Genomic DNA, 72,089 nt, shown 5'->3' with positions numbered 1-72,089 from the left:
AACGTAGGACTTTCATACGATTTCTAGTCATTTATCAAATTTCAAAGTTTAGCGAAAGCCGCCATTTTGGATTTCAAGATGGCGTAAGATAGCGAAATACGACATTTCCTTGTACAGCCGTTTCACATAATACCTTATATTGTGAGAGTTTCATGCGATTTTCAGTCATTAACAGCATTTCAAGGTTCAGCGAAAGCCGCCATCTTGGATTTCAAGATGGCGCTAGACAACAAATTTGGACTTTAACTCATGGTTTCATTCCACCGGTCATTCAAAACCAATCCCTTATTTATTTCATTTAAAAAGTCTGTCCTCATTTACTGTACTAATGATAAACAACTCAGAATTGAGAAACTCATCATACGCGTGTATTTGCTTGGCTTGCAAGAGAAACGTCAAATTTCAGCTTTTTATAAGGCTCACATAAAACTGTTATAAAGGCATTTTTATGACCATAATAGAGCATTGAACTGACTAACGCTATGTTGGTTGCAAAATCGAAGGGCTCAAAATGATGCCGTGTTGGTGGATTCACAATTTCAAGTACCTATTTAAAGCGCATTTATTTTAAGATACATACCATTTCAACATGTACGTCTCGGTGGTGCAGTGGTTAGCGTGGTAAGACGGTAATCGCTGGTCCACTGAGGCATGGGTTCGATTCCCATCTCGGTACTGGGTGTTAAATGTTAATCTTAAGTTGTTCACGTCACTTGTTCAGCCTGTAAAGCCTAAATCGGCTAAGACGGTGTATGTCTTTTTTTTTTTTTATTTCATATACTTTTTACCAAAAATCTTGACTGGCAGTAGAAAAGATGTTCATTATTTGTGTAAAGGAATTTGTTATTTTTTTCCAGATCAAATCTCAAAAATGCAACCCTCATTCATCATCCATCATGGTTGCTGAAAAAAAAAATCGGAGGAGTCACGGAATCGAAAGAAAAAACTAAAATTGATAACATGTTTTATGAAAGCTTTATATAAGCTTGATTTGCCAAAATTTTTACAGTATAATCATTTTTATTGAAGACTAGTTGACCCGGTGTGCTTTGATACCCCTTGCTTGGGAAAATTAGGTGCGTTAAAATTATCATAACTTAAATATACTTCCTTTTAAATTAAATTTCAACATTATTAAAAGCGAACTTCGTTTCATGACGTCTGAGCTTCTAGATTGCTTTGAATCTAAACATAATTTTATAGTATGAAGGTTGAAATAGCCACTCTTATTTAAGAAAAAATACGAGGGATCTACAACAACACTAAGACACTAAACACTAAAACACTAAGACATTGTTTTTGTTAATAATATGTATGTAACATTTATTGAATATAGAATGGCATCGCACGTGTTTTCTTTTCGCTCCAGTGAAAATTATCAATTATTTCTTTATTTAAATAGAAATTTTGTGAAAAACTATTTTAAAATGCATTTAACGCGTAGACAGATGTGTGCACAATGATTGAAAATCGAAAGTTGCTCCTGAAAGCTTGTGTTTTTTTTATTTGAATGCTGTCTAAATTTTGCTTTGAGCGAATGTGTTGAAGCCTGTTTGTGTTCCTGAAGTTAGCTCTTGCTGGGCAAGAAAAATTAATATGTGGATTTAAAAGACAGTTGGGCCTAGAGTTTGTTTTCTGGAGAGGCTAGGTAGGCTGTGCTCGAAAGTGATGTGTTTTTTTTTATGCTGGAAAATTTAATCTATCCGATATTCCCGAATATATAACACAAGGACTGACATCAAAAAAACCTCAATCTTCTTCCCGGAAAATCCTAAAAGCAGCTCGTATCGCTGTACAGAAATTTCAAAGGAGCAAAACTCTTCGTTGTCCTCCTTCCCTTTCCTGTCTGAAACAGCATCTTTACATGTAGATGTGTGTAGTCACCCTATGCTATGCTATGCTGTGCTATGCTATGTTACATTTATTGAATATGAGGCTCTTCTTTCATTAACATGGGAAGCGTCTATCAATACAAAAACCATCCAATTTGGTTAAAATAGGTAAGAATTATTATGAAAACCATTCTTGGACTCGAAAACGGCTCCACACAAAATTTCACGTTAGTCGGTACAGAAGTTACCGAAAATTGTTCGAATTGTGTTAAATTTCTGATAATTTTGTATGGGAGCCTATTTTTTAGGTTTCGGAGGAGTTTGAAAGTGTTTTAGAGTGACCATTCCCTGTCTCGAGAATCGCTACACACAAAATTCCCATTGATCGGTTTAGTAGTTTCCGATAATTTTTCGAATTGTGTCAAATTATTGTTCATTGTGTGAGGGAGCCCCCCTTCTTTGAACTTGGAGGGGTTTTAAAGTATTATAGAAACTTTTCCCGATCTCAAAGATGGCTTCACATCAAATTTAACGTTGATCGGTTCAGTATTTTAGAAAAATTGTCCGAACTGTGTCAAATTTTTGTAAATTTTGTATGGGAACCCCCCATTTTTTTTTATTTGGAGGGGTTTTAAAATATTTTAGAATGCATTCTCAGTCTTGAACGCGGCTACACATCAAATTTCACGTTGATCTGTTCAGTGATATACGAAAATTGTCCGAATTGTGTAAAATTTTTGTTAGTTTGGTATTGAAACCCCTCCTTTTTTATTTTTGAAGAGTTTGAAAGTATTTTGGAAAGCATTCTCAGTTTTGAAAGCGGCTACACACCAAATTTTTCGTTGATCGGTTCAGTAGTTTCCGAATATTTACTGTTTGAATTGAATCATCTTTTTATAAATTTTGTATGGGAGCCCTTCCTTCTTTATGTCGGAGCAGTTTGAAAGTATTTTAGAAACCTTTCCCGACCCCAAAAACTCTTACATACCAAGTTTCACATTGATCGGTTCAGTAGTTTTCGAATGTAGGGAACAGACAGACAGACAAACATAAATTTTTATTATATAGATTTAAAAAAAAAGTCATAATGACGTTTCTAGAACAGGGTCAAATAGCCAGATTTTACCTGAGTTAGAGTTCTGGTGATGTATTGAATGCGCTTTAGCTTTTTATGAAGATATATGCTCTAACATCTTTATGTCACTCGCGACTTTTGGATTGGTAGCTTGGGTAGGGCTAGTAGGAGAAGCTTCTTTATGAAGGTTTTTTTTACCATTTTTTTTTGTAAATTTCAACGGCTAGATAAAAAACGACAGGATTTTATCTTTCGATGAATTTTTCTTTTTTGTTCTTGTAAAAACATGATCACCGGGAAATTGTCTATACTACAATTTATTTCTAATAATCACAAATATTAGAGTCCGCAGAATGTTCTCAAACTATTGAAATTGTGTCCCCTCGGCGGCCTTCCGTTCGGTGACCTCTCTCACGACCTGGTTCAGAGCCTGGAACTTGTCAATGGCATTGCGAACGAATTCGGCGGCCCGCTTGACCCGCTCGGCCGTGACCTGTTCGCCGATAGCCTGGATCACTTCCGAGGCCGTTTCACCCGTTACCAGTTTCGCCGTTCGGAACGTCAGAGTGCAGAACGGGGTGAAAAAGCACAGCAGGCTGGTGAGAATCGTTGCCACGGCAACGGCACTCAGCGATCCGAAGGCCAACGATATCAGCTGACCGAAGACGGTGGCCACTGTTCGGGCTGTGGGAATGACCGATCGAACCGATCCGAACCAGGACGAATGGCTTTCCGGCGTTACTAGAGCGATGGGATTGGCCTGGCGAGTTGGTGCCGGGATGAGGAAGCCATCGAATCCGGAACTCTCGAAGCCGGAAGATCCATAGACGTTACGATTTGGCTGAGAGTAGCTTGGACCAGTATATGATTGGACGTACTGTTGAACCGCATCCTGCGGAAGGAACTGCTGATAGAGAGTGGGATCGTAGGCCGGATTTTCCAGGACAGGTCGCTGCTCCGAAATGGTTAACAGGGGCTTGCTTGGTGGAGTGACCACCGATTGTTGCTGTTGTTGCTTTTGCTGTTGCTGCTGAGTTTGCTGAGCTCGAACTCCCAGAAACAGACACACTAAAACTATTGGGAACACGTGACGATACATTTTTTAAATCCTGCTTGTAAATTTGACGTACACTCTAGGAAGCCTGCCGGAATCAACTGAACCCGAAGAAAAGGCAAAAAGCTCCATTTATAGCCTCTTCCAGAGGTCCTTGTGAAGAAAAGTAAAATTAAAAAAAAAAAAAAAAAACAAACAAACAATCATTTCCCCCTAGTTGGCAGAATCCTGGCGGCAGGACCGAATTCCGAGAATCTTTCAGAGAACACGATTCCTCAATTAAACTTCAAACATTCCCAAACTAGCTAGGATGCAATTTCTCCTTCGCTTTTACGGATCCTTTCTGCTTATCGGTTTTGCCGGATTATGGCACTTGCATCAGCACAGTAAGACCGTTTCGGAGATTGTTGGCAGGTAAAAGGATTTAGGACTATGGTTTTATTCCTGTTCACGTGGTCCTTCTTTGCATGCCAATCCATTTAGTCTCCGAGAAAGAAAGAGATCGAGAAGGACCGAACCGACCGGAGGAATTTGCTTATCTTCTGTTCTACGATTCTACGTAAGTGTCAAGTGCACAGGGAGTGCAATAAAAAAATACTGACTTTTTCGTCCTTTTTTTCGATGCCAGAGGATTAAGATTGATGCAGTTCTAGGACCGGTGATGGAGAAACTACCTGCAGGCGTTTGACTGAAATTTAACAGAGTCTGCGGATTTTGCTTTGAATGATTGATTGATTGACTGGCGGGATGAGTTAGAATTGGAATTTCAATTCAAAATTCAGAATTAATTCAAAAATTGTGTATTTGGACTAAAGAATACCCAAGGGTTTAAGAAATTAAAAAATGACCTCAAATCGACTCAGTCTTATGGTACTGGTCGACCTTATACATTTTTTAGATTGGCCTAAAAAACTGACTTGTGCAAAATATCGAGTCAATCGAACCCTTAAAAATCACCAAAGGGAGTACCGGAGGATATCGGAAAAAACTAAATTTTAATTTTTATGCCAAATGACTTAAAAATGAATGAAACATAAAGTTCTTGTGTTATCTCGAAAAACAAATTTTAGCCAAAACTCGACTTTCTAGGACTTCATCGGTTTTCCGAAAAACGGTCGTTTCGCAGATGTCCCAGAAAGTCGATTTTTGCCAGTTTATGGTAATTTTGAAAAAAAAAAAAAAATAAGAACACAAAATATGCCCAACCATATTTTCCAATAATTTAACGTTTGTCCGGATTGATATCTGAAGTGAAGTGAAATTTCAATCGCTGGAGTAAAATACGATGCTTTAATGTAGGGTCCAATCAGAATTCATACGTACATATGAAAGTGTTCGCTGGATTCTCAAGTAGGCTGTGGTTGAAAAAGGAAGTTGTTGACAGAAGTTTCAAAAAAAATGAAAATTTAAATTCAGTTTGGAAGTTTTGAAGTGTTATGAAGATTACGGTGTTTCAGAAGCATGGAGGTGCCACTTATCCAAAAAAAAATCAAGCTTTGTTAGATTGGATCAGAATTATCCAAGAATCGACCTCAGTTGGCCCGCTATGGAAGATTTGGACCTACTGAAACGAATCCCTGAAAACCTGACGAAAGTTTTTTTCATTGGTGAGTTCGTTTTATGTAATAAGATGCAGCGAGTAAAGTGGAAAATGACTAAATCATGCCAGATCCCTTGAATTGGTTTTAAGTAATTTCGTTCAATTTTTCATGCATTCAAAGATTGAAAATATCTTTAAATTTCATAACCTAACCCTAAATAATCGAAAGAAGCGGTTGGCAAGGAACTCCACGCTTCATCCATCCATCAATTGACAAAATTGACAAAATTGACAAAATTGACAAAATTGACAAAATTGACAAAATTGACAAAATTGACAAAATTGACAAAATTGACAAAATTGACAAAATTGACAAAATTGACAAAATTGACAAAATTGACAAAATTGACAAAATTGACAAAATTGACAAAATTGACAAAATTGACAAAATTGACAAAATTGACAAAACTGACAAAATTGAAAAAATTGACAAAATTGACAAAATTGATAAAATTGACAAAATTGATAAAATTGACAAAATTGACAATATTGACAACATTGACAACATTGACAACATTGACCAAATTGACAAAAATTGACAAAATTGACAAAATTGACAAAATTGACAAAATTGACAAAATTGACAAAATTGACAAAATTGACAAAATTGACAAAATTGACAAAATTGACAAAATTGACAAAATTGACAAAATTGACAAAATTGACAAAATTGACAAAATTGACAAAATTGACAAAATTGACAAAACTGACAAAATTGAAAAAATTGACAAAATTGACAAAATTGATAAAATTGACAAAATTGATAAAATTGACAAAATTGACAATATTGACAACATTGACAACATTGACAACATTGACCAAATTGACAAAAATTGACAAAATTGACAAAATTGACAAAATTGACAAAATTGACAAAATTGACAAAATTGACAAAATTGACAAAATTGACAAAATTGACAAAATTGACAAAATTGACAAAATTGACAAAATTGACAAAATTGACAAAATTGACAAAATTGACAAAATTGACAAAATTGACAAAATTGACAAAATTGACAAAATTGACAAAATTGACAAAATTGACAAAATTGACAAAATTGACAAAATTGACAAAATTGACAAAATTGAAAAAATTGACAAAATTGACAAAATTGACAAAATTGACAAAATTGACAAAATTGACAAAATTGACAAAATTGACAAAATTGACAAAATTGACAAAATTGACAAAATTGACAAAATTGACAAAATTGACAAAATTGACAAAATTGACAAAATTGACAAAATTGACAAAATTGACAAAATAGACAAAATTGACAAAATTGACAAAATTGACAAAACTGACAAAATTGAAAAAATTGACAAAATTGACAAAATTGATAAAATTGACAAAAATGACAAAATTGACAAAATTGACAACATTGACAACATTGACAACATTGACCAAATTGACAAAATTGACAAAATTGACAAAATTGACAAAATTGACAAAATTGACAAAATTGACAAAATTGACAAAATTGACAAAATTGACAAAATTGACAAAATTGACAAAATTGACAAAATTGACAAAATTGACAAAATTGACAAAATTGACAAAATTGACAAAATTGACAAAATTGACAAAATTGACAAAATTGACAAAATTGACAAAATTGACAAAATTGACAAAATTGACAAAATTTACAAAATTGACAAAATTGACAAAATTGACAAAATTGACAAAATTGACAAAATTGACAAAATTGACAAAATTGACAAAATTGACAAAATTGACAAAATTGACAAAATTGACAAAATTGACAAAATTGACAAAATTGACAAAATTGACAAAATTGACAAAATTGACAAAATTGACAAAATTGACAAAATTGACAAAATTGACAAAATTGATAAAATTGACAAAATTGACAAAATTGACAAAATTGACAAAATTGACAAAATTGACAAAATTGACAAAATTGACAAAATTGACAAAATTGACAAAATTGACAAAATTGACAAAATTGACAAAATTGACAAAATTGACAAAATTGACAAAATTGACAAAATTGACAAAATTGACAAAATTGACAAAATTGACAAAATTGACAAAATTGACAAAATTGACAAAATTGACAAAATTGACAAAATTGACAAAATTGACAAAATTGACAAAATTGACAAAATTGACAAAATTGACAAAATTGACCAAATTGACCAAATTGAAAAAATTGAAAAAATTGACAAAATTGACAAAATTGACAAAATTGACAAAATTGACAAAATTGACAAAATTGACAAAATTGACAAAATTGACAAAATTGACAAAATTGACAAAATTGACAAAATTGACAAAATTGACAAAATTTACAAAATTGACAAAATTGACAAAATTGACAAAATTTACAAAATTTACAAAATTGACAAAATTGACAAAATTGACAAAATTGACAAAATTGACAAAATTGACAAAATTGACAAAATTGACAAAATTGACAAAATTGACAAAATTGACAAAATTGACAAAATTGACAAAATTGACAAAATTGACAAAATTGACAAAATTGACAAAATTGACAAAATTGACAAAATTGACAAAATTGACAAAATTGACAAAATTGACAAAATTGACAAAATTGACAAAATTGACAAAATTGACAAAATTGACAAAATTGACAAAATTGACAAAATTGACAAAATTGACAAAATTGACAAAATTGACAAAATTGACAAAATTGACAAAATTGACAAAATTGACAAAATTGACAAAATTGACAAAATTGACAATATTGACAAAATTGACAAAATTGACAAAATTGACAAAATTGACAAAATTGACAAAATTGACAAAATTGACAAAATTGACAAAATTGACAAAATTGACAAAATTGACAAAATTGACAAAATTGACAAAATTGACAAAATTGACAAAATTGACAAAATTGACAAAATTGACAAAATTGACAAAATTGACAAAATTGACAAAATTGAAAAAATTGACAAAATTGACAAAATTGACAAAATTGACAAAATTGACAAAATTGACAAAATTGACAAAATTGACAAAATTGACAACATTGACCAAATTGACAAAATTGACAAAAATTGACAAAATTGACAAAATTGACAAAATTGACAAAATTGACAAAATTGACAAAATTGACAAAATTGACAAAATTGACAAAATTGACAAAATTGACAAAATTGACAAAATTGACAAAATTGAAAAAATTGACAAAATTGACAAAATTGACAAAATTGACAAAATTGACAAAATTGACAAAATTGAAAAAATTGACAAAATTGACAAAATTGATAAAATTGACAAAATTGACAAAATTGACAAAATTGACAAAATTGACAAAATTGACAAAATTGACAAAATTGACAAAATTGACAAAATTGACAAAATTGACAAAATTGACAAAATTGACAAAATTGACAAAATTGACAAAATTGACAAAATTGACAAAATTGACAAAATTGACAAAATTGACAAAATTGATAAAATTGACAAAATTGACAAAATTGACAAAATTGACAAAATTGACAAAATTGACAAAATTGACAAAATTGACAAAATTGACAAAATTGACAAAATTGACAAAATTGACAAAATTGACAAAATTGACAAAATTGACAAAATTGACAAAATTGAAAAAATTGACAAAATTGACAAAATTGACAAAATTGACAAAATTGAAAAAATTGAAAAAATTGACAAAATTGACAAAATTGACAAAATTGACAAAATTGACAAAATTGACAAAATTGACAAAATTGACAAAATTGACAAAATTTACAAAATTGACAAAATTGATAAAATTGACAAAATTGACAAAATTGACAAAATTGACAAAATTGACAAAATTGACAAAATTGACAAAATTGACAAAATTGACAAAATTGACAAAATTGACAAAATTGACAAAATTGACAAAATTGACAAAATTGACAAAATTGACAAAATTGACAAAATTGACAAATTTGACAAAATTGACAAAATTGACAAAATTGACAAAATTGACAAAATTGACAAAATTGACAAAATTGACAAAATTGTGAAAATTGACAAAATTGACAAAATTGACAAAATTGACAAAATTGACAAAATTGACAAAATTGACAAAATTGATAAAATTGACAAAATTGACAAAATTGACAAAATTGACAAAATTGACAAAATTGACAAAATTGACAAAATTGACAAAATTGACAAAATTGACAAAATTGAAAAAATTGAAAAAATTGAAAAAATTGACAAAATTGACAAAATTGACAAAATTGACAAAATTGACAAAATTGACAAAATTGACAAAATTGACAAAATTGACAAAATTGACAAAGTTGACAAAATTGACAAAATTGACAAAATTGACAAAATTGACAAAATTTACAAAATTTACAAAATTTACAAAATTTACAAAATTGACAAAATTGACAAAATTGACAAAATTGACAAAATTGACAAAATTGACAAAATTGACAAAATTGACAAAATTGACAAAATTGACAAAATTGACAAAATTGACAAAATTGACAAAATTGACAAAATTGACAAAATTGACAAAATTTACAAAATTGACAAAATTGACAAAATTGACAAAATTGACAAAATTGACAAAATTGACAAAATTGACAAAATTGACAAAATTGACAAAATTGACAAAATTGACAATATTGACAAAATTGACAAAATTGACAAAATTGACCAAATTGACAAAATTGACAAAATTGACAAAATTGACAAAATTGACAAAATTGACAAAATTGACAAAATTGACAAAATTGACAAAATTGACAAAATTGACAAAATTGACAAAATTGACAAAATTGACAAAATTGACAAAATTGACAAAATTGACAAAATTGACAAAATTGACAAAATTGACAAAATTGACAAAATGGACAAAATTGACAAAATTGACAAAATTGAAAAAATTGACAAAATTGACAAAATTGATAAAATTGACAAAATTGACAAAATTGACAACATTGACAACATTGACCAAATTGACAAAAATTGACAAAATTGACAAAATTGACAAAATTGACAAAATTGACAAAATTGACAAAATTGACAAAATTGACAAAATTGACAAAATTGACAAAATTGACAAAATTGACAAAATTGACAAAATTGACAAAATTGACAAAATTGACAAAATTGACAAAATTGACAAAATTGACAAAATTGACAAAATTGACAAAATTGACAAAATTGACAAAATTGAAAAATGACAAAATTGACAAAATTGACAAAATTGACAAAATTGACAAAATTGACAAAATTGACAAAATTGACAAAATTGACAAAATTGACAAAATTGACAAAATTGACAAAATTGACAAAATTGACAAAATTGACAAAATTGACAAAATTGACAAAATTGACAAAATTGACAAAATTGACAAAATTGACAAAATTGACAAAATTGACAAAATTGACAAAATTGACAAAATTGACAAAATTGACAAAATTGACAAAATTGACAAAATTGACAAAATTGACAAAATTGACAAAATTGACAAAATTGACAAAATTGTCAAAATTGACAAAATTGACAAAATTGACAAAATTGACAAAATTGACAAAATTGACAAAATTGACAAAATTGACAAAATTGACAAAATTGAAAAAATTGAAAAAATTGACAAAATTGACAAAATTGACAAAATTGACAAAATTGACAAAATTGACAAAATTGACAAAATTGACAAAATTGACAAAATTGACAAAATTGACAAAATTGACAAAATTGACAAAATTGACAAAATTGACAAAATTGACAAAATTTACAAAATTTACAAAATTTACAAAATTGACAAAATTGACAAAATTGACAAAATTGACAAAATTGACAAAATTGACAAAATTGACAAAATTGATAAAATTGACAAAATTGACAAAATTGACAAAATTGACAAAATTGACAAAATTGACAAAATTGACAAAATTGACAAAATTGACAAAATTGACAAAATTGACAAAATTGACAAAATTGACAAAATTGACAAAATTGACAAAATTGACAAAATTGACAAAATTGAAAAAATTGACAAAATTGACAAAATTGACAAAATTGACAAAATTGAAAAAATTGACAAAATTGACAAAATTGACAAAATTGACAAAATTGACAAAATTGACAAAATTGACAAAATTGACAAAATTGACAAAATTGACAAAATTGACAAAATTGACATAATTGACAAAATTGACAAAATTGACAAAATTGACAAAATTGACAAAATTGACAAAATTGACAAAATTGACAAAATTGACAAAATTGACAAAATTGACAAAATTGACAAAATTGACAAAATTGACAAAATTGACAAAATTGACAAAATTGACAAAATTGACAAAATTGACAAAATTGACCAAATTGACAAAATTGACAAAATTGACAAAATTGACAAAATTGACAACATTGACAACATTGACAGCATTGACAAAATTGATAAAATTGATAAAATTGACAAAATTGACAAAATTGACAAAATTGACCAAATTGACAAAATTGACAAAATTGACAAAATTGACAAAATTGACAAAATTGACAAAATTGACAAAATTGACAAAATTGACAAAATTGACAAAATTGACAAAATTGTCAAAATTGACAAAATTGACAAAATTGACAAAATTTACAAAATTGACAAAATTGACAAAAATTACAAAATTGACAAAATTGACAAAATTGACAAAATTGACAAAATTGACAAAATTGACAAAATTGACAAAATTGACAAAATTGACAAAATTGACAAAATTGACAAAATTGACAAAATTGACAAAATTGACAAAATTGACAAAATTGACAAAATTGACAAAATTGACAAAATTGACAAAATTGACAAAATTGACAAAATTGACAAAATTGACAAAATTGACAAAATTGACAAAATAGACATAATTGACAAAATTGACAAAATTGACAAAATTGACAAAATTGACAAAATTGACAAAATTGACAAAATTGACAAAATTGACAAAATTGACAAAATTGACAAAATTGACAAAATTGACAAAATTGACAAAATTGACAAAATTGACAAAATTGACAAAATTGACAAAATTGACAAAATTGACAAAATTGACAAAATTGACAAAATTGACAAAATTGACAAAATTGACAAAATTGACAAAATTGACAAAATTGACAAAATTGACAAAATTGACAAAATTGACAAAATTGACAAAATTGACAAAATTGACAAAATTGACAAAATTGACAAAATTGACAAAATTGACAAAATTGACAAAATTGACAAAATTGACAAAATTGACAAAATTGACAAAATTGACAAAATTGACAAAATTGACAAAATTGACAAAATTGACAAAATTGACAAAATTGACAAAATTGACAAAATTGACAAAATTGACAAAATTGACAAAATTGACAAAATTGACAAAATTGACAAAATTGACAAAATTGACAAAATTGACAAAATTGACAAAATTAACAAAATTGACAAAATTGCCAAAATTGACAAAATTGACAAAATTGACAGAATTGACAAAATTGACAAAATTTGTAATTTTTGTCATTATTGTCATTTTTGTCATTTTTGTCATTTTTGTCAATTTTGTCAATTTTGTCAATTTTGTCAATTTTGTCAATTTTGTCAATTTTGTCAATTTTGTCAATTTTGTCAATTTTATCAATTTTGTCAATTTTGTCAATTTTGTCAATTTTGTCAATTTTGTCAATTTTGTCAATTTTGTCAATTTTGTCAATTTTGTCAATTTTGTCAATTTTGTCAATTTTGTCAATTTTGTCAATTTTGTCAATTTTGTCATTTTTGTCAATTTTGTCAATTTTGTCATTTTTTTTCAATTTTTTCAATTTTTTCAATTTTGTCAATTTTGTCAATTTTGTCAATTTTGTCAATTTTGTCAATTTTGTCAATTTTGTCAATTTTGTCAATTTTGTCAATTTTGTCAATTTTGTCAATTTTGTCAATTTTGTCAATTTTATCAATTTTGTCAATTTTGTCATTTTTGTCATTTTTGTCATTTTTGTCATTTTTGTCATTTTTGTCATTATTGTCATTTTTGTCATTTTTGTCATTTTTGTCATTTTTGTCATTTTTGTCATTTTTGTCATTTTTGTCATTTTTGTCATTTTTGTCATTTTTGTCATTTTTGTCATTTTTGTCATTTTTGTCATTTTTGTCATTTTTGTCATTTTTGTCATTTTTGTCATTTTTGTCATTTTTGTCATTTTTGTCATTTTTGTCATTTTTGTCATTTTTGTCATTTTTGTCATTTTTGTCATTTTTGTCATTTTTGTCATTTTTGTCATTTTTGTCATTTTTGTCATTTTTGTCATTTTTGTCATTTTTGTCATTTTTGTCATTTTTGTCATTTTTGTCATTTTTGTCATTTTTGTCATTTTTGTCATTTTTGTCATTTTTGTCATTTTTGTCATTTTTGTCATTTTTGTCATTTTTGTCATTTTTGTCATTTTTGTCATTTTTGTCATTTTTGTCATTTTTGTCATTTTTGTCATTTTTGTCATTTTTGTCATTTTTGTCATTTTTGTCATTTTTGTCATTTTTGTCATTTTTGTCATTTTTGTCATTTTTGTCATTTTTGTCATTTTTGTCATTTTTGTCATTTTTGTCATTTTTGTCATTTTTGTCATTTTTGTCATTTTTGTCATTTTTGTCATTTTTGTCATTTTTGTCATTTTTGTCATTTTTGTCATTTTTGTCATTTTTGTCATTTTTGTCATTTTTGTCATTTTTGTCATTTTTGTCATTTTTGTCATTTTTGTCATTTTTGTCATTTTTGTCATTTTTGTCATTTTTGTCATTTTTGTCATTTTTGTCATTTTTGTCATTTTTGTCATTTTTGTCATTTTTGTCATTTTTGTCATTTTTGTCATTTTTGTCATTTTTGTCATTTTTGTCATTTTTGTCATTTTTGTCATTTTTGTCATTTTTGTCATTTTTGTCATTTTTGTCATTTTTGTCATTTTTGTCATTTTTGTCATTTTTGTCATTTTTGTCATTTTTGTCATTTTTGTCATTTTTGTCATTTTTGTCATTTTTGTCATTTTTGTCATTTTTGTCATTTTTGTCATTTTTGTCATTTTTGTCATTTTTGTCATTTTTGTCATTTTTGTCATTTTTGTCATTTTTGTCATTTTTGTCATTTTTGTCATTTTTGTCATTTTTGTCATTTTTGTCATTTTTGTCATTTTTGTCATTTTTGTCATTTTTGTCATTTTTGTCATTTTTGTCATTTTTGTCATTTTTGTCATTTTTGTCATTTTTGTCATTTTTGTCATTTTTGTCATTTTTGTCATTTTTGTCATTTTTGTCATTTTTGTCATTTTTGTCATTTTTGTCATTTTTGTCATTTTTGTCATTTTTGTCATTTTTGTCATTTTTGTCATTTTTGTCATTTTTGTCATTTTTGTCATTTTTGTCATTTTTGTCATTTTTGTCATTTTTGTCATTTTTGTCATTTTTGTCATTTTTGTCATTTTTGTCATTTTTGTAATTTTTGTAATTTTTGTAATTTTTGTCATTTTTGTCATTTTTGTCATTTTTGTCATTTTTGTCATTTTTGTCATTTTTGTCATTTTTGTCATTTTTGTCATTTTTGTCATTTTTGTCATTTTTGTCATTTTTGTCATTTTTGTCATTTTTGTCATTTTTGTCATTTTTGTCATTTTTGTCATTTTTGTCATTTTTGTCATTTTTGTCATTTTTGTCATTTTTGTCATTTTTGTCATTTTTGTCATTTTGTCATTTTTGTCATTTTTGTCATTTTTGTCATTTTTGTCATTTTTGTCATTTTTGTCATTTTTGTCATTTTTGTCATTTTTGTCATTTTTGTCATTTTTGTCATTTTTGTCATTTTTGTCATTTTTGTCATTTTTGTCATTTTTGTCATTTTTGTCATTTTTGTCATTTTTGTCATTTTTGTCATTTTTGTCATTTTTGTCATTTTTGTCATTTTTGTCATTTTTGTCATTTTTGTCATTTTTGTCATTTTTGTCATTTTTGTCATTTTTGTCATTTTTGTCATTTTTGTCATTTTTGTCATTTTTGTCATTTTTGTCATTTTTGTCATTTTTGTCATTTTTGTCATTTTTGTCATTTTTGTCATTTTTGTCATTTTTGTCATTTTTGTCATTTTTGTCATTTTTGTCATTTTTGTCATTTTTGTCATTTTTGTCATTTTTGTCATTTTTGTCATTTTTGTCATTTTTGTCATTTTGTCATTTTTGTCATTTTTGTCATTTTTGTAATTTTTGTAATTTTTGTAATTTTTGTCATTTTTGTCATTTTTGTCATTTTTGTCATTTTTGTCATTTTTGTCATTTTTGTCATTTTTGTCATTTTTGTCATTTTTGTCATTTTTGTCATTTTTGTCATTTTTGTCATTTTTGTCATTTTTGTCATTTTTGTCATTTTTGTCATTTTTGTCATTTTTGTCATTTTTGTCATTTTTGTCATTTTTGTCATTTTTGTCATTTTTGTCATTTTTGTCATTTTTGTCATTTTTGTCATTTTTGTCATTTTTGTCATTTTTGTCATTTTTGTCATTTTTGTCATTTTTGTCATTTTTGTCATTTTTGTCATTTTTGTCATTTTTGTCATTTTTGTCATTTTTGTCATTTTTGTCATTTTTGTCATTTTTGTCATTTTTGTCATTTTTGTCATTTTTGTCATTTTTGTCATTTTTGTCATTTTTGTCATTTTTGTCATTTTTGTCATTTTTGTCATTTTTGTCATTTTTGTCATTTTTGTCATTTTTGTCATTTTTGTCATTTTCGTAATTTTTGTAATTTTTGTAATTTTTGTAATTTTTGTAATTTTTGTAATTTTTGTAATTTTTGTAATTTTTGTAATTTTTGTAATTTTTGTAATTTTTGTTATTTTTGTAATTTTTGTCTTTTTGTCATTTTTATCATTTTTGTCATTTTGTCATTTTTGTCATTTTTGTCATTTTTGTCATTTTTGTCATTTTTGTCATTTTTGTCATTTTTGTCATTTTTGTCATTTTTGTCATTTTTGTCATTTTTGTCATTTTTGTCATTTTTGTCATTTTTGTCATTTTTGTCATTTTTGTCATTTTTGTCATTTTTGTCATTTTTGTCATTTTTGTCATTTTTGTCATTTTTGTCATTTTTGTCATTTTTGTCATTTTTGTCATTTTTGTCATTTTTGTCATTTTTGTCATTTTTGTCATTTTTGTCATTTTTGTCATTTTTGTCATTTTTGTCATTTTTGTCATTTTTGTCATTTTTGTCATTTTTGTCATTTTTGTCATTTTTGTCATTTTTGTCATTTTTGTCATTTTTGTCATTTTTGTCATTTTTGTCATTTTTGTCATTTTTGTCATTTTTGTCATTTTTGTCATTTTTGTCATTTTTGTCATTTTTGTCATTTTTGTCATTTTTGAAATTTTTGTCATTTTTGTCATTTTGTCATTTTTGTCATTTTTGTCATTTTTGTCATTTTTGTCATTTTTGTCATTTTTGTCATTTTTGTCATTTTTGTCATTTTTGTCATTTTTGTCATTTTTGTCATTTTTGTCATTTTTGTCATTTTTGTCATTTTTGTCATTTTTGTCATTTTTGTCATTTTTGTCATTTTTGTCATTTTTGTCATTTTTGTCATTTTTGTCATTTTTGTCATTTTTGTCATTTTTGTCATTTTTGTCATTTTTGTCATTTTTGTCATTTTTGTCATTTTTGTCATTTTTGTCATTTTTGTCATTTTTGTCATTTTTGTCATTTTTGTCATTTTTGTCATTTTTGTCATTTTTGTCATTTTTGTCATTTTTGTCATTTTTGTCATTTTTGTCATTTTTGTCATTTTTGTCATTTTTGTCATTTTTGTCATTTTTGTCATTTTTGTCATTTTTGTCATTTTTGTCATTTTTGTCATTTTTGTCATTTTTGTCATTTTTGTCATTTTTGTCATTTTTGTCATTTTTGTCATTTTTGTCATTTTTGTCATTTTTGTCATTTTTGTCATTTTTGTCATTTTTGTCATTTTTGTCATTTTTGTCATTTTTGTAATTTTTGTAATTTTTGTAATTTTTGTAATTTTTGTCATTTTTGTCATTTTTGTCATTTTTGTCATTTTTGTCATTTTTGTCATTTTTGTCATTTTTGTCATTTTTGTCATTTTTGTCATTTTTGTCATTTTTGTCATTTTTGTCATTTTTGTCATTTTTGTCATTTTTGTCATTTTTGTCATTTTTGTCATTTTTGTCATTTTTGTCATTTTTGTCATTTTTGTCATTTTTGTCATTTTTGTCATTTTGTCATTTTTGTCATTTTTGTCATTTTTGTCATTTTTGTCATTTTTGTCATTTTTGTCATTTTTGTCATTTTTGTCATTTTTGTCATTTTTGTCATTTTTGTCATTTTTGTCATTTTTGTCATTTTTGTCATTTTTGTCATTTTTGTCATTTTTGTCATTTTTGTCATTTTTGTCATTTTTGTCATTTTTGTCATTTTTGTCATTTTTGTCATTTTTGTCATTTTTGTCATTTTTGTCATTTTCGTAATTTTTGTAATTTTTGTAATTTTTGTAATTTTTGTAATTTTTGTAATTTTTGTAATTTTTGTAATTTTTGTAATTTTTGTAATTTTTGTTATTTTTGTAATTTTTGTCTTTTTGTCATTTTTATCATTTTTGTCATTTTGTCATTTTTGTCATTTTTGTCATTTTTGTCATTTTTGTCATTTTTGTCATTTTTGTCATTTTTGTCATTTTTGTCATTTTTGTCATTTTTGTCATTTTTGTCATTTTTGTCATTTTTGTCATTTTTGTCATTTTTGTCATTTTTGTCATTTTTGTCATTTTTGTCATTTTTGTCATTTTTGTCATTTTTGTCATTTTTGTCATTTTTGTCATTTTTGTCATTTTTGTCATTTTTGTCATTTTTGTCATTTTTGTCATTTTTGTCATTTTCGTAATTTTTGTAATTTTTGTAATTTTTGTCATTTTTGTCATTTTTGTCATTTTTGTCATTTTTGTCATTTTTGTCATTTTTGTCATTTTTGTCATTTTTGTCATTTTTGTCATTTTTGTCATTTTTGTCATTTTTGTCATTTTTGTCATTTTGTCATTTTTGTCATTTTTGTCATTTTTGTCATTTTTGTCATTTTTGTCATTTTTGTCATTTTTGTCATTTTTGTCATTTTTGTCATTTTTGTCATTTTTGTCATTTTTGTCATTTTTGTCATTTTTGTCATTTTTGTCATTTTTGTCATTTTTGTCATTTTTGTCATTTTTGTCATTTTTGTCATTTTTGTCATTTTTGTCATTTTTGTCATTTTTGTCATTTTTGTCATTTTTGTCATTTTTGTCATTTTTGTCATTTTTGTCATTTTTGTCATTTTTGTCATTTTCGTAATTTTTGTAATTTTTGTAATTTTTGTAATTTTTGTAATTTTTGTAATTTTTGTAATTTTTGTAATTTTTGTAATTTTTGTAATTTTTGTTATTTTTGTAATTTTTGTCTTTTTGTCATTTTTATCATTTTTGTCATTTTGTCATTTTTGTCATTTTTGTCATTTTTGTCATTTTTGTCATTTTTGTCATTTTTGTCATTTTTGTCATTTTTGTCATTTTTGTCATTTTTGTCATTTTTGTCATTTTTGTCATTTTTGTCATTTTTGTCATTTTTGTCATTTTTGTCATTTTTGTCATTTTTGTCATTTTTGTCATTTTTGTCATTTTTGTCATTTTTGTCATTTTTGTCATTTTTGTCATTTTTGTCATTTTTGTCATTTTTGTCATTTTTGTCATTTTTGTCATTTTTGTCATTTTTGTCAATTTTGTCATTTTTGTCATTTTTGTCATTTTTGTCATTTTTGTCATTTTTGTCATTTTTGTCATTTTTGTCATTTTTGTTGTCTTTATGTCATTTTTGTCTTGATTTGGCTATTGATTGGAGAATGTTTGACAATTGATTTCATTTCATTAATTGCTTTATTTAAAATGGCTCATATATTAACGTTTATTGATTTGATTTAATTTTTTTGTACTATATTCCTTTTCAAAGTGTTAAAATTTAAGTAAAACATTTTCTTATTATTTCTGTTCCACCATTAGATTCAACACTGCTTCATCTGGAGAGGGCACCATTTATTCGAGCAGTTCTCTCTCGTAGCCGCGTGATTTGACTCAAAAGATCTTAAGTAAAATGATTAAACGTTTCAACTATACCATGTCGCGAAACGAAGCATCACACTCAAAAAGAATACCGGTAGTACAAATATAAAAACTGCACACTTCCAAGTGTTGGTGAACAAACATTTTCTGAATGAAAACATTTGATCATTTGAGATGAGGGGTCGTCCTTAGCTGAAGCTAGGCTTCAGTCTTCGATGAAGAATCGGTAGGTTCATGCATCTTTGATGTTCATTTTAGAAAACTTTTTTTTTCAAACAAGAAAGATGGGACATAACGTCTTTTAGCACCATCGACCGAATGATTTGAAGAGTAATGAGCGATAAGTTTTTGCACCGAAAAGCTAACACACTCGAAAAGTGTCGACTCATTGAGGCAATCTTTTTTAGCACCGGTCCGTCGACAGAGATGTTGGAGCAGTGTTTTCGGTGTTTTTTTATTATTTTTTCTTATTTTTTAATATTGATTAACAACACAAGTTGCAAGCCGAATTCTACCCAAGCCCAAGACTAAGTTTGGCGGATCAGAGAAACATTAAAAAAACAACACCCCTTCGAGAAATTTCGTCAAACGTGAAACGTCCGCTGATAGTAAACCATCAAAATAAAAGGAAAAAAAACACTCCCACTTACATTGATACGTTTTTTGGTCGGCTTAGGCGAGTTTGTTGTAACTTTTCAAAACTGGTTTATTTACAATCGCAGTTAGTCTCTCGGACGGTTAGCAGTTTTTGAGGGACGGTTTTATTTTTCCGGTTCACAGACTTTGGTTACAGACCCAGAGTTATCTGGACTGTGCTGTTGTTGGGCATGTCATGTAAGCAGCCACATTGCATGACATGTCAAGGCCTTTTCTGTGCGGTGGACCCAGAAGGTGAAATCTATTCCGAGAACTGCAACCGGACAGCACGAATGATAAATACCCATTTAGTAGCTGAATTATCCGAACAACAATTTAAGTTTGTATGGAGATTTTTAGATCACGTTCGGATTTGCATAGTGTTTAAAACTGAAAAATTCCAATTTTGATTACATACAACATCAAAAGTTTTTTCTATAGAATCAGAATTGAAAGCGCTACGTTTTGATATTACATGTGTTTTTCTTTATGAAATGGTGCGCTACTTTTTCAATGCTCTACTTTTTTAATTTTTTGTACTGAAAATGTAACAATTTCGAAGCCAACGGGATTGGTCGCCTGGAATGAGTGAACTACAATACAACTGCAAGCAGTGATCAAAAGCCCTTCGGGGTTTAAAAGTGTCGCATTTTTTTTTCTTTTGCACTTCCGTGATGAATAAATGCAATAAAAATTATTGTTAAAAATTTAAGTACCTACCTGTAGAAAACTTAAATTGAAGCTAATACAAGAAATAAAAATAAAATTTGAAAAACCATTACAAATTTACATTAGTAAGTCGCAATTTGATTTAATTATATAAATCTGCTATGAAAAATGGAGAATCATTGAAGTTACCAAGTTAAATATGATCATTAGGCTAACAATTTCTTTTTTTTTTGTTTTTATTATCTTGAGTTCTAAAAACTTTAAATGAAATCTGAAAATGAAGGTATTTTATTATCACTTTAAAACGGATAATCCAATTGATTTGAAACTTGTAACCGGTTGGTTACAAATCGTTTGATTATTGTTTTAATGTTGTAGTTTTGTTTGATTAGCTCTAGAAAATTCATGCTCCTTGTCCAGTCTCACAACAAGATAGCATCACAGTAGGCTACATTTTACTGCTGGCTGCTGTCAACTAAAAGAGGAGGAAAGGTAGAATATTTAGAAAATGAATTGAAAAAATCTTCTGTACCAGGCGTCCGTGAGTAAAGTCCGAGTTGTGTTTAGTGTCTGTGTAATTCTAAGGAATTCGCACGGGAACGCCGATTGGCTTCCTCACGGCTTGGCCGGTAGATCCTTCGTGGTCTCGCGCCTAACCGTAGCTAACCTGCATCATCGTCCTCGGGTTCTGCGGAATCCTAATTTCCAAGGAGGACACAGACAATACGCCACATAAAAACATCAATAAAAACACAATTAACATGAAATTTACGGTTTTGTGTATTTTTTCCGTGAAGTCCTTGGTTACCCAGTAGCCAGCTAGCCCTGAGGTTCCGTACCCTGAGAGTACCTGCCTTGGCTGGTCGCTGCTTTTCTATCCGTAACAAATTTTGTGCCAGGTATTAGTTGAAGGGGAAAATGATTCATATAATAGTGACAAACTCCTTCCACCTGAGGGAGGTACAGCTCCCTCGTGAGACACCTCATCAGCATGTTCACCATGCTACTTTCTCCATAGTGCTTTAGATTCGATTCCCACTTCAATATGAGTAATGTTTTTTTCTTTACTAATAGGATCTCAGTGAAACTTCCTGTTGCTTTGAAGATATCTAACTTTTGAATCATCCTTCGCCTCCACACTCCGTTTTCCTGCACGCCGCTAAAGATGGTTCTTATCACTCGTCGATCGAATACTCTGAGTGTATGCGGGTCCTCCTCGAGCAATATCCATGTCTCGTGCTTTTAGAGGGAAACCGGTCTTATGAGCGACATGTACATTGTATAGGTTACACTTAGTGCGAGGTCTTCTCGACCGCAGTTACTTGTGCAGCCCATAGTAGGCACGACTTCCGTTAATCATTCGCCGCCGGATCTCTCGACTGGTGTCATTGCCTCCGGTCACCAGTGAGCCTAGAAGACAAATTCTTCGTCGCCGTCGATCGTGACCTTGTTATTACTGAACAAGCGAGCTCGGTCCGTCTCGGATCCGCAGGCCCGCACACCCAAGCAACCAAAAGTCCTTTATCTACTTAAACGCGTGCCTCCAAAGTTTGAATTTCGCTTAACAAAGGTTCCAAAGGGAATTGGTACGGAATTTACTCGAATGCGAGCAAAATGTTCCTCAATTAGCCTTTTTTGTGACATGTCAAACGCATCCATTCAGTATTAAAGTCACAAATTGGGCCTAGAATAGCTTTCTTTGGACTAGAAGTTCTAAAATGTTCCTAAAATAGCCTTTTTTGAGACTTGTCGACCATTTCATGAATATAAAATGTGAACGAACATAAAAAAAGGGCATACGATCAATAAATTATATTAGTAGCTTGGAAATTATTGTAACGTATAATTAATATAGAAATTTTAACTCAAAACCACTTAAAGCTAACTTAACTCGCACAAGATTAGTTTTGAAAAGATTGATTTTTTTCAAAAATTTCGTCCGTATTTACATACCACGAATCTATCACACATTGAAAATCAGTTATAAACAAGGATTTTAAATTTTTAAAATGTTTTATGAATGTTTTATTTATTTTATAATGTTGTTGAGTAAAGATTATCATGCGTCTTTGCTATTGACCGCTGGTTGCCCTTGCAGGTAATATAAGAAAGCATATTACCACTTCGGATTGTAGTTGCCGGTAAGGGAACATCTAGGCGTGGTCTCGTGGAAGCGTGTGTAGCTATTATCTTGAAGGGCCGCGGTTCGAATCTGGTATCTGGTATTTTTTTTGTTTTTGCTGATTAAACGATTACTTGTGGGCTGAACAGAAGGCCGTTCGAATCTGTAATGGAACATCAAAGTTTCAATAAGATAATGATCGCTTAGAACAGATTGGCACCACACAAAAGCACACGATACGCAGCCTACTGGCCGTGGTCAAAGATCCGATATTGCCGATCGATCGCTCCAATGTGGTCTACCATATTCCATGCGAAGGCGCTCCCGAACGATAAGAAGAATGCTCCAAGTACTATGTTGAGCAGAACAGCTATAAACTACGTACTAGAATGTCGAAACATAGATGCGATGTCACTTAATTGAAACCCATATTAGCAACAGGGGCCACAGCGTCAAGCTCCACTATCAGGGAACTGCGACAGTCAGCCATCGTCGCACATTTCTTCGAACAGAAGCACATGTTTAACTTCGATAAAGCCACCGTCCTAGACAGCTCCAATAAACACCGTTGGCACCTAGAGGTACTCGAAATGTGCTTCGTACAAAGCATTCCGAATACCGTCAACATCCAGAGCGACACAGATAGGAGCGCAATCTCGTACGGCGGAGTGTATCGGCGGTAAAGAAAACGCTATGAAAACCCAAACAATAATAACAAACAGTGAGTCGAGTGATAGAAGTTTTGCCACGGACGTGTTTCCAAAACGACGGAGTAGGCGCCGACGTCCTGGCCGATACCAGAATATTGGGCACGTAAGTCACACGCAAGCTTTCCTCCTCACTTCCGACATGAGGTGAGAATTCAAATTCAAAATTTGTAGCCAGAATTCCGACGAATGATGAACGCTTTAGGAGTGCATCTGCTTTGGACAATAACACAAATATCCGAATAAGTAATTAATGTGAATATAAATTATGAGAAAATATGCATATGTTTTATGCTCCTGTATATAATTTTATTTTCTTTATAAAGCCTGAATTTAATTCGAAACGTTGGATGAAGCACACATAAATAGTGTTATAATTGACCTGATAAGACCGAAAAGCAAATACACATAACCTAAAAATGATTCCCGGTCGGGCAGTACATTTTTCATAACTTGTGAAATTATCAAGTAAATGGCAATAAATTTGGCATGGGATAATATTTGGATACGGAAAAAGACTCTTTGATTGTTGGAGACTCCTTCTTAACCCCAGTTAACAAATATGAAGATGGGAAGGGGCCAACACAGTTTTTTTTCAAGATATCGAGAATTAATCAGTCGAAAGGAAACAAATATAGGATAGGAAGAGAAAACGAATTTGAACATTTGACATGCTCCTTTCTTTTCAGTGGTGGGCTAGAACGGGATAGGGGTGCACCCATCCTTTTGTTAATAACTTGAGAAATGATTGAGAAAATTTTGCATAGAACGGATTGATGTACGAGAATTTTTTTCTTGATTATTGAACAGCACGACCCTTATAACTTTTGTTCAATGATTTGGAAATGGAGCCAAATTTGGCATGGTAGAGGTATTATATACAAGTAAAATATTTATGGAAATTGAAATGGAACCAAATTTGGCATGGGAGAGGAACTAGCAGGATGCTAGTTGAAATTTTGGTTCTATAAGGGGCTTGAGGATTCCAGGAGGGTGTTGCTTGAACATGAGGACCTTCAAAGTAAATTTACTCATAACATCTACAATACATACTGTTGAACTCATGAAGTCAATCATAGAAATATAATTGAATCTATCATATTTATATTTGAATCAAATATACCATTTAGTTGTATCTGCTATAATTGTTGTTGAATGAATAAAATTAACCATGCGATTATAGGTGAATCTATTATATTTATAATTGAACGCATAAAATCAATCATACAGTCCCTCCACAATCATTAGTTACTTGACTAATCCCTCCACCACAAAATGTTCGTTTATTCGGGTGTTAGTTGACCAAATAGCACAGTTCAACAGATAATAGTTAAGGGGAACTAAGTAAGCCTTGGTTGAGTGCGGTTGTGTTTTTCTGCTCGTGCATTTTTTGCGTTCAATTTTTCCGGGGAAATGAAAATTTATTACCAGAAATTTCTTATCGTAGTAACATCCGGTTTGTTCGGAGTTTAGATGGTCTCAAAACGCAGCTGCTAAGAGGGAAAATAAGTGACCAATAGTGTTCACAAGTGCGAATGGCATCTTTTGCACCGTTTGTATCCAAGTTCTGCTGTTGTTTTTCTCCAGCGGAGCATTCATGTAGACTCTACTTTGTGCTGCCTTAAACCTTATAATGTTAGTAGTGATAGTGAATAATGGATATTTTTGTGAAATTGACCACTACGAATAATTTTTTCAAGTAAAATATTTTCACTCCCGCAAGCATCGCAATCTCGAATGAGGAACTACATCGCCGGTGTCATCAAAAGGCGCTAGAAATCGAGATTCGGGAACGTAAGTGGAGATGGATTGGGCACACGCTGCGAAGAGATGAAAACGAGATTTGCAGAGAGGCGCTAGATTGGAATCCAGAAGGTCATCGAAGAAGAGGCAGACCCAGAAATTCGTGGCGGCGAAGCCTAGCCGCTGAAATCCGAACTGTCGACGAGAATCTTGACTGGGACCAGGTGAAGACGCTGGCTCCGGATCGTCAACAGTGGAGGTCTTTTACCACGGCCCTATGCACCGGAGGATCGGCGCGGGATCATTAAGTAAGTAAGCATCGCAAAAATTGTGTTAAGTATGATCAACCACGTATAAACGGAAGAGCATATTGGGAAGAGCGGAATAGCTGAGATTCGATTCCCCGGCAGTGAAATGGTTTTTGTGTTAAATGGTTCCCAAAAGTGTATATTTGGTTCTGATTTAAGAATCAATTCACTATTCCACTATTCAATTCACTTATTATATCCAATTGATTGGTTCTTGCGTGATGAGTAATGTGCAGAAAAAAAATGAAAGAATGGAAAAGAAAGGCAAGATGAAAGGGGTCAAATTTCGTTGATCATTGAGGCGTTGCTTGCTATGATGTGTTTTTGAATGCAATCGGTAGAAAATCACAAACGCCAGAATATGTGGGAAAGTGATTGCAAAGCTATAGTTCCACGTTCAAGGTGAAATTTATCATGATATTATGATAAGGATCTGGAGTTCAGGTTGCCTGGTGTATGAGATTCAAAACCCATCATTTGCAGTAGGTTAAAGGCTCAAATTCTGATATCAGCCTATAGGTAAGATGTGTCATCCTCATGTCATTGAAATCTATTAAAAATTCAAAACATGTTTACTCTTTTTTTAAATTTAGCCCACAAGTATATTTCCTGGATTTTTTTTCTATTTTTTTTTGCATTTTTCATGCAGAATAAATGTGAGGGGGGGAACAAATTTTATGAAAAAAGCCTTTCGAGCTCTAAACAGACCTCGAAAGATTTCATGATCTACTGATATTTTCCGTTTCTCTGTTTTATTTTCAAGAGCGAGTAGAGGCGCTTTATCCTTGGTCGATGACCAGAAATGATTGTACACTGAAATCCTCAACAATGAGAATAAAATTTAAACTTAGGAATCCTGTTATTTATATCATTAAATTCTTCAAAATGCTTTTAATCTAAGGTTTAGTGTTTCTGTGTACCAAATAAACCAATTCCAGCCCTTCTAGAATGGTCCTATTGATTGGCGGAGTTCCTTCACATTACGCATGGTTACTTCATCAAGGAGCATTTTTCTAAGCATGCTTCCAACGATATTGCCCATTTGAAACGTATGGTACTGGTGGTCCACATTTCTTCCTGTTCCTGTATTCCAAATGTCTCTGCGTTCTCTGCTCCACAGTGGGCCCGGCCATTTCATGTTTTCTAATATTTTAATGTATCAATGTTAACATAATAGAAAACATCAGCAAAGACAAAAAGAATAATAATAATATTTTATTATTCTCCGGGATCGGACATAAGTTCTGGCTGTGGAAGTACGATTAGTGATTAGTGATAGTTCGACAGATAATAGTTAACGTATGATAAAAACTATTAAAACAGAAATTTTACTGTTGTCAAGCGCACACATAATATTTGTTCAGGATCGCCCCTGATGGCATGGATCGATAGCATCAGAATTTCTTTACCGAATAAATAAATTCACACACTCATTCTAACAAAACATTACAAATAGGTGGACTGTATTTTTCTCCGATAGACTTGGACTTTTACAATGATGAACTTCTCATAAACTATGGTCCCTTTGGACCACTGACACTGGCCATTCCGGCCTCTGACTCTGGCCACTTAGGCCTCTGATTTTGTTACCGTCTCCGCTGGTGGTTGGCTGGGAAATAACCGTCTAATAACCGCTACACACTACACGAAATATTAAAAAAAATGCGAAAAAACACTAATTCAACTGCAAATATCTCACCATAGTATACTCGCATCGCGTTACAATGTTGTACAAATTTGTTCCTGATTATTTGAACTATAAATTCGTCAATTCTGAGCTGTACATACGTGAAGCCATATTAAAGATTAAAGAACATAAAGAGTAAAAGTAAATATGTTGATTTTTTATACATTTTGTCTAGAATCTCCATACAAATTTAAAGTCGATTGCGCCACCTCGTGCTTCAACCAATAATGGAGCTGAAACTTTCAGAAAATGATTTGGCACCAATCGGGGAGAGGGAGGTGCCGCATTGAAAAAAATATCAGAAAAATCATCCCGTACAAATATGGACCAGTGTACTGTGACCTGGTCGGTAACGCCGTGGAATAGAACCGGTTGACCTTCATGCAAAATTTCATGTTCCAAAAAATTAGAACGAATGGTTCTCGGATTTGAACTCTCAGACAAAACTACACGTCATGTTTCAGTGCGTCATAAAACCCAAATCAACTTTGGTCACAATGCGTGGTACAAACTTCTCAAACCCGCTTCCATCTGATATTTCGCCAATACATAACTTTAGTAGGTATTGGTAGGCAAGCGGTTGAAGAAAAAAATTCGAGCAGATAAACGCTGAAACCGATTCCGTCCGCCGGCTCCACCGTCCGTCAGTGAGTGAGTAAAGTCAGCGAGAGGGCAGCATTTCGTTAGTGTTTGCCAATTTTTATTTCTGTTTGCCGGCCGCTTGCTCGCATCAGATGTGGGCAACACAAAACCGGAGACCGGCGAATCTGTATTTTTGGTTGGCTTTGTTTGGGCGGGGCGGGGTGGTGGGGTAAAATGAGCAGCAGCCATCGCCAATTGTTAGCTCATGACTGTGTGTTCAAGGGGGATAGAGACCGGGGGGGAGGCACTGTTCGCCGGTCGCGTGAGTGTAAGTAAAAGCGTTGCTGTTTCGTTTGGAGACCCAAGCTTGTAGCTTGTAGCCTATATCTCGTAAAAACGACATTCATTTGGCGTCAGTCTGTTTGTGAACTTCACCGGTTGAAGATCTCGCCGAATCGCTGGATCGATCTATCATCGTTGTGCCTCCCCAAGTGTGATCATTACTTTGTAATTTTGTGCCTAATCATCTCCCCCCTGGTGAGTAATGAAAATTATAGGGGTGCGGTGTGTTTTTTTATGTAATTGGTAATACGAGATTCTAATCGAGGCAACAATTCTGGAACTTTCCTCCCCACAGAAAGAGCAACATGGATTTCTACTACCTGCCAGGATCTGCTCCATGCCGTGCCGTCCAGATGACCGCGGCTGCCGTTGGAGTTGAGCTGAACCTGAAGCTCACCAATCTGATGGCCGGGGAGCACATGAAGCCGGAATTCCTCAAGGTAGGTGCCACGCCTCGGAAGTGTGTTCATAACTTCGTCAGTGCATGTCTGTGACAGTCTAAATCTAATGTCATACACGATACACCGTCCATCAGCCAAAGTGTGAACGTTTATCATGCTTTATTTGCACCTATCATATCACATCAGCCAATCTACTGTCGTTAGTCGACTAGCAAAAAAGTAGCATTCGGATGGATGACGGAAGCTGCAGGAATTTCGCGAAGTCAAAGCTGGAAAAACTTCCGTCCGAAAATTTGAACGCCATTTTTCTTCCTCTTCCCAATTCCTTTTGTGTGGGTCCCTCCTTCTCTGGTCCGCATTTGGGGGGTCAATAACCGCCAGCTAGCAAGGGACGCCGGTTTTTCAGTTGTTGTCTTTGGGTTAGGTAACCGTACAATCGTCATGGAGATTGATTTCAGTTCGAGTGAATTTAGTGCAATAAAAAAGGGGAAAGTTTTCAATTCGGAATCCAGCGATGCTGAATCAAGGAAAGTGACTTTTGGGGTGTGCTGAGAAATTCGTTAACGGTTTTCAGTGCTTGATTACACTACTTGAAATTTAACTAGGTTTTGATTTCAACCTCCGAATTTTGCCTTTGAGTGAGTGTGTTTGCATTTGTATCTAGAAGCATTAACATTCTCATACATGATCTCGATATACACTGCAAAATAAAATTAAAATAACATTCTACACATATGACAATATGATCTAAATTTTATCCCGAAGGATGTTTCATCGTAAAATAAATTTCGACGATGTAAATCACAATATCGAACTATTTTATAACTTTACATCGCTTTGTAGGAAAAACTCGAGTGATGGTCTAAATATTTTAGCAGAAAAACTGCCGGTAACCATCATTGACCTCTGCAGCTGAAAACTTCTTAAATAAAGACAAAAACATTTACCTAAGGGAAAAAAAAACAATTACAAAAAAACCATATATTTTTTGCTCGTTTTCTTTTCAGACCATAATTTAGGAATGAATTACCTACTTCACGGATTCATTTCAAAGTTTAAAGCAAGCCCAAGTATAGTCTCAATTTTTTTTAAAATATTTCTTAGCATATTTCCGTGCTGCTAAACAACTGTTTTAATGCATCAAAAATTAAATTGAGATTTAAGTGACCAAATGTTGATTCCGAGAAACAGCCCTTAAAGTTTTAAATCGTATTTCAAAATTACCAAATCCTTTTTTACAAGACCGCACCAGTCAAAATGACTGGTTTGACATTTTGTTTTTTTTTGTAAATTCTTTATTTGAAACGGCTCATGCCTTTAGGCTTTAAGGAGCCAAGCTCATTTTGTATTTTCACAATTGTGTGCATAAATCTAGTTCATCACTTTTTTTAGAATAGAAAAAACAATAGATGGAGAAATATGAAAATAAAAAAAAGTTATAGACGAAGACTATAGCTTTTAGTTTGACACTTTGTTAGTTGGATTTTTTACTTTATTTTAAAAATTCGAAGAAAAGTACGACTTTTCATTAGTTTTGAATCTCTACAAATTTGAGTACTTTTTTTCACCAGCTCTTTTAATTAGCGAAACAAATTTCGCCTTGGGCACTCAGACCGCAAGCAGTCAAATGACTGGTGAAATTCACAGACCTACAGCGACTGACAGAAATAAAAATCCACTTTCCTTCTATATCTTAAAAAAACGATGTTTTCAGTGTCTCAAAATATTTTGGAATTTTCATGAGTTCGTTGGAAAGCTGGTAATTTCAAGGTCATTTTCTATTTAAAATTTTGTTTTCTAATTAGCTTTTGCTTGCTTAAGCTTAAGAAACATACACAGCCAGATCTTGTCAACATCCCGGTGAGTAGTAAAAGTACATTTACAACTCATCTTAACTTGGCCGGGCCCACTGTGTAGTATTGGAGGCAAAGATAACTGGAACACAATGAGGAAGAAACGTGGACATCAGTACCATACGTTCCCATGATTTAACCATTTTTACGTTGGGAGCACTAATGCTAGAAAGAAGTGTGCTCCTGAACTCCAATCCCCGATTAATATTTCTTATGTGAGTGGGATCGGGATTATTTTACAAAGGAATTGCAAATTTTAGAACATGGTTATTTTGAATTTCATTCTTCTCCATCCCTGGTCATCGCCATGTAAATAACACTCTTCAAAAGCAAATTTAAAAAGAAAGAACGTTATTGTAACAGCCACGCAATCTTGGAAACTTTACCCTTTCCAAACATGCGTGATTATATTTACAATTGAATTAATGGGACAAACTTTCTTACCAATAACCAATAACCAAAAATTTCATTCAAAGCTCACTTCCCTACTTCAACCTTACAAATTCATTAAACGCGTTTGCCCCGCTATCGCAGATTTTTTCCAATCGTAGCACTCCGAAAGTTTTCACTCACGCGCATGAAGATCAGAAACAAGTGATAAACATGAAATAAAAAATAGACTTTAAAAACAAAAAAAAAACAACCATTCAAAATCAATTGATTGAAGAATGCTGGAACGTAAAACCTTTTTTCAGCTAATTATTCTTGAAAATCTGAGACTCTCAAAGATATTGAAAATTTGGAGAATTCCATTAAAAATTTACAGAAAACGTTCCTTCTTTTAAATTTACGTTTAGTATTATGGAACGAGCTCACCAAATATTTTTTGGGCCCTGGTAGTAGTTCATCGATTCAACTTTCCAGTCAGCTCTTGGCGGACTCCAGTTTTACAAATGGAGGAAGGAAGGCAGACGATGCTCAAAGTCTTTACTTCGCCGGGGGAGACTGTTACTTTTCTGACGACCACTTTTAACGATTGACACATTTGGAAGTTCGATTTTACAAGATTTTTTTTCAATTTTTTAATCAATTTAACCACTAAAATATGAAAACATTAAATTCTTCCTAAAGACGGAGGGAAAATAAAACGCGCCCGTTGCCAACGAATCATGGCCTCCTCTCTTAAAATTTTGAAATTTATGTTTAGAATAAAACAAACAGCTATTCTACTGTTTTGAGGTCTAACTGAACCTCCCCGACCCCTGAAATTTCACCAAAAGCTTATAAAAAAGTATGCAAAGCGCTGCTGAATATAATGTTATTCGCCGAAAAGAACACTAAAATAGAGGGGAGGAGCGAGGAGGTTTGAGTGATTAACTTAGAGAAATTTTACCAACACTATTCGCTGGGCACTACTTGCAAGATCGATACTCAACTATACTTTTTCGAAAACAAAGAGGAACGTTTTTCTCAAATTACGGTTCAAATTGATTTTTTGAGAAAAATAGAAACTAACGAACTTTTAAAAAGATAGAAAAAGTGTAGCCGTGTGACAGTTTTTCGTAGAACTAGCATCGGTATGCGTTCTGATTCTACGAGAAGTGTCACACGAAGTATTTTTGGTTCTCATTTTCCTTTTTTTGTAGAAAATTTTGTTCGGCAACTGTTCACTACGAAAAAACTATCGGAGAATTTTTAGTTTACGAGAATAAGTTTGTACGTTTTTTTCTCCCAAAGGATAACTTAGTTTGGAACGGTAGTTTAAGACACTGAAAATATCGGCATTTTAAGTTTAAAAAAAACCGGGTTTTCTTTTTGTGCCGGTAACTGTTTAATTCAAACAAGATAAAAAATTTCGCTTGTTTTTGGTTTTGTTTGCAATTGATCACTGTGTCGCGCTGTGAGCTCATCACTCTCAATTTTATTGGTCTGTTTTGTTGCCCAACTATCATCATTATCAATATTTTTGAAAGTTAAGTAACAGTTCCTCCGAGAAATTTGAGTAATTTAAGGTGATACCGTCAACTGGGGCATCACGCAATACTTTTTAACTTCAATGGCTTCTGAGAACATTGAACAAATAATCATACCGCTTGTAATCACATCAAAAGTTTTAGGGTTGATGTGGAATCACAGCAATTTGTGATGTCAGAACGCATACAGCAGTATTTGCAGTAATTTTTGGTTTTGTTCGAATTAAATTTCAATTTTTTTCTGTCAAACATGTTTTTAAAGAAAAATCATAAGGGTGCTGCATACATTTAGGGGTAAAAAATACTACAAAAAATTCTACTATCTGAAATCATAAAAATTAATGTTTGGATGGATGAAATTTTGAAATGAACAAACGCGTGATGCAAAAAGATCATTTAATGAAATATGGATACGAGATTTAAAAGGTTAATCTTTGATTTGCTTTTTGATGCGTTTTAGCCTCGACTGGTAACAGAATTAAAAAAAAAAATTTGAAAATAATTTGGTGGTTCTCCAAAAAATAGTTTTACACAAACAGTGTTGGTATAGGATAACAAAAGCAATATAAAGTTTGCAGGTGATATTGTTAAGCCAATCCGTCATACTGGGTAAAGTTTTTCGCGGCATCGAAAAATGTAAAAAATTGTACAAGTTCCTTTTTTATAACCCTCAAAAATCACCAAAAGGCGGAAGGAGATCCGGGAAATTGAAATTTTTATTTTGATTGCAAATGATTTAAAAATGCATTTCCAAAAAATAATTTGGTAAAAAATTGTCTTTCTGGGATTTTTTTGGAAAAATGAACTTGAGTCCCAGAAAGTTCATTTTTGATAAACAAATTTTTTAGAGATTCTCGACGTTTCAGACATTTTTAAGTCATTTAGCATAAAAATTAAAATTTGGATTTCGTTTGGTGATTTCTGAGGGTAAAAAACGAAACTTCGATAATCTGGCAAAGGTCAATTTTTCGGGCCAATCTATAAAATGTATATGCGGAAAGTCAATTTGGGGTCATTTCCGAATTTCTCAAACCCTGGGGTCTAAAAAGCTTCGTTTTGGTTCAAAACTCATCGATGATTTTTTGCAGAATTTTTATGTAACGTTTACATGAGTAAATTTGAACTTTTAAGCTTGTATGGGAAAATGGAATATTTTGTACCGAAAAATACTCATCCTTTTTGTTTCATCTGTGGAACCAAGCCTGCTTATGATTTTTGTGCTTATTTATAAATTCTTCAAAGGAAATTTTCCGCTAAACAACTTTGTTGAAGACCGTAACTTTGTATCTTATTAGGCAAAAAAGTTATTAGCTGTTTACCAGGAGTACGTAGTTGTTTAGCGGAATATTTCCTTCGGAGAATTTATAAATTGGCATAAAAACCATATGCCAGGCTCGGTTCCACAGAAGAAATAAAAATGATGTTGATTTTTCAGTACAAAATATTCAATTTTTCCATACAAACTTAAAGTTTTAATTTTAATCATGAAAACGTTTCTTCAAAAATTCTGCAAAGAATCATCGATGAGTTTTGAACAAAAACGAAGCCTTTTAGACCCCAGGGTTTGAGAAATTCAAAAAATGACCTCAAATCGATTCAGTCTAATGACCCATTAAGCTGCCACCCTACTGGTCACGGTCCGAATAGGTAAATTTATTCAATTTGCCGGTCCTTCTAGCGTTAATAAAATTATGGATTGATTGACCCCTTGAAAGTTTGAAAGGGATAATTTTGAAAGTAAAATTCGGTTTTTTCCATCTGCTCTTCCAGTTTCTTAGTACCTTAAGTTGGCCCTCGCTAAAAACATTCAAAACAGGTTTAAAAAAAACTATCTTGATTGTAGTTGATGTCAATCCTTGAAAAATTAACCAGGTAAAAAACCGTTATTTTTTAATTAAAAAAAATGAGAGGTTTCTCTGGAATTAAAACATTGCACAGTGACGAAAATTTCGATTAAATATTTCCTTGATGTGGCCAGATGTTTTGGTTTCATCCGGATCAAAAGTCGATCTCTCATGAGTAATACCTACGGTTTCTTCTGTTTTGCTCCGTTATGCAATCAGTTCGAATGCAGTCGGAATGTTTTGAAACAGCTTATCAACTTCGACTTGTTAAGCGATTACAGGATTAGCTAATATTGCTGTAACGAAACGGATCCACTGAGCCAGTAACCGGTTTCCCACACAGCGCGGGATCACTTTTCTCGATTGACAAATCAATTCAATGCGCTGAGCATTTAATGTATTTTTAATGAATAATAGATGAATCAGAATTCCTTTCAACGGGCCACAATCGTCCATTTCATTGCATCGGTGGACACAGTCGGTAAAGTCACAACGCATTCCACGAACAAATTTGCAAGTCATGTTGTGCTCGATGGCTCGTGAGAATGCTCTTATGCCAGCTGCTGGAATCGGAAGTAGGGGAGGTTGGGGCTGAGGAGAAACAGTTAAGGAACGTTACATTCAAAACTTCCTCATACACCCCAGCATCCGCTACGATCCAAAACGACTCAACTATTACCTTCTACTCGCGTTCAATACCTGAGATTTGCAAAGTTTATCCTCGTTCGCGGGCCCCCCTTCGATGACGTATGTAGGTGGGCGACATGAGGAGGTTGCAAAACTACATTCCTCCGCCTCGAAAGTTGCCCCAGGTCGCCATCTAGCCGTCTGAATGCATTCAACCGGTAGGTGATCCGAAAAACTGTAACGGAAACCGCAGCACGTTTCCAATGCAAGCTCGATTCGTCGGCGAGCCATAAATCGTGGGAGTTTTTGAGCCGCTCAGCTCCTCAGGTCCCAGACTGCATGTAAATCACGAATCCAGAACCACCCACTTGCTCCCTTTGGCGCCCATCGAAACCGCGACGAGGCGAAAGTTTCGTTTTAAATTGGAACCGGTCGGTGGGTTTAAGCCTGGAAAAAATGCAAAAAAAAACTTATTGGGGCAATCGATTTGCGATCAGCCCTCCTACAAGGAGGAGACGGACGGTTGAAACTGCAGCCAGGATTTCCTGGCTAGCTTTTTTTTCTTTCGCGCCTCCCACTCAACTCCTACCCAGAGCAACCAATCAATGATTGAGCTGAAAAGTTGTGGTCTAAATAATGATAGATACCTCCAAGATAGATCTTAATAGATTTTTTTTTAAATAATTTTTCCTGGAATTGCATAACTACAGGGGCTAGGGAACTTGACTTTCAGTACTTTTTTGGTTGTAGTTTTTTCACACTTCACCTTTTTTTTTTCTAAATTTTGCAACATATTAAAACTGACCATAAGCTATATTTTTATGTAGATTTTGTTAAAATTGACCCACAAACTACTGATGATGATGATGATGATGATATTTATTTAAGACCTTTTAACCTCAGAGGTCATTCGGGTCAAGACAAACTACTGAGATATCTAAACTTATATGGAATGTAAATATTTTGAATATTTTTAAAATTGTTGTCCTACTGTTCCAACCCTGCCTTAGACGGACATTGTATTTCATCTCTCCATCCTAGCTTTGGTTTTTCTCTCTCAAAAAATCTATCAAGAATGGTGATAACTCTTTGACCTAACTTCAAAACATTTTTTTCAGATCGAAATACACATTGTCCAAAGTTTTCTGAGGCTAGCAAATTGATCATTTTTCGAAAATCAGGTCCATTTACAGATTTCTCATGTTATTAAGCTTCTCTCAAACAGTTTTCAGTAACAAGGATTGATAGATTAATATATTTTTAATCATTTCGCGAAACCCACTTTATTTGATGCGGTGAACCCCGTCTGAAGGCGGGTTGGTAAGTTAAGTTAAATTTCCATACCTCAAAATTCGTCTTAAAACTCTGAGGAAAATTACTAATTATGAATCGTAACATTGGTTCATACGACCTATCCATGACCTTTTCAAATTGGAAGTGATTCTTTCAAGGCCGAATTAACGGCATAGAGGGTAATTGTCCCGCCCTTCTAAGCACAAGAGGCCCCCTCGTAATTTCAGTATTTGAACATACACAAATCATATTTAAGCAATCTAGATTGTCCAGTTTTATCCAGAATATTAGCGAGATTCAAACTTAAAATGTAACGGGTACATGAGACATTTATAATAGTCAGCAATAATCATTCAAATAGATGTAAAACCAATAAATAAATTTAGGCCATTTAAGTACGCTTTAACGAAATTCAACATGCACAAACAGATACCTGTAAACAAACTTAGTTAATTAACATAAAGTTTCCAAAATCATCTTAATATTAGAATACAATAAACAACACGAACATTAAATCTTGAACTTCAGTTGAGGCTCCACCCCAAGATCAATCATTACAATCATCATTGAAAAAGATAGACACGTTTCTGGTTCAAAACATGTGGTTTAAGATGCTGGCCTCCTTTAGATCACCAACCACATTCCTTTTTGTGCCAGGTGAATGACCTCCTTCGGGATGTGTTTGTGAACCTGAGTTTTGGGAAAGAAAAAGACTGGCCTCTAGAATTCGGTTTCCGAAGGGGAAGACGAAGCTTGCTCGAGAATTCGCGAATTGGGATCTTTTTGTTTAACTTCGCGATTAGACTTGGTCGTATCGGGTAGTTCCGGTTACGAAGTCAGGCTAGGTCAGCTCTGTCAGAGGGCATCAGAAGCTCCCAACTCACTTACGTCCAGTGATCGGAAGAGACAGGACTAATCAAATAAAGTAGTTTTTCGATAGGTAATTTTGTAGTTCGAAGTGTGATTCTTGACTTTATACCTCAATCTAAACAGACCTCTTTTTATCTAGTTACAAGATAGTGGCAATAGGGCAAGATAAAGTAGTGCAGTGCAGTGCAGTTCTATAAAGTGCATTTGAGGTAGGTGGAAAAACCGAAAAATCATACAAAAATCAAATGATTTTACAACGCAGATTTTCTAAGTTATTTTGCGAGAAACCAAGCGTCTCCACCTAAATGCACTGCTAGATAGGAGTTTTGAAAGAGGGAAAATTTGTTAGGCCTAACAGTACAATGTAAAAACAACACGACACACATGAAACGCACAACAATAAATCGAACCATTGTAAGCAGAAAGCGAATACTTTAACCACTTTAACGATGATGGTCTGATTGGGGTAGCTGGAAAGGGAGTCACACGCTGTTCGTTGTTCGAGAATTATTTCTGTTTCTTTTGCTGCGGAGATTGGCCGCGAATCCAATCGATTTCTGTCCTTTCTGATCCAGGTAAGGGGGTTTGGTCTCGTCCAATGATTAGCGCTCCTAGCTTGCTTTCGTAACGAACAGCTAACTCCTTTTTCCACGGATTTCTCTCGGGTTTTGTCTCGACTTCGGGGCGGCCTTCAGGGGTCGAAGTACGGTTCCCTTTTTAGAGTCCCTTCCGCTTCTTTCCCGAAATAGGGAATCAAAAGGAACTCGCGACCGAGTCTCATCAGCTGGGCAAAATAAGAAAGAGTAGGTGGTCTTCCAAACGGAAGTGGCGCTTAAGCCGCCTACTTAAAACCGGAAGCGTGTCGGGGCTCTCGTTATAAAAACTCAAATTTAGTTAACTACTGAAATGTCCGCAATTTATTTTTTTTAGTTGACGATTCTGAAACCAACTATCAAAATTTCGCCAAGTTTTTGGGTATAAATGTCCGGATTTGCCCGGCCCGAAAGCGTTTTGAGAAAATTCTGGAAAACTAAATCATGCTGCATAAGATTTTCACACACAAACAAACGAAATCATAATAAGACAATCTGAGATACAACGTACGATACCCAGAGTTGCCAAAATCACAGAATTTCTACACTGAATTTTGAGCAAAACTTTGTCACCAAATCTAGGTCACAAATAATAGAATTCTAAAAATTTTCACAGAATTTACAGATTTTTTCAATTTTGTACAGTCCAATATTAAAATTTTTTATGTCACTTTCGATTTTTTATACTATTATTTATGAAAATATGCAAACAAGGTCATGTAAATTTACTATATCCTATAAAATTTGTAAAAAGTTTCCAATTTCTTGATGTTTCACATGGTACTTAATGAACTTCATGAAAATGAAGAAAACCGCAGATTAAAATCGCAGGTTTCGAGATTTTTTTTGTCAAATACACTGAATATTTTTCGATAAACATGACGATACCCTGTTATAGAAAATTTCACTCCAACATGAATTAAACGGACTGAGCAAATCAACAGGATTAAAAAAAAAAACTAGCAATATCCTTTTAAGAAAACAAAAAAAAAATTCAACCTTTAGGCACCGTCAGTATTTGAATTTTTTTTAAAATTTCAAATTATTTAGATTAAGCTAGCTAAAAAGTATCCTTGACAGTTTTATGTAGTGATTTTGAACACTTTTATTTAAAAACCATCCAGTACTCAAAAAACTGTTCTGAGTTTTTTTTTACAATGCGAAATTCTGGATAATATTTCTCAGATTGATTTTCCGATTTTTGAATTTTTTTTTTGTTTCGATTATAGTCGTTTTACCATCATTATGGCATTCGCGACTTTATCAACGTTACAGTTGGCGGATCGTTATTGAAAAACTTATCCGGTACAACTGTGTTCGATGTTTACTCTTGGGCTCGAACTCGCGGACATCTGCTCAGGTGACAACAGACTTGCCAACTGAGCTATATCACAAGCCCCGATTTTTGAATGATTACGGATTCGTGTTTAGAACATTTATATATTTTTTTTTTATCTAAATTTCCTACAAGACTGAGTCGATTTCTGGTAATTTATGAATGTCTCAAACCCTCTTAAAAGCTCCGTTTTGGATTAAAACTCATCCACTTTTTTTTGCTGAATTTTAACTTACGTTTACATGAGTAAATTTGAACTTTTAGGTTTGTTAGAAAAACTGAATATTTTGTGCAGAAAAAAAACATCATTTTTGTTTCTACTGTGAAACCGAGCTAACTTTTGTCAATTTTGTCAATTTTGTCAATTTTGTCAATTTAGTCAATTTTGTCAATTTTGTCAATTTTGTCAATTTTGTCAATTTTGTCAATTTTGTCAATTTTGTCAATTTTGTCAATTTTGTCAATTTTGTCAATTTTGTCAATTTTGTCAATTTTGTCAATTTTGTCAATTTTGTCAATTTTGTCAATTTTGTCAATTTTGTCAATTTTGTCAATTTTGTCAATTTTGTCAATTTTGTCAATTTTGTCAATTTTGTCAATTTTGTCAATTTTGTCAATTTTGTCAATTTTGTCAATTTTGTCAATTTTGTCAATTTTGTCAATTTTGTCAATTTTGTCAATTTTGTCAATTTTGTCAATTTTGTCAATTTTGTCAATTTTGTCAATTTTGTCAATTTTGTCAATTTTGTCAATTTTGTCAATTTTGTCAATTTTGTCAATTTTGTCAATTTTGTCAATTTTATCAATTTAGTCAATTTTGTCAATTTTGTCAATTTTGTCAATTTTGTCAATTTTGTCAATTTTGTCAATTTTGTCAATTTTGTCAATTTTGTCAATTTTGTCAATTTTGTCAATTTTGTCAATTTTGTCAATTTTGTCAATTTTGTCAATTTTGTCAATTTTGTCAATTTTGTCAATTTTGTCAATTTTGTCAATTTTGTCAATTTTGTCAATTTTGTCAATTTTGTCAATTTTGTCAATTTTGTCAATTTTGTCAATTTTGTCAATTTTGTCAATTTTGTCAATTTTGTCAATTTTGTCAATTTTGTCAATTTTGTCAATTTGGTCAATTTGGTCAATTTTGTCAATTTTGTCAATTTTGTCAATTTTGTCAATTTTGTCAATTTTGTCAATTTTGTCAATTTTGTCAATTTTGTCAATTTTGTCAATTTTGTCAATTTTGTCAATTTTGTCAATTTTGTCAATTTTGTCAATTTTGTCAATTTTGTCAATTTTGTCAATTTTGTCAATTTTGTCAATTTTGTCAATTTTGTCAATTTTGTCAATTTTGTCAATTTTGTCAATTTTGTCAATTTTGTCAATTTTGTCAATTTTGTCAATTTTGTCAATTTTGTCAATTTTGTCAATTTTGTCAATTTTGTCAGTTTTATCAATTTTATCAATTTTATCAATTTTGTCAATTTTGTCAATTTTGTCAATTTTGTCAATTTTGTCAATTTTGTCAATTTTGTCAATTTTGTCAATTTTGTCAATTTTGTCAATTTTGTCAATTTAGTCAATTTTGTCAATTTTGTCAATTTTGTCAATTTTGTCAATTTTGTCAATTTTGTCAATTTTGTCAATTTTGTTAATTTTGTCAATTTTGTCAATTTTGTCAATTTTGTCAATTTTGTCAATTTTGTCAATTTTGTCAATTTTGTCAATTTTGTCAATTTTGTCAATTTTGTCAATTGGTCAATTTTGTCAATTTTGTCAATTTTGTCAATTTTGTCAATTTTGTCAATTTTGTCAATTTTGTCAATTTTGTCAATTTTGTCAATTTTGTCAATTTTGTCAATTTTGTCAATTTTGTCAATTTTGTCAATTTTGTCAATTTTGTCAATTTTGTCAATTTTGTCAATTTTGTCAATTTTGTCAATTTTGTCAATTTTGTCAATTTTGTCAATTTTGTCAATTTTGTCAATTTTGTCAATTTTGTCAATTTTGTCAATTTTGTCAATTTTGTCAATTTTGTCAATTTTGTCAATTTTGTCAATTTTGTCAATTTTGTCAATTTTGTCAATTTTGTCAATTTTGTCAATTTTTCCAATTTTGACAATTGACGTTAAAATTTTAAGTGCTGAAGTGTTTTTCACTATCGATATTTTAATACTCACGGATTGTTTTTTTATTTTATTATTTTATGATTATTGAAAAAAAAACATGATCAAAATTATGTTCGATTTGTAAAAAGCTGACCATCTTAAGCATCAAGTCAACTTTTAGAGCATATTTTCCTTTGATATATAGTTCTTCAAAAAAATAAAAAATTATTTACATAACAACCCCATTGATTTAAAACAATTTTTTTTCTTCACAACAAAGCATGTTAGAACAACTTTTTTTTCTCATTTTCCGATGGTTTTTGTGATTTTAACTTTCAAATTAATGGACGATTTCGAGATCTTTTTATTCGAGAACGGATGAAAGTTAGCAAATTCGGCGCTGGAATTTTGGAAAAAGTTATTACTGTTTAACAAAGGTATGTCTTTTCGCATTGATAAATAATAAATTCAATTGACATCACTCCTGGAGTCTCGCGAAGTTTATCAATGCGAAAAGACATACCTCTGCTAAACAGCTAATAAGCTATAGCTATAGCTTTTTTGCCTAATAAGGTACGAAGTTACGATTTTCTACAAAGTTGTTAAGCGGAAAATTTCCTTTCGGAATTTCATAAATTGGCACAAAAACTGTCAGCTGGCTCGGTTCCACAGAAGAATAAAAAATTATTTTGATTTTTCACTATAAAATATTCAATTTTCTCATACAAACCTAAAAGTTAAAATTTACTCATGTAAACGTTACTTAAAAATTCTGCAAAAAATTATGGATGAGTTTTTTACCAAGACGAAGCTTTTTAGACCCCAGGGTTTGAGAAATTCAAAAATGACCCCAAATCAGTCTATTGGCCAAGCAGCTGAGGGAGTAAACCATTCGAGAGAGCGCATGCAATGATAAAGGCTGTCAGTTCGCTCTCAACTATCGTGCTTTTTCTTATGCCTCTCAAGTGTTAGTCCATCTGTTTGAGAGCAAACGAAAAGTCAATTTTTAATGATTTGCTATTCAAGCTTGCTCAAATTCTCTGTTTGCTTATTCGAAACGTTAACTGCTTCAAACACTTAATCTCAGCATGAAAATCACACAAATTTGCACATCTCACTTAGCACAAAATCTTCATTGGGAAAATTCATTTTAAAGCATTTTAAATTGCCATTCAGCACAATGTTTCATCAAGCACCGGTCGCAGTTCAATGTGTTTTTGTTCGTGCACGTCTGTAAAATAACCATAAAAAGTGAAATCAACTAATCCCTAAAATACCCATAAATGTGTTTCGCCCTCGTCCTGCTCGCAGCTCAACCCCCAGCACTGCATCCCAACCCTGGACGATAATGGGTTCTCCCTGTGGGAATCCCGCGCCATCTGTGCCTATCTGGCGGAGAAGTACGGCAAGGACGATTCCCTGTACCCGAAGGATCCCCAGAAGCGGGCCGTGGTCAACCAGCGACTATACTTCGACCAGGGTACCCTGTATCAGCGGTTCGCCGACTACTTCTACCCGCAGGTCTTCGCCAAGCAGCCGGCCAACCCGGAGCTGGAGAAGAAGATCTACGAAGCGCTCGAGTTCCTGAACACCTTCCTGGCCGGAGGCAAATACGTGGCCGGTGATCACCTAACCATTGCAGATCTGAGCATCCTGGCGACGATCTCAACCTACGATGTGGCCAAGGTCGATCTGGCCAAGTACTCGAACGTATCCAGCTGGTACGCTCGGCTGCGCAAGGAAGCCCCCGGAACGGCCATCAACGAGGCCGGAGCTGCCGAGTTCAAGAAATACTTCGACTGAGCTGAGCCTGCGCGAAGTGTGTTTCGTTTGGGTGTTAAAATTTGTTTTGGCAATATTTATTTTAATAAAGCGCTCTAATTTGGTTATCTGAAAACCTGTTTCGCTGATGGGTGTAAAAGAAAACTCCAACTCGTATCTTCACTGACATCGTGAATTGGACTTTCATTCATAAAGCTACCTTACCATCTGACAAACCCTTCTATTCTGAACTCTAATCGTTCCACTTTTTACGATTATTTTGAACTAAGGATCGTCAAACTGCCGACATTCATTTTTCTACCAAATACCCTGGCCCATTCAACGATAACACAAAAACTTTTCATCGATGCAACGGTTTGACCCTTTCCAACTTATTGTGCCAGGACGCGAAATGTTGTTGTGCGAAAGCTTGAATCGATTCGCGATGCGGGGCAAATCTTTGAAGTTTTGTAGTTAGGAAAAAAGTATGACTGTTCCCAAAAGCTTCCTAATTATTCTTTACCTCAACTATGGAGGACATGGTGTCGCTACAGTTTGCTTGATAAGTCCCATTGGAATCAACTTTGACAATTCTTTTGTATCGATTGGAACTTTGAGCCTTCATTTGTCGTTTCTTTTATAATGTAGGTTCTCTACTTTGTTTCAGTAGTCTTAAATTTTAATAAAATCAAACTAGGTTAAATTAGAAGCAAAGCCAAGATCCATAAGAAAACGAACGCTAAAATTTCGAATTTAATTAGAAGCAAATTTATTTGTTCCCTATTTCTTGGCAAAACAAGAAAGAAGTTTCATAACTGAGAACAGACGTACAAGCTCGAACAAAAAATCTTCAAAAAAGTGTGTAAAATTTCAAATGTTGACATCCAAAAAAATACGTTGAAAACTGACTTGAAACAGTGCCATCTATTGCGCCGTTCAAAATTTACAAATCATATTTCCAAGTGCTCGGTTTTCGAAAAGGCGAAATTGTTTATAAACTCATGAATAATCAAACTAATGCCGCTCTAAAATAGACAGGTTCAATTTATTGCTAGATAAATGCAATAAGAGCTACTTTTGACTGGAAAGAACTTCATTTCGTTTATTTGATACGGGTTTAACTTGTTGAATTTTTAGCTTAGCTTAGCTCAGCTTGTTTGACTACTCATATCCACCTTAAATCATTAAGCTCGAAATGCTTTAATTAGTCTTCAAAAATACCACCATTTTCTCATGGTTTTAATAAAAATATAATATTATATTGTATCGAGTCATCCAATGCATTTCGAATTTCATGACCGCTGGCGCGGCTAAGTAGAACGAGTTCCACATCGCCAATAGTTGCTACTCCGTGATTGATCGAGGCCATCAATTTTGTACAAGGGCCAAAAGAATGCAGCTTGGGATTAGCAACTCATTCTCAATGCACAAAACTCATGCTCTCCCTCAAAAATAAAAAAAGATCAATAACGGCGCCGGCCACGTCCTAGTAGTCAAAGAGGGATGAAGGAAGGATTGTTAGTAAGATACTTTTTAGGATCAACCACAATTCTGTTATTCAAATTTCTTAAAAAGCTTATATTGAAAACTCTGAAACAATGATAGTCAGTATCACCAACTATAGAAACCGTCTATATGTCTGCGAATCTATAGATATTCAAGTATCTCAGGAAGAGTTTTTTTTTAGTAAGGGAGAGGTTTGGATCAGGAGCCATTCTTGGAAAATGGTGCGATCTTGGGTTGACCTACACCTCCTTATTCCTAGACATTTTCGTAAGGAACTCCTAATAATATCTGCGAGGTGTTTAAATTAAAAAATATGAAAACAATTATAACTCTCAAATAATTAGAAAAGCAACCAATTGAATTTCCTACAAGCTAGCTGTTTCCCTCACTTTACACACTAACACATCACTAATTGTCGGAACGACTCTTGAACAGAATTAACAAATAAACACTAAAAAGCATTAAATGAAGAATCAAAAAGTTGTAGATTATGCAATTTGATAAAATGTTGAATTTTGAGAAAGGTTTGCAGAAAATTCAATACTTTTTGGTAATTAAGTATTTCAGCTCACGAACTTTTACGCTACACAGTATTTTAGCTTTTCTACAAAGACAAATTGAAAAATGCTTCCTCTTAAAGCAAGTAAATTACTTACTTCTGTTCGTTAGATATTACGTTGACACATTATAAAAACAATTGCTAAAACAATAACAAAACAAAAAGTCTGGGAAATTTTTGAGATTTTTGACCTATTATTCTGATCCTAGTTATTCGAATATGCTTATATTATTTTTAACGATTGATCTGAAAACGATGAGAATCCAAGTAATGACATTGTTACAGATTAATATTTCAGGGACTTGATTTCGCTCTTCTAAATTTAATTTAAATTAAATTAAATTTTTATTTACATTACTGATTAAAAAAAACTCGTGAAAGAATACGATTTATATTGTCAAATTTGATTTTAAAAGTGCTTTCTCTAAAAATTTTAGTCAGTCAGATTTCACAGTTTCATCGTAATAACGAGTAAATTTTGTTAAAAAGTAATCAGTAGCAGAATAAAAAAAATCATGATATAAAAAAACGAACCGTGAAATGCTTAAACGAAAACTTCAATCTAAACTAAAACTTCAAAACGGTTCGGAAATTAAATCAGAATTTTAATGCTTCTCGAAGCACTTAAAGTGAATCACAAACCGCTGCAAAACAACATTTTCAAATTCATGAAACTCGCTTTAAAATGAATTAAAAAGAAAAAGAATACTTAGCTTCGGTTCACTTGAATTTTTGCCAAAGAGGACGTTGCAGGCAGACTCGTCCGCAGTCCGGCCAATGGACCACACCACACCCGGCCGGGGGAACAACACTGTCTCGTTAGACTTATTCACTTGCTTTAGGAAATTCTGGAAGCAGCACCGGAATTCGAGGACCTTTAAGGCTAATCCATCTCCACTTCCACTATTAGAGCAAACTGCGAAATTTAATTTTCCTCTTATCGAATAAAATGGAAAAGAATTTTGTGACAACGATTTTGACACGCGCGGAAAAAAATTAAACGTCTGATCCTACCAACGCCTACTCGGGTCTCCTCAGTTTTATTTGTTGAATTTTTCGGTGAGTGAAACAACTTTTTTTTACGTAATGTTTCGGGTAACTTTTCTTCACCCATCATCAGATGTCCCCCAGACTAACCCAAAATGTTACGTAAATTTAAAAATTTACTACTGAGGCAGTCGAAATAACTAACAGTTTTACAATAAGTTTTTGCACTTTTTGAACGGTTATCATCAATCGACGATTTGGCAATATCCAGTCAATTATGAACATTATTGACGATCACTCTTATCCATCAGAACTGATTCTAGACATCTTAAAGCGGGTTACTTTCAAGTTTCACTTTTGCAACCCACTGTTCATAATTTGGCACTTATAGCCCTGATCACACTGACATGACACAAAAATTCAACCATTTTCTGTCTCATTCATTTGGTCAGATTTTGTAGGTTCGCAATACCGACGGCAGGTGACGAACCTGAAAACTGTGACAAAAAATGCCCTGTAGGAAAAATGTACCTGTTTAGCCAGATTTTATCGTTGAAATTGCCTGTTTTTTTATAAGTTGGGTGGCATTTCCTAACTGGGATAGCATTTCTTCAAATCGATCGATGCGCACTCTGGAATCGATATTGCGTACTGTTGGAAAATTATCCAGAAAAAGAAATCGAGTGTCCAGTCAGTATGATCAGTTCTTCTAGCTTAAAGAAAATAGCGATTAACTTTTACGATATTTTTACATTATGCAACAGGATGAAAATGTTACGAAACTTTAATAGAAATTTTCTTGAAACATGCCAAACAGTTCATGCGTCCTGTTTAAAACTGACCAAAATTTTGTTTTTCTCTCAGTTTGGTTTTGACAGTTCTCTTTGGTGTGTTTAGAGACATCTGGTGGCCCAGCCAGAAAACAAAAATTGGTTCAAAACGATTGTTGGAAATTTTACACAAGTTTCGTGGGCTAGCTTGTTCGTCTGTTCTCTGTGGTTTCAATATTCATCGAACTGACTGAAAGTCATTTAAGATATGTTTTGAGTAACAATCATTTCTTCGCATCAGTTTAACACTCGTGAGGGTGATTCACTTATATTTGCATTGAATTTTGAATTAAAGGACAAAACAAAACGTCGTCCAGAACACAGTTGAGCACTTGCGATTTTATGGAACAGTCAGTTTTTCAACAATACATTTTCTAGCGAAAAAAAAAGAAATCTGTCTGCACACCCAGTTCACAGTTTATCTTATCGCCGAGCCTGGTATGTGGTGATTGGAGGCAATGAACTGAACACAAATTTGTTTTACTTTTTTTTTCGAGCCAAATATTTAGAATGCTGCTATCAGTCTGTTTGATTACACAATGCAGAGTGAATATTACAACAACAAAAAACGCTGTTACCAAACGCATCTTCAAAAGCAAACGTTTTGCACTTGCCGATAAGAGCCCGAAATTGAACAAAACGCAATCGGTGGTTGATGAAGAAAAAGTTTGTGCGATCGCCCTGTTTTCAATAGTCTCTTATAAGAATCTGTTCATTATGGCGATAATGACACTGTTTAAACGATTGAATTGAAAAAAAAATAAGTCAACTAAAAAAAATGGATTCTTGTATAGTATTGGTTTATTGATGATAAGTTTTAATCGCCGATAAATTTATTAATTTAATATGTTCATTGACACGTGCGGCGAGATGAAACGCTAGGTAGAAGAATTTGTAAAGGCATGAAGAATAGGCGGATAGGCAAGCATCAGATGAGCTTCGTAGGATAAAGTTTGGATAGGTGTTGAAACTGTAAGTCTAGGGCATTTTTTTATTGGAAAGCATGGAAGTGTGGTGGTACGCCTTTGCCGTACAACAGACTACTCTGTATAGGAAGCGTGATCGACTTTTGATCAACACATTCCTAAACACAGCAGGCCAGTTGGATTGTGTACTGTCAATACACAGTCAGGCAAAAACGTAGCACCACACCGACTTACATGTGCTTTCTTAGATGCGCACCCGATTCTAGCGATGATTGCAATTTTTGGGTTTCGCTTAGAGTAGTTGCTACTTGTTGATGTTTCACATTTTATCTACTCGGCGTCCCTACTTTGCGAAAATTATCTAAGTGAATCGTAATTTGTTTATTCCCATTTATTAACCCCCCTTTTTGTCAAATTATTGGTTGATGATAAGTTTTAATCGCCGATAAATTTATTAATTTAATATGTTCATTGACACGTGCGGCGAGATGAAACGCTAGGTAGAAGAATTTGTAAAGGCATGAAGAATAGGCGGATAGGCAAGCATCAGATGAGCTTCGTAGGATAAAGTTTGGATAGGTGTTGAAACTGTAAGTCTAGGGCATTTTTTTATTGGAAAGCATGGAAGTGTGGTGGTACGCCTTTGCCGTACAACAGACTACTCTGTATAGGAAGCGTGATCGACTTTTGATCAACACATTCCTAAACACAGCAGGCCAGTTGGATTGTGTACTGTCAATACACAGTCAGGCAAAAACGTAGCACCACACCGACTTACATGTGCTTTCTTAGATGCGCACCCGATTCTAGCGATGATTGCAATTTTTGGGTTTCGCTTAGAGTAGTTGCTACTTGTTGATGTTTCACATTTTATCTACTCGGCGTCCCTACTTTGCGAAAATTATCTAAGTGAATCGTAATTTGTTTATTCCCATTTATTAACCCCCCTTTTTGTCAAATTATTGGTTGATGATAAGTTTTAATCGCCGATAAATTTATTAATTTAATATGTTCATTGACACGTGCGGCGAGATGAAACGCTAGGTAGAAGAATTTGTAAAGGCATGAAGAATAGGCGGATAGGCAAGCATCAGATGAGCTTCGTAGGATAAAGTTTGGATAGGTGTTGAAACTGTAAGTCTAGGGCATTTTTTTATTGGAAAGCATGGAAGTGTGGTGGTACGCCTTTGCCGTACAACAGACTACTCTGTATAGGAAGCGTGATCGACTTTTGATCAACACATTCCTAAACACAGCAGGCCAGTTGGATTGTGTACTGTCAATACACAGTCAGGCAAAAACGTAGCACCACACCGACTTACATGTGCTTTCTTAGATGCGCACCCGATTCTAGCGATGATTGCAATTTTTGGGTTTCGCTTAGAGTAGTTGCTACTTGTTGATGTTTCACATTTTATCTACTCGGCGTCCCTACTTTGCGAAAATTATCTAAGTGAATCGTAATTTGTTTATTCCCATTTATTAACCCCCCTTTTTGTCAAATTATTGGTTGATGATAAGTTTTAATCGCCGATAAATTTATTAATTTAATATGTTCATTGACACGTGCGGCGAGATGAAACGCTAGGTAGAAGAATTTGTAAAGGCATGAAGAATAGGCGGATAGGCAAGCATCAGATGAGCTTCGTAGGATAAAGTTTGGATAGGTGTTGAAACTGTAAGTCTAGGGCATTTTTTTATTGGAAAGCATGGAAGTGTGGTGGTACGCCTTTGCCGTACAACAGACTACTCTGTATAGGAAGCGTGATCGACTTTTGATCAACACATTCCTAAACACAGCAGGCCAGTTGGATTGTGTACTGTCAATACACAGTCAGGCAAAAACGTAGCACCACACCGACTTACATGTGCTTTCTTAGATGCGCACCCGATTCTAGCGATGATTGCAATTTTTGGGTTTCGCTTAGAGTAGTTGCTACTTGTTGATGTTTCACATTTTATCTACTCGGCGTCCCTACTTTGCGAAAATTATCTAAGTGAATCGTAATTTGTTTATTCCCATTTATTAACCCCCCTTTTTGTCAAATTATTGGTTGATGATAAGTTTTAATCGCCGATAAATTTATTAATTTAATATGTTCATTGACACGTGCGGCGAGATGAAACGCTAGGTAGAAGAATTTGTAAAGGCATGAAGAATAGGCGGATAGGCAAGCATCAGATGAGCTTCGTAGGATAAAGTTTGGATAGGTGTTGAAACTGTAAGTCTAGGGCATTTTTTTATTGGAAAGCATGGAAGTGTGGTGGTACGCCTTTGCCGTACAACAGACTACTCTGTATAGGAAGCGTGATCGACTTTTGATCAACACATTCCTAAACACAGCACCACCACACTTCCATGCTTTCCAATAAAAAAATGCCCTAGACTTACAGTTTCAACACCTATCCAAACTTTATCCTACGAAGCTCATCTGATGCTTGCCTATCCGCCTATTCTTCATGCCTTTACAAATTCTTCTACCTAGCGTTTCATCTCGCCGCACGTGTCAATGAACATATTAAATTAGTATTGGTTTATGTATCATTGATATTCTTTTACAAAATGAATATGGTGAAACAACATTTTAGTGCTTTTTTTATAAAAAAAAATAAAGAGATGAACAACAGCAGCAGTGTTCAGTATATGAGACGTAAAATTTTTAAACTTACAGGAAAAATGAGTCAGGAGTCTTAAGGCATTAGACATAAGACATCAGACATCAGACATCACACATCAGACATCAGATATCAGACATCAAACATCGTAAATCATCATGTATCAGACATTAGACATCAGTCATCAGCCATCAGCCATCAGCTATCAGTCATCAGACATCCGACATCAGACATCAGACGTCAGACATCAGACATCAGACATCAGACATCAGATATCAGATATAAGACATCAGATATCAGACATCAGACATCAGACATCAGACATCCGACATCAGACATCAGACATCAGACATCAGATGTGAGACATCTGAAATCAGAAATCAAACATCCGACATCAGACATCAGACATCAGACATCAGACGTCAGACGTCAGACACCAGATATCAGACATCCGACATCTGAGACAGACATCCGACATCTGAGACAGACATCAGGCATCTGACATCAGACGTCGGATATCAGACAACAGAAATCAGACATCAGACATCCGATATCAGATTTCAGACATCAGATATCTAGGACAGACATCAGGAATCAGCCATCAGCCATCAGTCATCAGACATCAGACTTCAGACATCCGACATCAGACGTCAGACATCAGATGTCAGATGTAAGACATCAGACATCAGACATCCGACATCAGACATCATACGTGAGACATCATAATCAGAAATCAGACATCCGACATCAGATATCTGACATCCGACCAAGGTTGCCGAAAAAAAAATCTGTGTTTTCGACAAAAAAAAATCTCGAATTCTGTGATTTGAACCTAAAATTCTGTGACGGTTTTCTGTGACGCTTTTTCCATGAAGTTCATAGGGAAATCATGTCAAATATCAACAAATTGGAAATTTCTTACAATTTTAATTGAAAAAAAAACAATTTACATTACCTTGTTTTCAAATTTTCATTAATTATAGTCAGAAATAAAAAGTTGAGAATGACAAAAAAATTATAATTTTTAAAAATCTGAACAAAACTAAGAAAATCTGTGAATTCTGTGAAAATTTTAAAAATTCTGTGATCTGTGACACAGATTCTGTGACGAAATTTTGCTCAAAATTCTGTGATAATACAGATTTTTCTATGATTTCGGCAACCTTGCATCCGACATCAGACATCAGACATCTGACGTCAGACGTCAGACATCAGACATCAAGTATCAGACATCATACATCTGAGACAGACACCAGACACAAGACATCAGACATCAGACGTCAGACATCAGAAATCAAACATCAAATATCAGATATCAGACATCAGACATCAGACATCAGATAATCATAAGATACATGACATCAAATAATCGATTTTGGTATGAGCTCTGAGATCATATTTCACAAATACAGACATCGGTGTTAAGGGACTTATATCTTTAAAGTTCGAACAGTCTACTGAAAAATTTAACCCCTTTTGAAGCTAGATCAACACAACCTTGTATTATTAATGGTCTTCCTATAATATCTGGCCTGGCTAGTCTAGCCAAGATTCACAAAAATCAAAATAACGATTGGCTGCTGTGGCACCAAGCCCTCATCTACTTAGCATGTATACTCGACCTTTCTACACAATTCGAACATTACTAATTATTTTACCTTGTACCCTGGTCCCCACAGATCAACCCGCAGCACTGCATCCCAACGCTGGTCGATAATGGGTTCGCCCTGTGGGAATCCCGCGCCATCTGTGCCTATCTGGTGGAAAAATACGGCAAGGACGATTCCCTGTACCCGAAGGATCCCCAGAAGCGGGCCCTGGTCAACCAGCGGCTGTTCTTCGACATGGGAACGCTCTACCAGCGGTTCGGAGACTACTGGTACCCGCAGATCTTCGCCAAGGCACCGGCCAACCCGGACAACCTGAAGAAGATGGAGGAAGCCGTCGGATTCCTGAACACCTTCCTCGAGGGCCATCAGTACGCGGCCGGCGATCAGCTGACCATTGCCGATCTGAGTTTGGCCGCCAGTGCTGCCACCTACGAGGTGGCCGGATTCGACTTTGCCAAGTACCCGAATGTCCATGCATGGTTGGAACGATGCAAGAAGAACGCCCCCGGCTATGCCCTTAACCAGGCCGGCGCTGATGAGTTCAAGGCCAAGTTCCTGTCCGGGCACTGAATCAAAAATCATTCGCATTTAAGGCATCACAAACATTGGCAATAAGAATCGTACATTTTCAGTCGTAAACAAAAGGGCGTCTTTTAATTTTTTATGAAAGAACACGGAAAATTGGATTAGCTTTCTTCCAGTTATCGATTTTTTTTGTTGACCATTCAGCTGCCATTAGCAGTTAAGTTATTCAGCAGCATGAGGATTAGTGACTCTTGAAAAGCATTTCGTTCAGAAGCTGAAGTCTTATCAACAGTAAGTCGACTTCTGTTGCTGCTAGTGCATAATGAAATGGAAACGGCACAAAGTATCAAGCAATAATGGAATAATAAAGTTCGCTATCGAATGGGATCCTCTTGTGATGCTCGTCGAAGGGGCTTCCAGTTTCTGTTTTTTTTTTGACAAAGTTTGAAACTGAAAATTGAAATGTTGTTTAGTGCATATTTTAATGTTTTGCAAAGAATGCCTTCCGGTTTGTCAAATCAAGAAAGGTTCAAGCTTTAGCCAACTGGTAGCCCTAAATTTTGCGAACTTAAAGCTAAGGAAAGAAAAACACTAAAACTGACAGTAGTTTTCCTCCACGATGGCAGACGACTACGTCTCTGAACTGTCATTTTGAATCTTCTATCAAATCTTTAATGTTATGTTTTCTCAAGTGAAAGCGCTGCTAATCACTCGTTTCAAACGAAGAGCTCGAAACAGGAGATATAACTGTTTCAAATTTATTTAAACCATTCCTTAATCGAAGTGCGGCTAGTGAAATTTTACAGATTTGCAGTAACCTGTTGCAAACATTTATTGAATCCATTAAAACATTTATCAGACTGTGAATTTTCAATATGACCCAAAATCTGAGTTTGATGGAACTTAACATCTTCTGACATTTTGTCTTTGCAAGTCTGTCGTCCCTACTCGCGTCTCACGTTTTATTTCTAACCTCACATGAGACTTTGTTACACAATCAGGGTTGCCAACATCTTTCTTTTCCCAAAATCAGGAATCTGGTGAAATAAAAATCAGGCAAAATCAGGCTACGTTAAAGTAACGGAAATTTCGCTCAAAATGATCGCTCCACATTTTCATTCTAGAGTTTGTTTTGATTAGGTCGTATGAACCAATATAAACAAAACTGAGTTATTTGCTGCAAACGATTGATAACCATGTATTTTATATTTGGTAAAAAATTGGTTTCATTTTATCATCGAATAACTTTTACACAATGATTTGAATTTAGGACGTATGATGACTTCCTCATTTTTCAGTGCAACTTGATTTTTGCGTCATTTTGCGCTACCGTGTATTTGCCGGGATGCAAAAGGTCGCTAAAAACAATTCGTCAGGTTGGTTTTAACGACGTTATGCTTCGTCGCGTAAAGTTTGTTGTCAAATTGTGAAAATTCGTGTAAATTCAATCGAAAACTGTGTCCAGGAGTGGTCTTAGCTGTCCTAATAAAATAACTGGCTCCAAATTAGCGTTGGTGAGTACCATCAGCTTCACTTTCCACTGTGTGAATAGTTAGTATCATTTTTTCATTCCAGAGGCAAACTGGTGCTTGCTGGTGTTCGTTGATTTCGAAAAAGCATTCGACCGACTTAATCATGAAAACATCTGGGCGGCTCTAAGGCGACGAGGGGTCCCAGAGAAACTAGTCCATCTCATCGAAGCACAATACGAGGCATTTTCGTGCAAGGTCTTGCACGATGGTGTCTTGTCCGAACCAATCCCGGTAACTGCTGGAGTGAGACAAGGATGTATCTTATCACCGCTACTTTTCCTCATCGTAATGGATGAGATTCTGACTGGATCGATCGACTGTGCACCGAACCGAGGATTGCCGTGGAATCCTTTAACAATGGAGCAACTGAACGACCTTGACCTGGCTGACGATATTGTTTTGCTCGCCCAAACACAACCGGACATGCAGAGCAAACTCGACGACCTCACCGAAAGTTCCAAGGCAGCAGGTCTCAAAGTCAATGTCGGAAAGACCAAGTCAATGGAGATCAACACAGGAAATCCCTCCAGTTTCATGGTAGCTGGGCAACAAGTTGAGAAAGTGGAGTGCTTCCAGTATCTTGGTAGCCAGATAACGCCTGATGGTGGTACCAGGAAAGACATCGAAACCCGGATCAGAAAGGCCCGATTTGCGTTTGCGAGTCTCCGAAACATCTGGCGGTCACGCCAGATCTCTCTACGAACAAAAATCCGAATCTTCAACTCAAACGTCAAATCCGTATTGCTGTACGGGTGCGAAACTTGGTGCACATATGCGGTGACGACGCGAAAACTGCAAGTATTTGTAAACCGCTGTCTGCGGAACATCATCCGCGCTTGGTGGCCTGGCAACTGGATCTCGAATGAGGAACTACATCGCCGGTGTCATCAAAGGGCGCTAGAAATCGAGATTCGGGAACGTAAGTGGAGATGGATTGGGCACACGCTGCGAAAAGATGAAAACGAGATTTGCAGAGAGGCGCTTGACTGGAATCCAGAAGGTCATCGAAGAAGAGGCAGGCCCAGAAACTCGTGGCGGCGAAGCCTAGCCGCTGAAATCCGAACTGTCGATGAGAATCTTGACTGGGACCAGGTGAAGTCGCTGGCTCCGGATCGTCAACAGTGGAGGTCTTTTACCACGGCCCTATGCACCGGAGGATCGGCGCGGGATCATTAAGTAAGTAAGTAAGTAAGAGGCAAACGAAATAATCAAATCAGATGTGCGATGCTCTTTTACACTCTTTTAACGGCCAGTAGCGCCAAAAGTAGTGGTCGGAAATGTCCGGGTGGACTCCCAACGGCAAGTCCCACAATACAATAATCACAAATGCCATCGCTCAACGATTTCAGCGTGCTAATTGGATACTTTACCATTTAAAACCTTTCATCAAACAACTCCGAATGAAAAACTGAGGATTTGGGCCAATCAAATCAGTTTTAGTAACCAGAATTATCAAATGATCAAAAGGACATTTGCGCCAGAAGAGAAATGCATTACCGTCAACGGGGGCAACATGCAACAATTTTCAACTTCAATGGCTTCTAAATAACTTATGTTCTCAGTTAATCGTATCCTTCATGCATCAAAAGTTTTAAGGATGCTGGGACATCAAATTGGCGTAGTTAAAAAAATTATTGGTTTCCTCAGTTATTTTTAATTTTCTAAAAACATGCGATTTTCACACTCCTAAGAAAATGGGGTAACTTGCAACAAACTTTGTTTTTAATAAAAAATCTTATGAACACGTACGAAAATTCATAGTTTTTAATATATTTGCGTTGCCTTAAGGACCATTACGCATGACAACACCAATTGCAGTAGTTTTTGGGTCTGTTAAAACAAATTTTCACATTTTTTCTGAAAATAAGGATGCTGCATACATTTAGGGGTTAAATAATACTACGAAAAAATCTACAAGCTGAAATCATAAAAATAAATGTTTGGATGAATGAAATTTAAATGTTTACAAACCCGTGATGCAAAACATTCTTATTCCAGCACATGGAAACGAGATTTACAAGGTATTTCTTTGATTTGCATTTTGTTGCATTTAACCCCAGACACCTAACTGAATTTTAAAAATATTCATTTAAAAAAATTGGGTGATTGTTAGAAAAATATTTTTACACCAACAATGTTGGTATAGCATGAGGAAACTTGTAAAAAGTTTGTAGGTAATTTTATCAAGCCGATCCGTCATACTGGGTAAAGTTTTTTTCGGCATCAAAAAATGTTAAAATTTGTACATTTATTGCTCGATTTTTTAAATTTTACATAAAAATAAAAAACTTAAGACAACTAGCTTAAGATGCGAGAAATTATGTCGTCATCATTTTGTTACCATTAAAAGATAACTTTATTACAATACATTAAATTAAAAATTGATTCAATGTAGTGTTATATAAATGTTGCATCGAACCCCGCTGTTGCAGGATGCCCCGTTTGACGGTATGTCGTAAGTACCACTTCATTTATGAGAACTGAATTAATGCAAGTTTCAAGTACATCATCATGTTTAGCGTTCAGTTTTACATTAAATTTCGAATTTGCAGACGAATTTGACCAGTAATAACAAAGTAAGAATTAAAAAGGTGTTTCGGAACTTTAAAATCGATTTTCTCAAAACATGCCAGGTGGTTCATACGACTTAATCAAAACAAACTCTAGCATTCTCATATGTGTTGTGAGCAGTGAATCAAATTGTCCCTGATATTGTCTTAAAACAAGCGACAAAGTAGGCGTGTGGTTTTGTCTTCATTTCTCTCTCTGTGCGACAACCTTTTGTCTCTCCCGTATGTGTATCATGACAAAATGAAATAGGCAACCAAGAATTGTCACGTCGATGAGAAGATAATGACGAATTCTAATGTGGAATTGTCCTGAAATTTAAAACTTGGGACAATCCGCTTCGATTATGTGGCTAATCTATCTGATTTCGTAATAATGAAAAATTATGTGATCAGATCATAAACTATCTGAGAAGAGTTCTGGGGCCTTGGCCTAACATTAAAGGAACCTTTATTAGAAGTGGTTCAATCTGGCCGGTTCCGGAACGAAATATGTCAAAGTTACCGGATTGAGACTTGCGACATAAAAGCATTATTAAAGGCTTTTATGTCGCAAGTCTCAATCCGGTAACGTATTAACATATGTTAATGTATTAACATACAGCTTTTGTATTCTTTATGAAGAGAACCAATAGGAGAAGTGATTCGGGGACAATGGGTCGTGGCCATGGCCAATCTGACCGGTTCCGGAACGAAATATATCAAAACTAACAGATTGAGACTTGCGACATATTTATAGAAAGCTTTTGGCCTCTTCATGAAAGAAATCAATGGAAGAAGCGATTCGAAAAAAAAGAGTTGGAATGAGTTCTTAGAAAGTTCTCTTCCAAGCTGTGGAACAAACTGAAGCGACTAAATGGGGAAACCAGAGAAGCCAATTTCACATCCTCCTCAACAACAAGTTTAGCAACGATTCCCAATGTCTTGCAGAAGCTTTCGGTGACACCTCGAAGTCTGTAAGTTGCCCCCCTGGAAGCACCAACGCGGAATTTGATATTATTTTTGACACCAATGATCATCAAGAATACAACGACGACTTCAGTTTAAGAGAACTCGAAACTGCCCTTGCGAAAACTAAAGGTCTATCAGCTGGACCTGACGGCATAAGTTATCTTCTGCTCAAAAACCTACCTCTGCCAGGTCATCCCTATCCCGAAACTAAATCAAAACCTGCATCTGTTGGATAACTACCGTCCTATAACACTTTTAGACTGCATGGGTAAACTGCGAGAGAAAATGATCAATAGACGACTTCTGTTTATCTTGAGGCCAGAAACCATCTAGATCTGCGACAATTTGCTTTTCGTCCAGGCCTCAGCACAGGTGATCAGCTTTCCTGTCTGGAACAAATTCTGGATGACGCCACCCAGAGAAATATGCACAAAGAATGTCTTTCGCTAGATCTTTCAAAGGCATTCGGCCGAGTGAACCGAAAATTGATCCTTGAAACCCTTCTGAATTGGGGAACAGTAGGAAATCGAGGCAACTACGTCAAAAGTTATCTGCAGAACCGTCGCTTTAGAGTGTTTGTCGATGGGAAATACTCCACGCACAAGTTTATCAACAATGGTGTACCACAGGGCTCGGTGATCTCCCCCACACTGTTTCTAACTCTCTCACCTCTAGGCTCTCCTCTAAATGGTATTCTCGTCGACGATGCAGCTATCTTAAAAGCAACCGCCAAACTCAAAAACTCTACTTCTAAGGATTGTAACGGGTACATGAGACATTTATAATAGTCAGCAATAATCATTCAAATAGATGTAAAACCAATAAATAAATTTAGGCCATTTAGGTACGCTTTAACGAAATTCAACATACACAAACAGATACCTGCAACATAAAGTTGCTAAAATCACCTTAATATAAGAATACAATAAACAACATGAACATTAAATCTTGAGCTTCAGTTGAGGCTCCACCCCAACTGATCAATCATTGAAATCATCATTGAAATAGATAGGCACGCTTCTGGTTCAAAACATGTGGTTTAAGATGCTGCCCTCCTTCAGATCACCAACCACATTCCTTTTTGCGCCAGGTGAATGACCTCCTTCGGGACGCGTTTGTGAACCTGAGTTTTGGGAAAGGAAAAGACTGGCCTTTAGAACTCGGTTTCCGAAGGGGAAGACGAAGCTTGCTCGAGAATTCGCGAATTGGGATTTATTTGTTTGACTTCGCGATTAGACTTGGTCTTATCGAGTAGTTCCGGTTACGAAGTCAAGCTAGGTCAGCTCCGTCAGAGGACATCAGAAGCTCCCAACTCACTTACGTTCAGCGATTGGAAGAGACAGGACTAGTTTAATAAAGTTCATTATTTCAACTGTTTTGCTTTCAGCCCAAAACAGCTGTTTGATGTTTTGACAACAACGTTGAGAGTATTGGTGAACTTCTCGCAAAACTGACTTTCTTCTCAGGGCGACTCCGTCCGTTTTTCGAGCGAACCTAAGTTGCCTCTGGTTTGCCTCCAGGTGAAAAAAATACGGTATAAGTATGTCCCTCCCAATGTTAATATCTTGGTTTTCGCTGACGACATAGTAAAAACTGCCGAAGCTGCTTTTCCCAGGCTTGCCCGTCGAAAACTCCAACTAGCTGTCGACTCAGTAGCCAAACGGGCACCTCACGCAGGTTTATCCTTTTCTGCAGTTAAGTCGAAACTTCTCCACCTTGGTCTCGACAGGAGAAAACTCAATAAACTAGCTTAGCTTGGTTGACTACTCATATCCACCTTGAATCATTGAACTTGAAATGCTGTGTAGATATGATCATTCATCAAAAATATACAAAAAAAAAATGAAACTTCTGATAACATATTTATCTAGTTCTTTACTCAACTTACGCATTTCAAATTCCATGATCGCTGGCGTGGCTAAGCAGAACAAGTTCTACCTCGCCAATGGTTGCTACTCCGTGATTAATCGAGGCCATCAATTTTGCACAAAGTCCAAAAGAATGGTGCTTGGGATTAGCAGTACATTCTCAATGTACAAAACTCATGCTCTCCTATTCTATAAATGATTAATAACGGCGCCGGCCACGTCCTAGTAGTCAATGGGGAAAAAGGAAGGAATGTTAGTATGATACTCTATAGGTTCAACTAGCAACCTCATGCTCCTGCATACTCCAAAAATAGTTTTGAAATAGTCAGAACCAGAGATAAGTTAGTATCACAAACTATGGAAACCGTCTATACGTCTGCGAATCCATACTCAAGCATCAAAGGAAGGAGTTGTGTTAGTTAATGAAAGGTAGAGATCAGGATCCATTTTGGTGAATGGTGCGATCGAGTTTTCCTACACCTCCTATGCTCCTAGATATTTCCTAAGGAATCTCCTATTTCTATCTTTGAGGCAGTGATAAGAAATTTAATAGAAAATGAAAAAAATATTCTAAAATTTTCTAAGCTAACTTGTTTTCCTAGCTGTTATTCCTGCTACATTAATGTATTTTCAAAAACGACTTTTCAGGGTAAAAATACTTCTATCAAACTTCAAAGAATATTTATAAGGAGACATAAAGAAAACTAAAGTTTTGTTAATGAATGAAGTGATCCTCTATTTTTGTTTATTTTACTTTATCAATTTGTTATGTGAATTGTGATGATTGAATAAGATTGTTTTTGGAAACCCATCAACATAAATCAACTCTTTGCCTCACAAGTATGTTAACGGTTATTTTAGTTCCTTAATTAAGGTCGATACTGTTGTTTCTGTTAAATGATTCTCTTGTTGATAAATTTGCTATATTTATGTTATCTTTGTATGACAAGAATGCCTACCCAAAATTGGATTGCAAAACGTTTCTATTCAACAACATACATGCCAAAAAAAAAACTGGTCGAAAAATTTTTAGTTGAATGTTTTTTTATTTCTATCACTAAAAAAGGGGTTGTCAGTTCTTTTATTTAAAAACTAACTCAACTCATTCAAAAAAATATTAGTAAAAAAACCATTATCCGGTATCGGAGAAAAATCTGGGATCAGGAGAAAACTCAATAAACTACCCCCCTTAACTCTAAACAACAACAATATTGAAATAGTCCGTTCCATCCGCATCCTTGGTGTGCACGTAGACGACAGATTAAAGTTTGTAACCCACGCCAATCTGGTCCGTAAAAATTGCAAAAACAAACTTAATATTCTCAAAGTTATCAGCCATAACTGTGGTAATGCTTCCCGTCAATTTTTTTCCGTTTCCTTAACCAATGGCTCCTATCATCTATCCTATACGGAATAAATCTCTATAATCGAGGAGGACAAAAGCTAACACCATTATACAACCAAGGTGTTCGGACCAAAAGTTCCGCATTTGAGTCCAGTCCCTTCGAATCTCTAATGACAGCAAGCGGCCTCCTACCATTTGAACATATTGCCATTCAAGCTTTCTCTACAAAAGCCACTCGTTGGCTCTCCTACAACCGTTCACCTAGCGCGCCATTTATCCTTAGATCCCAAGAACTCCTGAGTAGTAGTTTCCCTTCTCCCGTTCCCCTTCCTCAAATCAGCCATCGTTCCAATCCCGAAATCCAAAGCTGAAATCTCCCTCTCCCCAAAGTTGACCATAGCTTGCGACAAAAAATTCGTGCCGGTGAAGGAAGAACCAGGACCCTATTGTATTTCTTGGAACTGATGAATCGAAAATACCACTCACATCGATGGAAACCCAAACGGTCAAGTTGGTTGCGGTATTTTCGACGTGGATTATAGAGGGAGCCTGCCGCTTCCCACATTCTGTTCCGTTTATAGCGCCGAGGCACACGCCCTCGTTGTTGTCATACATCTATATCAACTGTTATTTTTCCGACTCTCTGAGTGTACTGCCGGGTGGTGGCCTCAAACAACAGGAACCACCCTTGGATCGACAAAATCATCAGACTCTGTTTGGAAAAGAACGTCACCCTTTGCTGGGTCCCTGGGCACTCAGGGATCCCCGGAAACGAAACAGCCGATCAGCTCCCGTCACAGGGAAGTCAGATCCCTCCCCCGAATATCTCAGTTCCTCAAGACGATGCCAAGAAATGGATCAAGAAAGCTACCCGAGAGCAATGGGAGACCGTATGGGTAAGAAACACGACATCGAAACTAAGAAAAATAAAAAGAACCACCCTTCCTTGGACCGATCAGAAATCCTACTGGGAAAGAAGAGCCCTTACATGCCTCAGAATCGGACATACTCGCTTAACCCACGGATATCTCATGGACAAGGATCAACCCCCAATATGCCCATCCTGCAACGTCAGAATCACAGTTAAACATCACCTCATCAACTGCCCCTGCTACCATCTATTACCACACGTCCAGAGGGGACGGGGTCTAAGCCCTCGGATCCCTGGTCGTTCCTCTGGGGATCAGTGAGGGTGGGTCTACATCACCGTCTTTTGCACTGGATAGCTCGATCTGGATGTCAACGGAGGACCTCTAGGTCGGCTTTGTGCCTACTGTTTATACCCAGATCTCGGATGTGATATTGATGTGGATGTTACAAATGATATTTCTTTTAATTAGTGTTTTATTGAGTTTTTATAATTTCTGGAGTTTTGTGTATTGTGTGTGTGTTAAAGTGTACTCACGTCGATACAGGCCTGCGGCGGGGAATATCGGCTCACAAGTGGTGGTTCTGGTGGCTCGTCGATGGCTGGGAGGTGGTGACGCCTGGTCTTGGCTTAGCCTTGAGCTTGATGGAAGCCTGGTCTTGGCTTAGCGGAGATCGGCTTACCAATACGTTCTTTGTGGCTTGGCGGCTTGCCGGAAACTTGGCGATGCACTAGCGGTGACCTGAAGAACGATTAGTGGGTATCGTCTAGTAGAGATCCTTTGCCTGGTTAATTGGTGGAACGAGGCAGGATCTCTAAGCAGGAAGGAATCTTCTGGGGTGATTTGGTGGCTATCAACCGGCTTGGTTCGATAGTGGAGCAGACACGATACCATGTGGCGGGCACGTGTAGGAGAAGCGCCCTTTCCAGGGGCCACTAATTTCCGACGTGTCCGGGAGATGTATTGCGCCTCGGCAGCTCGGAATTATGTAGAAGCTGTGTCTTAGGGCGTTTTGCTGGCCCACAGTCGAACTCACTTTGCACTAGTTGCGCCTTAATGCTGGCAACTAACGCATGCGTGGTCTTCACTCGGCGGCTAACACCCGAAAGGGAAACTCTGTCGGCCTCCTCGTTCTTACCTGTCATCCGATTTTCCCATTACCGCCCCTTGAACCGTTATTCGCTCCTTCTGTGTTGTGATGTTATGTCAAATGTTTGTTACGTCTGTTTTACCTAGCCATTATTTAAATTTAAATTCGAACTATTGCCTAACATTTATAAAATAAATATATTAAACAAATGACACGGAATAAAGAAACAAAAACCGACATGCAAAATATCAACTGTTATAAACGGTAACACATCAAACAAGAACGACCAACGAGATCAATCAAATCGAGGAAGAATGACCTAATCAAAGCCTGGAAATTGCACTTTCAAACGACCCAGAAGAAGAAAACAAGATGATTATATTACTTAAAGAATCGAATCTCTTCAAACAATTGTAACTTTCAGTTTTATTTCGTTTTTGTTATTTTGTTTTAATTAATCTTAAGGAGGGATGAATGACCCCACAGTTGTTAAAATACCAATGATCAAATAAATAATTAAAAAAAAGTTTGGGCAAAACTCGTGGATAACTAGGTTACCACTGTTAATTAACTAAAAAACGCTATTAGAAATTAACTTTCCCACCCCATCAAAACAAGTGGTCAATATTTTTAAAATAAAAATTACATTCAAAATGCTGAATTCAATATTAAAGCACAGATTTCAAATACCACGGACCCAACCTCCCATGTTTCGGAGAAGCATGTGAGATTACACTTCAGTTGCACAATCACTTGCTCAAAGTTAATTGAATGCACCAATCCTCCCTCGAGCCCGTTCAAATCACTTCCACTGATCAGTGTTCAGTTGACAACCGGCTACTCGTTCAACATTTTTTCGAGCAATTTATCAAAAAATCACTTTTAAAACATACAATTTAGTTAAATTGTCACAAATTCGAAGAAACAACACGTGCGTTGCCATCCCAACAACGCCTACTCCTCCGAATACTTTGAGAACATACAGTCGTGTAAAATCAAGAATGAAATTGCTTAAACCAGCGCTTTGAAAAATTTTAAGATTTAGGGTAAATTTATTCATTTGAAATTGACTTTCTTGTTTCTACCGACAAATGCTATGTGAATAAAAAAAATTGATTGAGAAAAAAATAAAACGAAAATTTTGCAAACTAAATTCAAACAGCATTGGAATAAAATATCTTAAATTACCAGTTTTTTAGTTGCTCTACAATACAATGTTTCAAAGAAAAGCAACATGTGTTCTCATCAAAACAAAACAATTATTCATCAAACAAACGGTTGTCTTCAGGAAAGACTTAATTACCGTTTTCGATTCGAATCTGAGCTGATTTTGCTACCAGCAGTGACTACAGAAACAGTCAATTAAAAATATGAATAAACTTACCTACAAAATGTGAACCCTTCTGGAAGGATTCCAGATGCTATAATGAATTCATTCAAGTTACTTGTACTCATCGTGTTCTCACTTTCTAGTGAAGTGGGATCACTGGAAGGTCTCAACGAAACGATTTCAACAGTATTGTATCACTTGGAGAGGGAGCAACCCCAGATCACCCGTTGCTGTTGGATATATTTACCGACAATTTCGGAGGCATACAGGAATGACATTTTAGAGCTATTTGAACTGGAAGTTTTCTGTTTGATTCCCACAGTGAAGATAACTCATGGATTTTTCAATTCTTCGATAGAGGTTCAGAAACCAACGATGTATATTATTGTTTTCGATGAGCATGGAAATCCATCGATTGAAAAATTTAAAGCGGTATTTGAGCTGTATTCGACGTTTCTTCACGTAATAGTGGTGATACTAATGAAGACTTTCCCATTTGTCAGGCAAGTTAATCAGATGTTACATGACTTCAGATTGTTTCGTACGCTTTTCGTGATTGTTGATAAGCGTGAGGAAAATAGTTCACTAGGAGTCATGTTGTTTACTTATTCCTACGTGTTTAATTACTTCGAGGCGCGATTCCTCAACGAAACCTATGAGCAATGGTTTCCGGACCAGATTAAAGATATAAGCGGTGTTCAAGTGATAGCAGCTGCAACACAGAACTATCCATTCGTTCATTTCACACAAGATGGTGCCAGTGGTATCGACCTTCACTTGCTGGATATCGCAATGAGTCATGTCAATGCGAGTGTACAATTGCAACAAATTCCATGTGACTTTAAGGGAGATGGCAATTGTTTTATAAAATTTAAAGAACTCCATCAACCGACAGTCATGTTAAACCGATTCCTATATTTGTCGGAATTCGACCCGAATTATCAAGTTGCGTCGTTGACACCGAGTATTCACGTTTTTTTGGTTCCAAATGATAAAGCTGTATCTCTGATGGACGTTCTAATAGAACCTTTTCAAGGAACGTTTCTTTCTGCCTGTGGAGTTCTGTTGCTTTTGCTGATCATTTTGATGTATCGATTTCCGAGGGTTTTTAACAATGATCTCATTTGGTTTCCACTGTTCAACATTCAAATTCAAAGCTTTACTAGAACTTCACGAATGGAACAATATTTAATCGCCGGACTTTCTATTCTCGTATTTGTTATTCACTCAGTCTACGAAAGCCGACTCACTGCATTGATTACAAACTGGCCTTTTTATTCTGAACTTAAATCTATAACGGATTTACGAAAGCAGAACACCTCAGTCAAAATGAGCATGCAGATATATGAACGCTTTTCTGGTGTTTTCAAAATGAACAAAGGAACGTTGCAATCTACCGGTGATTTTTTTGTGAAACTACATTCTGGCTTCGCGTATTTAGTTCTGGAAGATGACATCAGTGGTATGATGAAGTTTTGGTCCACAATCAAAAATAACCAGAAACTGAACATTTTACCAGAAAGAATTGATCTAGGGTATGGAATATATTCATTTCAATATGGGGTCCCAATACTACCAAAGTACGAGCAACTTCAACGGATAATCTTTGAATCAGGTATTTACCGATACTGGACTGATTACTACCTAGAATGTACCTTACGTTGGGAGTACGGAGTGTTATCGATACAGCTTGAAAACGATCAAGTGGCGCAGTTCATTACAATCGACGAACTGAAATCTTTGACATACTTAGCAATAACGTGTTACGTGAGCTGTTTGACTGTATTTCTGGCTGAAGTGTGGTTGGGATACTTGAGAAAAAAGTGGTCGTTATGGAAAGGTTGATTGGTTAGAATCAACACGGCTACACACAGTTTGAAGAAAACTCGGAAATAAAACGCAAAATTTCATGACTTCGACAGCGAATAGCTTTGGTAAATATATTGTGTAAGCAGTGCGTCTTCGCTAGATCTTCAAATCGTCTAGATTTGCTAAACATCTAGGTCATACTTTCAATAAGGTCATTTCCAGGCATTTTTTTTATTCAGCTTTAATAATTTACTATAAAAAATAACAACTATTTCACTGTAATAATAATTTACTGTCAAAATACCTTTGAATACCGTTTATAACGAAAACAGTTTTGAAGATGCTCAATAGGTGTTAAAATAGTAGTTTATTCTTGGCAATTACAATGTGTAAACCTTGAATAAGGCCACACATAAATGTCTTCCCTCATGAGCGAGACCAAATCTACGGATGCTCAAGTGGATAAAGGGGTTCTGTGGATCTAAATACCAAACTCCATCTGCGACTTCACCTGAAATTCTATATGTATTTTAAAGGAAGGAGGGAGAGGAAACATTCTCTTTCCATAAAAGCGAATCGTCTAAACTCTAAACCCTAACCCATATCAAAAACAAACTAAGTGTGAAGTTGTTTGACTAGATTTGGCCCACTGTACCGAGCCAATTTTTATCAAACACGTCAGCTCAAAGTAGCCGTAGTTCCCGGAAAACACACGAAGGTCGAAAAAATATAGCCTTGCATCCTATATTTCCGGAGGTATCAACAGATTCCGGCAAGCAAAGGGATCGCGTAGGTAAGCCGAAAGCCCCCACAAATGGTCATGCAATAACCTACAATTTGTGATTTTTTCAGGTTTAGACGCCCCTTTTTTGCACACATTTTTGCACTTTTCAGCTCGAAACAGAACCGGGATGATTGTACGTGCGAGATTCACAGCTTTTGCTGCCGGGACACGTCATGATTGTAGTATCGCTGTAACATAAACTTTCTAATACATTTCGTTGATATTAACAGGTTCTACTTAAAAAAGTATTATATGAAAGTGGGCATAGGTTTTAGAAGAATCTAGGCAGTCGAGGAGTTTCCTGAGTGGTCTTTGGTCGATACTACAATGATGAATGTTTGACACGTCAAAGAACTGTGACCTCGAGAGCGTAGCCGCACGGCGTCGACACAAAAACAAACTGGATCGGGCAAAAATCACTACAGGCAGACTTTATAATCCGCCGAATTTGACAGCACCCCGATAAAAGATCGTAACAACACCGCCGTCCAGACGTTCATCGGAAGCTTGCAGTTTGGAGTGCACGAAATCATCTTCGCCATAGGGACGATGGGGAGCGGCAGAACATTGCGCCCACTGGGATCATCAATCATCCGAGGTTTCGACTGGTTCAATGTGTTCAGTTCATGGAGCCTCAGCCACAGCGATTGGATCTCCACACCGAGAAGCGCGGGAGGCATTGCCCTGCTGGGAAAGCTGCTTTAATGGGAGTCCGTTCAAATTTATTACTTACCTTCTTACTTAATGATCCCGTGTCGATTTTCCGGCCTTGTTACAAGACCTCCACTGTCGACGATCCGGAGCCAGCATCTTCACTTGGTCCGAGTCATGATTCTCCTTCGCTAGTTGCCAGGCCACCAAGTGCGGATGATATTCCGCAGACAGCGATTCACAAATACTTGCAGTTTTGGCGTCGTCAAAGCATATGTGCACCAAGTTTCACACCCGTACGACAATACCGATTTGACGTTTGAGTTGATTCGGATTTTTGTTCGTAGTGAAATCTGGCGTGACTGCTAGATGTTCCGGAGACTCGCAAACGCAAATCGAACCTTTCTGATCCGGGTTTCGATGTCTTTCTTGGTACCACCATCAGGCGTTATCTGGCTGCACTCCACTTTCTAAACCTGTTGTCCAGCTACCACGAAAATGCTAGGCAACACAAACAGAACGAAAAATCATTGTCAATAGTTCACTAAGACGGAGCTTTTTCTTTGCATTTTATTATTCGTTCACGAGTCAATGATAAACAGCCGAAGTAGGCGATGCTTTTAGCCAATCGAACGCGTTTTTCTCTCGTCCGCGAAAATTTTTGAAAATCTTGAATTTTGCAACGTAAAATAGTAGATAAAAGAATGTCAAAAAGCGTTTAAATATGATGGGTGGGATTAAAGTTAAAAGTGTGCTCCGGTTGTTCCGTAAATTTCCTGTGAAATAAGTTTAAGTTGCTAAACGGGTCGTTTCGTAAGCAACGTGATGAAAAGAATGGTATAAGTTGTATTTGAAAAGGGAATTTGTATAAGCTTGGTGTCATATTAGTTTCACATGATAAGGTCACTTCTCTATCACGTGCACTTAAACAACATAATCTTTCTATCCCAAATCCCAGAACCATAAAATTGATCACTTTTTCTAAAGGAAAGAATCCGGCACTTCGAGCCCAAATTTTCAGTTAAACTTGGCATTGAAATCGTGGGATTCAACAAGACCAAATTTATACATCAATAACTGGTTTTTAAACATAAATCTCTTCAGGCCCATTGAATGAAAAACGAAATCAAAGTACCAACACGAACAACAACACCGCAATCAAGCAAGGTTCTTTCGACCCCATTAGGCAAATAAACCTCTTCGAAAGACCATATCCTTAAACTTGAAGCACTTATCTCGGTGGTCATCACTGCTGTGAACATCCGGCTACACATTGATACCACTAAATTTCAATTTATTTAGATTCACTAAACTAAAAAACGAAAATTACTGGAATTATTAGAAGGGCGAAAAAAACGCGTGCGGTGTCAATTAGGCATCGCCTACCCAAGCAACCAAAAGTCGCGTTCTTACTTAATGATTGAACTCCGAAGTTCATATTTGGCTGGAAAACTGTTTTACGGGACCTTCAGGAGACTTATCTCACGTAAAAGTTGCTCAGGAACTTAAATCGCCTTTTGAAAGGTTAGATTCTCGATAACGGAACTTCTAAGCCCTTTTAAAGCAACTTCTTTCAAGAAGGTCGATAACGTTCGCTTAACACTCTCTAACGCACCACTAAGATACTTCTAGGTTTATTATTATTATTATTAATAATATTAGAGACACTTTACCATTTTCACGGCTTTCGTGTCTATCGTTCTTCCAGCTTATCACAATTTATCAGTTAGATTACAAAGTTTGATGAATTTCAAAACACAACTTTCCCTATCATTACAGTTGGAAAGAATTTCATAGATAGAGCCTTCCAAACCACATAAGTCACGGGCTTCGTTAAAACCTCGACATTCTACCAAAATGTGTTGAACTGTTATTTGAACTCCGCAGAAAGAGCACTCTGGCGGTGAAGTTCGGTCAAGTAAAAAGCTATGTGTTAGTCTAGTGTGTCCAATTCTCAATCTCGTTAACAACCGTTGCTCTGAGGCACATCTCCTATCTGTGTATGGGCTAATGTAAGGTTTAACACGTCGTAGAAGGGTTTGAGACCGATTCCATGTTAACTGCCACGCATCTCGTAGACAAGCTTTAACCGAACGGACTGCATCTGCTGGTGGAATGGGTATATTTAATGGTGATTTGCTTCTTCCTTGGTTCGCCAATCGATCAGCCTTCTCGTTCCCATGAATATTGCAGTGTCCTGGAATCCATGCTACAACCACGTTTTTCTCCATCAAATGTTTTTCTGTTTCTTGTATCCATGGGTGCCTTGTGTGACCTTTCGAAAGCGCATCAATACAGCTTGCCGAGTCGGTGAAAATGATCGCGCGATGCAAAAATTTGGCTTTTTCGGCTGCGATCATGAGTGCAAACGCCTCAGCAGAGAATATACTGCAAATATTTGATAAAGAGCAGCTAAATTCTAGGTCTCGACTATAAACAGCAGCTCCTATGTCGTCTCTCAACTTAGATCCATCTGTGTATAGATGATAATAATTTTTGTATTTGTTCTGTACCATTTCATTGAAGAAGGTTAAAACTTTCGGGCTTGGATCACCTGCTCTAACTTTTTGTCGCATATAGTTATCAGTACGAGGTGGTTTCAGGTACCATTGGCGGACTGTTAGTCTCATAGGTTCACATACTTTCGGAATAGGTAAGTTTGTGGTGGCTTTGAACAGTTCTTCTGATCGTTTCGCTAGCGGGCAATCATAATTGATTATACCTTTTTCTACCATTCTAACTGCCGTAACACAGAGACGTTCAATCATTTTTTGCCGGAAATTAAGCCGACCTGCCTCGGCCATTATCGAATCCACTGGGCTTGTACGAAAAGCGCCGGAGGCTAAGCGAATCATCTGATTATATATCGGGCTCAAGATTTTTTCCATATCATCGAAACGCAAACTGGTTAAACCTATTCCAAAAAGTAATTTTGAGACGACAATAGATTCACCGACTGCAATGAGTGTGTTACGATTACTTCTTTTCAACCGACCACCTAAGATTTTAAGAATATTAAGTCTTTTAACACAGCTTTCTTTTATGCCTTTGAAATGTTGTAGAAAATTCATTTTCTGATCAATAACGATCCCTAATATTTTCATTTTTCGGACCCGTGGAATAGCTATACCATTTATTTTAATAGCACGACCTCGTTTACGATGAGGAGAATCACAAATGTGCATGAGATTGCACTTTTTTGGAGCTGTGCTAAATCCGACATTAGATGCCCACCCAATTATCGCTTTGACGGCGTTTCTTAATCTTTTGCGTATTTCGGTAGAGTTTTGACCCTTTGATACCAGAAGCACATCGTCTGCATACAGTAGTATGTTGACATTTCGTGGGATCACTGAGAAAATAGGTTGCATAGCGATAAGAAACAGGGTGACCGATAAAATTGAGCCTTGTGGTACACCGTTTTGTGCAGTTCGTAAATTGGAAATCGTACCATTTGCTGCAACGCGGAAAGTCCTGTTGTTCATGAAGCATGTCAAAATATTTAGCATTCGTCCGGAAATTTTCCATTGCTTCAAAGTACGAATTATAGTGTACCTACAGGTCGTGTCATAGGCCTTAGATATATCCAGAGCTACCAGTTCCACGTGTTCATTGGGTTCATGGGATAATATTGTTTCAAGTTGCGAGAAGTAAGTATCGATTCCACACCCAGTTCTAAAAGCATGCTGTCTGCTATCAAGACGTTTGGATATGTCTAGTTCCGTTATGAGGCGTCTATTAATGAGCCGTTCGAAGAGCTTGCCTAAGCAACTGAGTAATGTGATTGGCCGATATCCTTCTGGTTTGCTAAGATTCCCATCTCCTTTAGGGATGGGAATGATCGTGCCTTCTTTCCATTCATCTGGAAAACGACCCCTATGCCAGATTTCATTAAACATATTTAGCATGCATATTTTGGAAAGTGTTGGTAAATGTTGTAATAGAGGAAAACCTATGTTATCTGTTCCTGTAGATTTTCCACTCCTACGATCCAGGGCAAACAACAGCTCATCAAAGGTGAAATCATTATTGTATCGCAAGGTTGAGTTGATAGAACAATTTTGAATGGGTGTGTTAATTAGTCTACTTCTTTTCCTGAGAAAGGAGTTCGAGTAGCTCGCATCAGAAAACCGTTTTTCGTATTCGTCAGCGATGGCGTTTGACACTAGAGTTCCATCATTGGATGGACCGTCGGGGAGATGTAGAACGATTGTTTTGGACGTTTTCTTGCCTTGTAACCGATTAATGCTATTCCAAACACTAGCCATTGGTGTTTCAGGATTAATGTTTTGCACAAATTGTTCCCAGTTTTTTTGCTTTGCTTCATGAATTAATTTTCGACTGGCTGAACGAGCTTGTTGGAATTCTTTAAGAGCATAAGGTTTTCTAGGGTCGTTATCATCAAGCTTTCGCAACGCTCTAAGTCGTTTCCTTCTCAGTTTTACTGCCTGAGCAATATCGTGGTTCCACCACGGCACATACTTCTTGCTTAATACGTCACTTGTTCTTGGTATACTTACTGTAGCTATTTCAATTAATTTTTTAGAAAATTCTGCTACGCTGAAATTGCAATCTGGATTCAAATGTTCCCTAGATAAACGCTCAAATTTAGCCCAATCAGCACGATCGTATATCCATTTCCTACGACATTTTATGATGTCAGGTGGACCGGCTACAT

General features: G+C 34.8%; 2 protein-coding genes across 3 annotated transcripts; one reads left to right on the top strand and one right to left on the bottom strand.

The window, feature by feature from the left end:
* Positions 1–3,208: 3,208 nt before the first annotated feature.
* Positions 3,209–4,080, bottom strand: LOC129739718 (E1A-binding protein p400-like). The gene has a single exon (XM_055731223.1). The coding sequence runs from the start codon at positions 4,004–4,006 to the stop codon at positions 3,272–3,274; it is 735 nt and encodes a 244-aa protein (XP_055587198.1). The 5' UTR covers positions 4,007–4,080; the 3' UTR covers positions 3,209–3,271.
* Positions 4,081–28,495: 24,415 nt separating this feature from the next.
* Positions 28,496–52,734, top strand: LOC129743425 (glutathione S-transferase 1). Of its 2 annotated transcripts, none has more exons than XM_055735462.1 (3): positions 28,496–28,655; positions 28,756–28,900; positions 52,160–52,734. In XM_055735462.1, exons 2-3 carry the CDS (start codon positions 28,766–28,768, stop codon positions 52,658–52,660), a joined length of 636 nt encoding a protein of 211 aa, XP_055591437.1. In that variant the 5' UTR covers positions 28,496–28,655; positions 28,756–28,765; the 3' UTR covers positions 52,661–52,734. The 2 variants fall into 2 exon arrangements, with proteins under 2 accessions (XP_055591437.1, XP_055591444.1); XM_055735469.1 differs by lacking the exon at positions 52,160–52,734 and adding an exon at positions 42,607–43,192.
* Positions 52,735–72,089: the final 19,355 nt, after the last annotated feature.

The sequence above is a fragment of the Uranotaenia lowii genome, chromosome 1 (assembly GCF_029784155.1).
Source record: "Uranotaenia lowii strain MFRU-FL chromosome 1, ASM2978415v1, whole genome shotgun sequence".
Classification (NCBI taxonomy): Eukaryota; Metazoa; Arthropoda; class Insecta; order Diptera; family Culicidae; genus Uranotaenia; species Uranotaenia lowii.
Note: the sequence above shows the minus strand (reverse complement) of the source record. Positions and strands in the feature narration are given on the sequence as shown.

Excerpts from the sequence above, each read along its gene's own strand:
- LOC129743425 (XM_055735462.1), top strand. The coding sequence starts at position 28,766 with ATGGATTTCTACTACCTGCCAGGATCTGCTCCATGCCGTGCCGTCCAG. Across the intron at positions 28,901-52,159 it reads TGAAGCCGGAATTCCTCAAG|ATCAACCCGCAGCACTGCAT; the intron begins GTAGGTGCCACG and ends TGGTCCCCACAG.
- LOC129739718 (XM_055731223.1), bottom strand. The coding sequence starts at position 4,006 with ATGTATCGTCACGTGTTCCCAATAGTTTTAGTGTGTCTGTTTCTGGGA.